The sequence below is a fragment of the Sus scrofa genome, chromosome X (genome assembly GCF_054392235.1).
Source record: "Sus scrofa isolate SSC_HxYL_T2T_F1_AM1 chromosome X, Sscrofa_HxYL_maternal_Yorkshire_Landrace_v2.0, whole genome shotgun sequence".
Classification (NCBI taxonomy): Eukaryota; Metazoa; Chordata; class Mammalia; order Artiodactyla; family Suidae; genus Sus; species Sus scrofa.
The window spans coordinates 46,419,002-46,479,949 of NC_139401.1; the positions used below are offsets into that span (position 1 = coordinate 46,419,002).

The 60,948-nt window shown below is 51.9% G+C and overlaps 2 protein-coding genes, 1 long non-coding RNA gene and 1 pseudogene across 8 annotated transcripts in view; 3 read left to right on the forward strand and 1 right to left on the reverse strand.

Annotated features, from left to right (window-relative positions):
* The window catches only part of WAS (WASP actin nucleation promoting factor), a 9,338-nt gene extending 3,980 nt beyond the window's left edge, over positions 1–5,358 (forward strand). The window contains exons 7-12 of the mRNA XM_021080063.2: positions 316–484; positions 1,425–1,467; positions 1,670–1,823; positions 2,742–3,148; positions 3,422–3,536; positions 5,061–5,358. Coding sequence (XP_020935722.1) covers positions 316–484; positions 1,425–1,467; positions 1,670–1,823; positions 2,742–3,148; positions 3,422–3,536; positions 5,061–5,116 — 944 coding nt within the window. The 3' untranslated portion in view covers positions 5,117–5,358. The remainder of the gene's footprint in view (positions 1–315; positions 485–1,424; positions 1,468–1,669; positions 1,824–2,741; positions 3,149–3,421; positions 3,537–5,060) is intronic.
* Positions 5,359–10,544: 5,186 nt separating this feature from the next.
* Positions 10,545–23,891, forward strand: SUV39H1 (SUV39H1 histone lysine methyltransferase). Of its 6 annotated transcripts, none has more exons than XR_002340649.2 (7): positions 10,545–10,587; positions 12,673–12,818; positions 15,189–15,851; positions 19,260–19,360; positions 21,222–21,368; positions 21,451–21,580; positions 22,346–23,891. XR_002340649.2 is itself a non-coding variant. In XM_021080076.2 (6 exons), exons 1-6 carry the CDS (start codon positions 10,569–10,571, stop codon positions 22,477–22,479), a joined length of 1,422 nt encoding a protein of 473 aa, XP_020935735.1. In that variant the 5' UTR covers positions 10,545–10,568; the 3' UTR covers positions 22,480–23,891. The 6 variants fall into 6 exon arrangements, 4 of the variants coding, with proteins under 4 accessions (XP_020935735.1, XP_020935736.1, XP_084863492.1 ...); XR_014835164.1 differs by lacking the exon at positions 10,545–10,587 and adding an exon at positions 10,873–11,481; XM_021080076.2 differs by having other exon boundaries at positions 21,222–21,580.
* On the reverse strand, positions 22,661–58,834 carry LOC146394579 (uncharacterized). Its single transcript, XR_014835165.1, has 3 exons — positions 58,704–58,834; positions 31,575–31,675; positions 22,661–22,775 (listed from the first exon to the last, which is right to left on the reverse strand). It is a non-coding gene; the product is annotated as an uncharacterized LOC146394579 (long non-coding RNA).
* LOC110257674 (large ribosomal subunit protein uL11 pseudogene) lies at positions 35,730–36,623 on the forward strand (annotated as a pseudogene).
* Positions 58,835–60,948: the final 2,114 nt, after the last annotated feature.

Consider the following 60,948-nt stretch of genomic DNA (forward strand, 5'->3'; position numbering starts at 1 on the left):
AAAAATTTCAATCTGTGGAGAAAGCAATGAATGAATGAATGAACAAGTAATTTAACAGATTAGTCCATGAGCAAGTGAATCAATGAGTTGATACTTAAGTGATAAGCGTGAGTGAACATAAATAAATGAATCAGTGAATGCGTGGATGGTTTGTGGGCCCCAACCACACTCTTCTCCATAAACCCTACTTGGACCCCCTCACCCCCTCCCTCCACAACCATCAGACACAGAGATTCTCCCAGCTATCTTCCTGTCTCTTATGCCTGTGCTTTGCTTGGTTGGGTCAATGACTCAGTCCCCCTATTTTCCCCACAGGTCAAGGAAGCAGCTCACTGTCCTTGGTGACAGTGGACATCCAGAACCCAGACATCACAAATTCACGATACCGTGGGCTCCCGACCCCGGGGCCTGGTCCAGGTGATAAGAAACGCTCAGGGAAGAAAAAGATCAGCAAGGCTGATATTGGTGCACCCAGCGGATTCAAGTGAGAACCTCTCCCCAGTGGGCCCATGGATCCCTGGGGGGTGGGGGAGCGCATAAGCAGGTGGACAGGAGGCGAGCCAAGTGGTTGGAAGGATGGGAAAATGGATGGGTGGGTGGGTGAGTGCAAGGCCGGGACTAGGTCACCATGATTGCAAACGTTGTAGAGGCTATCCCTCTCCAGGTTGTCCAACTACAGTTCATGACCCAGAGTGAGTGCCTCCTTAAAGTTTGCTCCCTAACACTTTCACTCATCTCAACCTAGTCCTACCCCGGTTAGGCTGGCCCATGAGTTGGGGGGAGGGTAGATGGATGGATGGATGGATGGGTAGGTGGGTTGGAGAATGAATGGGTGGATAAATGGGAAGTGGGTCGGTAGATGGATGGCTGAGGGGATGAGTATATGGACAGATGGATATATAGGCTGATGGGCTCACAGGCAAGTTGGATGAGGATGGATAGATGGCCAGATATGTGGATGTGTGGACAGTGCAGGGGATACGTGGTCAGCAGTGTGTAGTCGCATGGGTCGTCACGCGAGTGAATGGATGGGAAGATGGACACAGGGGTAGATGGATGGGTGGATGGATAAGTGTGAGTGAAGACAGATTGGTGGATAAGTGGGTAAATAGATGTGCATGGATAGATGAGTGGAGAGAGAAAAATGTATAGAAATCAGTGTCCGACAGGTGAATGTGAATAGCTGAGTAGACAAAGAGATGGGTCGGATGGATGGTGGAAAGAGAGGTGGGTGGACAGATGGGCATCACAAACTATGGCCGGCCACCTTCTAATTCCGTAACTACTGTTTTCTCTCATTCATTCATTTATGACCCATTCATTCATTCTGGTCCCTCTGGGCAGGAGAGGGCAAGAGGGCTTCGCTAGGAAGGGAGGGAAGAAAGGGCAGTGGGGCTTCATTGGGGTCTCCTCACCTCCCCCAGACATGTCAGCCACGTGGGGTGGGACCCCCAGAATGGATTTGACGTGAGTAACTCCAAAGTCCCCTGGACCCCACTCAACTCCCACCTACCCTTCCACGGCTCCAGACCTACCCTCAGAGCCCAGCCTTCCCACACGCCTCTCAGATGCCTCTCTGGTGGGGGGGGTGGACCCAATGAGAATCTCTGCCCATGACCTCCCCACCTGATTCCCCTACCCCTGCCCTGGCCTTTTTCCTCCTGGGCAGGTGAACAACTTGGACCCGGATCTGCGGAGTCTGTTCTCCAGGGCAGGAATCAGTGAGGCCCAGCTCACTGATGCTGAAACTTCCAAATTTATCTATGACTTCATTGAGAACCAGGGTGGGATGGAAGCTGTGCGGAAGGAGATGAGGCGTCAGGGTGAGTCACCCCCCCCAGCTTTCTGGACACCCCCTTTTTCATCAACCCTGGTAGCTGATTTCTAAGAGATCCATTGCAGGCACTCACATTTCCTCACGGAAATGCCTATACTGCTTGAATTGGGAGTTGATAGAGTTCCTCCCATGGTGCAGTGGGTTAAGAACCCCACTGAAGCAGCTCTGGTGGCTGCCAAGGCGTGGGTTCCATCCCCAGCCCTACCACCTTGCAGTAGTTGGTTAAAGGATCAGTGGTGCCCTACTCCGGGATCCCATTAGATCCCTGGCCTGGGAATTTCCATATGCTGTGGGCGAGGCCATTAAAAAAAAAAAAAAAGAGGGAGTTCCCCTGATGGCTCAGCAGTAACAAACCCGACTAGGATCCATGAGGATGTGGGTTCGATCCCTGGCCTTACTCAGTGGGTTAAGGATGGTGTCGCTGTGAGCTGTGGTCTAAGTCATAGATGCAGCTCAGGTCCTGTGTTGCTGTGGCTGTGGCGTAGGCTGGCACCTGTAGCTCGGATTCAACCCCTAGCCTGGGAACTTCCATGTGCTGCAGGTGCAGCCCTAAAAAAAAAAAAGAAAGAAAAGAATTTTGAGTTAACAAAAAAAAAAAAAAATGGGAGTCCCCTTCGTGGCTCAGGAGTTAAGGAACCCGACTAGAATCCATGATGATTCGGGTTCAATCCCTGGCCTCGCTCAGTGGGTTAAGGATCTGGCCTTGCTGTGGCTGTGACACAGGCCAGCAGCTGTAGCTCTGATTCAACCCCTAGCCTGGGAACCTCCATATGCCCCAGGTGGCCCTAAAAAGGAAAAAAAAAATTGCAAGTTGGTAGGCTGGGATGTTCATTTTACAAATGAGCACAACTGAGGCTCTGAAGAAACCTATAGTAATAGCTATGTATCATTTTTCCCCCCTCAGAGCCGCTTCCACCGCCCCCACCGCCATCCCGAGGAGGGAACCAGCTCCCCCGGCCCCCCACTGTGGGGAGTAACAAGGGTCGCTCTGGCCCACTGCCCCCTGTTCCCACGGGAGGTGCTCCACCCCCACCAATTCCCCGGGGACCCCCACCCCCGGGCCGAGGGGGCCCTCCGCCACCACCCCCTCCAGCCACTGGACGCTCTGTACCACCACCCCCTCCGCCCCCTGGAGCTGGGGGGCCGACCCTGCCTCCGCCACCACCGCCACCGCCACCACCACCCAGCTGTGGGGACGGACCCATCCCTCCCCCACCTCCTCCTTCTCTGGGGCTTGTGGGGGGCCCGGCCCCTGGTGGGGGTCGGGGGGCGCTGTTGGATCAAATCCGGCAGGGAATCCAGCTGAACAAGGTAAGGACCAGCGTGATGGAGGATTGGCCGTCTAGGACTCTGGGGTGTGCTGCACAAGTCAGGATATTAGGGGGCCGAGGCCGAGCGTGATGGAGGTCCCGGGATGTGGGGGTTCGGGGATAAGGCTGGGAGGTTGGTGGAGAGAGGCGGGCGGGCTCGGAGACGTGTGGAAGGGAAGGGCGTGTGGGGGAGGAGAAATAAGGACAAAGGGGCGGGGAGGAGCACCCCTCTCTCAGACCCTGAGCCTTCTGTGCTGGACCCTGCTTGCTGCAGACCCCTGGGGCCCCAGAGAGTTCAGCGCTGCAGCCCCCACCTCAGAGCTCCGAGGGGCTGGTGGGGGCCCTGATGCACGTGATGCAGAAGAGAAGCAAAGCCATTCACTCCTCCGGTGAGAACCCCCACCTCCCCTGCGAGCCTGCCCTTTATAGCCCACCCTGCCTGGTGGTGACCCTGGTTCCCAGCTGTCACCATCGAGAGTAACATTCGTGCTATCTATCTGTTGGCGAGAGGAGGGTTCACTCGCATCCTGTATCAGTCTCTTTTCTTGATAAAGGTGACGTTGGCATCATGTAGCAGGAATATGATTAGCTCTGTCTTCGACGGTGATATTGGCATTAACTCCAAAGTATATCCACGATATTAACATTAATCCCATAGGTTCAAGAGTGTTCGTATTAGCTCAGCATGTGATGATTATATGATAAAGATCGCCATTAATTCATTATGTAATAATGGTATAATGAACCCAATCTTTCTACATCAATACCAACATTAATCCCAATATTAATCCCCTAAGTGTGTCAACAATAATGTCCTTATATATGACAATGAGGTGAGGATCCCCTGTTATGTGATAATAATATACTATACTCCAAGTGTGACAATATGGATATCAACCCCAGAGTCTCTTCCCAAGATTCCGAAGAATCCATTCTATTACAATATTATAACAAGTTCATTTTTTTTTTTTTTTGCCTTTTCTAGGGCCGCTTCCTCGGCATAGGGAGGTTCCCGGGCGAGGGGTCCAGTCAGAGCTGTAGCCACCGACCTACGCCAGAGCCACAGCAACACAAGATCCGAGCCGCATCTGCAACCTACACCACAGCTCATGGCTATGCCGGATCCTTAACCCACGGAGCAAGGCCAGGGATCGAACCCGAAACCTCATGGTTCCTAGTCGGATTTGCTAACCACTGTGCCATGACGGGAACTCTAACGAGCTCATCTTTTGACCACGATATCATCTTTAACCCCATTACGTGTCACCAAAGTTAACATGAACTTGCTATGATATAGGTGTGCCTGTTGTGGCTCAGTGGTAATGAGCCCGACTAGGATCCATGAGGTTGCAGGTTCCATCCCTGGCCTCGCTCCGTGGGTTAAGGATCCCATGTTGCTGTGGCTGTGGTGTAGGCTGGCAGCTGCAGCTCCGATTGGACCCCTCACCTGGGAACCTCCATATGCTGCAGGTGCTGCCCTGAAAAGCAAAAAATAAAAGATAAAAAAAATACGAAACCTGCTGTGAAACAAGAATATGGTCATTTATTCCACTTTTGCTAATATTTAACTCCACCCCCTGAAGTGACAAGCCCTTGTTAACACGAATCCTTTGTGTGACAATAATCTCCCAATTAACCACACTTTGGATGATAACATTAACTTCATCTCCAATCAGAGCCTGGACCTCAGCTATCATCCCTATCTTGCCCCAACTCTGCCTCCTCTGAGGGGGCCCCTTCTGCATCCAACACGCAGGCCCCAGATCTAATTTCCAAGCACATGTCAGCACCCCCCCCCAACTGAGGACCCCAGAGTCCCAAAGTCCCAGGCCCTAGTAACATCCCACTGGGGGGGGGGGGGCTTTTGAACCCTTCTGCCCATCCTAAGTTCCACTCTTTCTCTCTCCCTCCAGACGAAGGGGAGGACCAGGCCGGTGATGACGATGACGACGATGAATGGGATGACTGAGTCACCGCCACCCTCACCTGCTCTGCACCTGCGCCCCTGGCAGCCCTGCTGGCCGCCTTCCACTCTCAGCTTCCAGGCTCCCAAGCCCTGTTTCTTCGTCACTCACCCCTCCGATGCTGTTATCCCTGACTGCCCCCACCCTCACCACTCATCCCAGCAAGAGCCAGGGACCTTTTCTACAAAACTTTTCAATTCCCCTTTCTCAAGAGCTTTTTTTTTTTAAATAAAATATAGTTGGTTTACCATGTTTCTTCAATTTCTATTGCACAGCAAAGTGACCTAGTCACACCCAACTGTGCTGGAGGGTAGGACCCCGTTGCCCATCCAGTCCAAATGTTAACAGTGTGCCCAAAATAAAATGACTGTTTTTTTTTTCCTTTGTCTTTCTGCAATTTTTTGGGCCGCTCCTGCGGCATATGGAGGTTCCCAGGATAGGGGTTGAATCAGAGCTGTGGCCGGCAGCCTACGCCAGAGCCACAGCAACGCAGGATCCGAGCCGCGTCTGTGACCTACACCACAGCTCACAGCAACGCTGGATCATTAACCCACTGAGCAAGGGCAGGGATCGAACCCGCAACCTCATGGTTCCTAATTGGATTCGTTAACTACTGAGCCACGATGGGAACTCCTAAAATGACTGTTGTTTTATTTGTTTCTGTTTTGGTTTTTAGGGCCACACCGTGGCATATGGAAGCTCCTGGACTAGGGGTTGAGTCGGAGCTGCCGCTGCTGGCCTACACCACAGCTCACAGCAACACGGGATCCTTAACCCACCGAGCGAGGCCAGGGATCGAACCTTCATCCTCGTGGATACTAGTGTGAGTCTTAACCCACTGAGCCACAATGGGAACTCCTCTTTTTGTTTCTTTAAATCTTAGTTCATTTATATTCCAAATGTTGGGAATTTGGGTTCTTTTTCCCATCTATCCCATTTCATTTATTTAGCTTTGTATTTATACATTTATTCATTCATTTATTCCTTTGGTTATTTAGCCTGTATCTCTTTGTTTCCTTCTGCCTTTTTTCCCCCCACAGCCATGTATTGTCAGTGTCAACTTAAAAAAAAAAAGTGCAACCTTGGAGTTCCCATTGTGGCTCAGGGGTAATGAACCCGACTAGTGTCCCTGAGGATGCGTGTTTGATCCCTGGCCTCGCTCAGTGGGTGAAGGATCCAGTGTTGCCGTGAGCTGTGGTGTAGGTTACAGATGCGGCTCAGATCTGGCATTGGTGTGGCTATGGTGTAGACGATTCGACCCCTAGCCGGGGAACCTCCATATGATGTGGGTGCGGCCCTAAACCACCCCCCCCAAAAAAAACCCAGTGCAACCTCAACGTTGAGAGTTACGTTTTATTCTGAGCAAAATGAGGGCTTAAGCCCAGGAGGCAACATCTCCTGTAATGTTGAGAAAACCTGCTCTGGGGAGGCAAGGGGGGAGCTAATATATGTAAGAGTTTTGCCACAAAGAGCAGATGGTAGGAACAAAAGATCACTGCTGGAGTTCCCGTCGTGGCATAGTGGTTAACGAATCCGACTAGGAACCATGAGGTTGTGGGTTCGATCTCTGCCCTTGCTCAGTGGGTTAAGGATCCAGCGTTGCCATGAGCTGTGGTATCGGTCAAAGATGTGGCTCGGATCCTGCGTTGCTATGGCTCTGGCGTAGGCCGGTGGCTACAGCTCTGATTCGACCCCTCGCCTGAGAACCTCCATATGCCGCGAGAGCAGCCCAAGAAATGGCAAAAAGACAAAAAAAAAAAAAAAAAAAAAAAGATCACTGCTAATAACAGAAAATCAGATATCTCAAGTTAAGGAATTTAGTGCTTTTCTATGGAAAGATCCTCACTGATCTCTTCCCTTTGACATTCACCTCAGCTGTCTGGGGCCAATATCCTGTGTTTTCACAGCCTGAGTTTCCCCAGGGCTGGCTGTCAGGAGTGGCTGCAGTCTGATGGCTGCTGGATGGCAGGTATTATGTTTCCTTCCTGAGTTCCCTCAGGGTTCACCACCAGCCATGCACACACGTTGCAGGAGTTTGCTGCTGGTGTTATGAAGGCTACCACTAGTCACGAGGAGCAGACATCGCCACGAAGGATTTTAGGGCTTTCTAGATTCCAGGCGATGCAAAAATTGGGCTCATCAAAACTTCTCCTAAAAATATCTATCTGAAGACCTGTTTTGCCAGTTTTGTTTTTTGTTTTTTGTTTTTCCTTTTTAGGGCTGAACGCACAGCACATGGAAGTTCCCAGGCTATGGGCTGAATCTGCCCCACAGCCACAGCAACGCCAGATCCAAGCCACATCTGCAACCTACAGCACAGCTCACGACAATGCTAGATCCCCGACCCACTGAGTGAGGCCAGGGATGGAACCTGCATCCTCATGGATACTAGTCGGATTTGTTTTCACTGAACCACAAAGGGAACTCCTGTTCTGCCGGTTTTTCCCAGAGCACAGAGCGCTTCGCTCCTTGTCTCCAACCTGAGCTCCTTTGGGAGGGGGGGCATTGAGGGCCAGCAGCTGCAGTGGCTCATGATGCCATCCTTGTAGAGGCAGGTGGCAAGTGCCAAACTCCAGTTCACACCCGACACTACTTTAGGAGCTGGGGATAAAGCAGTGGGAAAAAGCGGACAAAAATTCTTGCTCTGGTAAGGCTGGCATTCTAGGGCAGGAGCTGGAAAAGAAACTTGAAATTAAATAGAAACAAAAGATAGGTATAGATCATGATAAGTACCACGATGTGCTGAGGGGAATGACATTAAGATAGGGTTCGGGAGTTCCTGTCGTGGCTCAGTGGTTAATGAACCCGACTAGCATTCATGAGGACGTGGGTTCAATCCTTGGCCTTGCTCAGTGGGTTAAGGATCCGGTGTTGCCATGAGCTGTGATGTAGGTCGCAGCCGTGTCTCGGATCCCATGTTGCTGTGGCTGTGGCGTAGGCCGGCCACTATAGCTCTGATTCGACCCCTAGCCTGAACCTCCACATGCCATGGGTTTGGGCTCCCCCCACCCAAAAAAAAAAGAAGGTGCTAGTCCAGAAAGATTCATGTTCCAGGTGAGCAGGAGAAGCCCACCCCAAGGTCACTCATCTGAGGTTTTACAGATGAAGAAACTGGCTTAAGATCACACACTTTAGTAAATGGTAGAGCTGGACTGAACCCAGGTAGCTGGGCTGTAGAATCCAAGCCTTAACCCACTACATCCTTTGGGGGGAAGGACAAGTGATGCTCCCCAACACCCATTAAACCTCTTTGTGTCCCCCAGGTCATGGGAGTTCCCATCATGGCTCAGTGGTTAACGAATCTGACTAGGAACCTCGAGGTTGTGGGTTGGATCCTTGGCCTTGCTCAGTGGGTTAAGGATACGGCATTGCCCTAAGCTGTGGTGTAGGTTGCAGACGTGGCTCAGATCCCGCGTTGCTGTAGCTCTGGCGTAGGCTGGCGTCTACATCTCTGATTAGACCCCTAGCCTGGGAACCTCCATATGCTGTAGGAGAGGCCCTAGAAAAGACAAAAAAAAAAAAAAAAAGAAAGAAAGAAAGAAAGAAAGAAAAAGGTCATGACTTAAACCACTTTTGTGGGTTCGACAGGCCTCCTTGACTCCTGGGAGTGGGAAGGTCCCGTGTGCCTGGGGAGACTGGGGGCATGTGAAGGTCAGCATCTGACTCTGTTCTAGAAAGAATAAGGGAGAGAGGGGGACTCCACGGTGAGACTCCACTGTTAGCTGTTTCACAGCAAGCAGGGGCTACTGGAAGCTCAGCCTGATCAACCATTTCTCCAACCAGGTCACAGCTGGGCTGGCAGGCACAGAACAACCGTTTGGTTAACTGTATAACCATTTGGTTGACTACATAACTCATGGACCGACAGGGAGAGGGGCAATTTGAGGAAATGACAGTGCGGTTTCCTGACACCGTGAGCTACTGAAAATCTAACTGAATTACAGCCCACCTGGGACTGGCTGGAGCTGGTGACCTGATAATGCAGAAGGCAGGCAGGCTCCTGGGGGACTTACAGGCTGGCTGATTGATGACCCGTGTTGTTGCTGCTTGCCTAGGTGGTGGGATACTGTGAATGGCTGACTATTCCTAGGAATCACACCCGGCCCGAGGGAGTGTCTGGATGTCACGCTGTCTGGCGATGTGTAAAGGAAATCTACCCCAAGGGAATTTCAGGCTGACTGATGGACGATCTGTTGCCAACTGATAGGCAAGCCATATCTGGCGACTGACTGTCCACACTGGCCAGATCACACCATGCCTGACATATCATGTGGCCAGTCGGATGCTGAGAATGGCTACCTGGCTGGCTGATATGAGGGGCAGACTGAATGAGTCACAGGCCAGCTGGCCCACTGAAAGATCAGCGTAGCTGCCCGATCCCATGCCTGTCGTCGGATAGAATCACGGCCGCCTTGAGAGGGCCCAGGGGTGGGAGGATGTTGACTGACCGACCAATGGGGGGCATGCATCGCCTGAGAGGTGACAGACTGCTGACCACTGACGGGTGGCCTGGAGGCTTTAGCTGCTCTGACTACGAGGAAATAATTGCCTGATCCGTGGTGTGAATGGGGAGGAACCCGAGGGAATTACAGAGTGACCAACTGACAGTGGAGAGAGTGACTGCACCACGACAGGGCTACATTAGATGCTGACAATGACAGCCTGTCATGGTATAATCAGAGGCAGCCCGAGGGCCCCGTCGGTGGTGAAATGATCCCCCCGCCACCCCCCTCCTTCGGGGTTTGGAGCTGCTCCCAGGGCCAGGGTAGATGAAGAGCCTGGCTGCTGGACCGACTGACGGTGTGACAAAAGGACAGGCTAAGAGAATGACAGGCCGGCGGGCGTGCAGCGTAGCTGCTGTCAGCGCCGTATGTCTGCCTTGAGGGTCTCGCAGCTGGCCCCAGGGCACGAGTGGATGCTGCTATTGACAGACTAACAGCGTGAATGGGGGGCAGGGGTCTGATGAGGCGGTGGTCGTGGTGAATGACCCATTGTCTGATTTGAGTCGGGTGACTGCCTGAGCAGCTGTGTGTGGCGGTAGTCCACCTGGGGAGTCATGGCCTGCTTGGGGTTAAAAATGTGGTGACGGACTGACTGACGGCCGTAATTGGGGGTCTGACAAGACGGAGAATCCCCCCGTGCGGCTGGCTGACAACGTGATTGGCTGATAGCGTGACAGACAGACCGGCGTACGGGCAGGGCCTCCGGCAACCTCGGCAGCCACAGCCGTCGCCGCCGCCGCCGCCCAGACGCACTCTGGGAAAGCGCCGGCGAGCACCCGCCTTCGGGACCGAGCCGGGTGGCGGGGAGGGGTCCGGTCACGGCTCGCCGGTTGGTCCGCGCTGGCGCTGCTCGCGGCGCGGCGCGGCCAATAGGCTGCGCGTTCTCGGCCACGCCCGCGCGAGCTCTCTTCTCGCGAGGCCGGTTAGGCCCGAATGTCGTTAGCCGTGGGGAAAGATGGCGGAAAATTTAAAAGGTGAAGCAGTGGCGGCAGCGACGCGGGCCCGCTGGCCGGGCCGGGTGGGCTGGAGGGGTGGCGTCGCGGGCTCGGGGCCCCGGCGTCCGAGGCCACGGGGCCGGGAGCCGGAAGCTCGGCGCCGAAAGGCTGGGGCTCGGGGCGCGCGGGCCTGGCGCGCGGGGCTGGGCGGGGCTGAGGGGAGGGGGCGCGTGCCTCGGAACGCGGCGGGCACGGGGCTAAGTGGGGACGCGGGAGGGGGGCGCGCGCCGCAGTTCGCGACAGGACGGCGCGCGCACGCGCGGGGACTTGTCGGGGAGGCCGCGCCCGCGCGCGGGAAAATTGGCTGCCGGTGACCGTTACCCGCTTGGTGTCCACGCGAGACGCCGGAAGGGGAGGGAAGGGAAGGGGACGGACCTCCTTTTCAGAGTTGGGGGACAGGGGACTCTTCAGGGGGAGGGTATCTCCTCGCAGCGTGATGGGGGAAGGGCTTGCAGCAGAGAGGACTCTTCCAGGAAGAGGTGCAGGGGCTTCCCTAATGGGAGAGCTGGATCCCCCCGTGCGCAGGGAAAGAGGGGTGACTCTCTCAGTATGTTGGGGAAGGCGGGCTCCTCTGGGTGAGGAGAGCTGCGGGGAGGATGGGTTCCACAGGTGTGAGGGGGACCTCTGAGGGTAGGCGGGTCCACCTGTGGTCAGTGCGGAGCCAGCAGCTGGTGTGAGTTGGGACCGCTTGAGCGGGGTTTCAAATGCAAGTTGAGGGTTTGAAAGGGAGAAGCATCAGAGGGAAAAGGAAGCGTGGGCACAGGCCGAATCTCCATTAGGCCCGCTTAAGGGAGCGGGGGAAATGCACACGTAACAATTTCGTAAAGCTCTTGGCCATTTGTAGTGTGACATCTATAGAGTATTTCATCATGAGTAAGTATTTGATTTTTCTAACGGGAGGTCGGAAATAGTAAACATTTTTAAAAGGTGAAAATGAATGAGGACTGACTACATTTGGAATAAGGGCTTGTGAAATGATTTGATAAAATGGCTTCTAAAGCACAGTCATTAAGAATATGCCTTGAACTGTAAGAAGCCTTTTTAAACTTAAAAAAAAAAAAATCTGCATGTCCGGGAAAATTCTGGTAGTCCCCAAAACATTCCGGGGATATTCAAAATAATTGTCGTCACTAATCTATATTGTCGTGTCTGTTCTTGAATTAAGAGCACAGCCCTTTGGGTGAGCTGCACCCTTCACAGAAGCATGGACCAGACAAAGTCGAAAACATACCTTGTGGGTTTAAGGCACCCAGAATAATCATTCAGGGAAGCTTCCTGTAATGTACTAACATTCCACAATCTCTCATTCATAATTCCGAAATTCAGAAAGCCCTGAAGACAAATTTGGAATCATTCAGTGGCAAAACTAGACTCCAAGGAGGGCCTGATCAGTGCTGCTACCTTATATCTTTATACCCTTTAATATGAAAAATTCAGGCTCTTGCTGTAGAAGTATTAATGTGTTTGATCATGGCTTGGTTCCCCTGACCACAACAGGGGTGTGTTAGGGCAAGTGTGGGCTATATGTAGAACTACGCTTGTAAAATCCAAAAAAAGAAATTTGGATTCCAAAAACATGTCTGGCCCCAGGAGTTTCAGATAAGAATTGTGGACCAGTCTTTCCAGTTTAGGCCTTTGTTCCGTGCTGCTCTGGAGGTTTTAATCCCATCCCTACCCACCCCCCTTGGGGCTATGCACCCTACTGAGATGGAGGGGGGTTCTCTTTCTTTTGCAAAGTGGGGAGAAGGATGGTTGGGTCCCAACTCCAGGCAGGTTTGCAGGCAGCTTCAGGAATGGTATGAAGGGAGTTGGGAGCTCTGGGAATAGATGCCTTTAGGACAATCCTTGCAGCAGATCCCACCCTGAAGTCTGCTGCTCCAGGGGTAGATGGGAGTAGCACGTTTTTGTTGTAGAAGGGTCTGAGCATTGGGAAGGCCTGTGGATTAAATTTCACTGACCGTGAGGCAGTCCTTTGGAAGTCTCAGGGAGGATCTGAGATCCTCTTTGACCCCTGGCCTCACCAGAATGCCTGGTAATAGTTCTTTCTGGCCCTCTTTGTTCCAGGATGCAGTGTGTGTTGCAAGTCTTCTTGGAATCAGCTCCAGGACCTGTGCCGCCTGGCCAAGCTCTCCTGCCCTGCCCTTGGCATCTCCAAGAGGAACCTCTATGACTTTGAAGTCGAGTACCTGTGCGATTATAAAAAGATCCGCGTGAGTCTGGGGTGACCATGGCCGGGACAGGGTTGACTCACCCCTGCCCCACATCAGTTTCCAAAAGGAATTTTCTCCTCTTATCTTAAAAAAAAAAAAATAGGATTAGTTGGCCCTCTTATCATCTCTCTTTTACAGGTGGGAAACCTAAGTAACTTTATGAGAGGGGCAGGAGCCAGAACGAATCCCCAAATAAATCTCTTCTTCCCACCTCCCTAGGAATACAAACCAGTTGCAGAGATTGAGATGCTGAGCCCACGAGTGGAGATGATGATAGCGAATGGTTACTCAGCACTTTGTGTGCTAGGCACTTCCTTTCAGAAACTGATTTAATCTCCTGAGCAACACTGTAAAGTGGGAACTGTTACTGTTGCGAGAGGAGGTAATGGCAGGATATTTAAGAGAACCGCCTGGAGCCTTGCACGGCTTGGGTTCAGATCCTGGCTGTGAAGCCCCAAGATACTCATCCAAATCCTCTGTGCTGCTTTTCCTCATCCATCAAATGGGGATAATTAGTAGGATCGCTCTCACATTGAGTTGTGAGGGTTAAATGAGTTAATAACACACGTAAGGGGCTTAGAACGGTTCCTGCTACCTCATGCCTGCTAGAAAAATGTCAGCTTCTTTTTCTTATTTATAGACGAGGAGACTGAGGCCCAGCCAAGTTCAATAACTGCTTAAGTCCCCACTGCTAGGGAGCGGCAGATCCAGGATTTGTACCCAGGGTGTCTAGTTGTAGAATCCGTGTCATGACGCTCTATCCTATAGCTACCGCTCGGCAAGAAAAGATCCTTCTGGCTGCTGTGTGGGAAACAGACCGTGAGGGTGAGGGTGGAGTGGGGGGGGGGCGGGAGAAGGCTGCTGCTGCCAGTGGTGGCAGTGACCGCGGTTTGAAGTGTGGGATTCTAGAGGTCGGTTTGCAGGCGGGGCTGGCAGGATTCGCTGAGAGTGGATGTGGGGGGAGTTGTGTGAAAAAGGAGTCAAGGGTGATGCCAAGAGCTGGGGCTCAGCAGCTAGAAGGAAGGACTAGGTTTGGGAGATTAAAGCTTGGACGTGTGACAGATGGATGGTAAGAGGGAGAGGGGGTCTGGAACCCAGCGAGCCTCACGCCAGAGCCCTTTTTTTTTTCTTTTCTTTGTCTTTTTAGGGCGGCACCTACGGCATATGGAAGCTCTTCAGGCTAGGGATCCAATCAGAGCTGTAGCTGCCGGCCTACACCATGGCCACAGCAACGCCAGATCCAAGCTGCATCTGTGACTTACACCACCACAGCTCTCGGCAACGCCGGATCCTTAACCCACTGAGCAAGGCCAGGGATCGAACCCACATTCTGGTGGGATTCGTTACCACTGAGCCACGATGGGAACTCCCCAGAGCTCGTCCTTTTTGCTTTTTGGGGGTTTTTTTGGCTTTTTCGGGCCGCACCCGCGGGATGTGGAAGTTCCCAGGCCATGGGTGGAATCGGGGCAACAGCTGCCAGCCTACACCACAGCCACCGCAACATGGGATTTGTTTGTTTGTTTGTCTTCTTGCTGTTTCTTTGGGCCGCTCCTGCGGCATATGGAGGCTCCCAGGCTAGGGGTCTATTCTGAGCTGTAGCCACTGGCCTACGCCAGAGCCACAGCAACTCAGGATCCGAGCCGCGTCTGCAACCTACACCACAGCTCACGGCAACGCCGGATCGTTAACCCACTGAGCAAGGGCAGGGACTAAGCCCACAACCTCATGGTTCCTAGTCGGATTCGTTAACCACTGCGCCACGACGGGAACTCCGCAACGTGGGATTTGAGCCGTGTCTGCGACCTACACCACAGCTCACAGCAAGGCTGGATCCTTAATCCACTGAGTGAGGCCGGGGATTGAACCCGCATCCCTGTGGATCCTGGTCAGATTCGTTACCACTGAGCCACGATGGGAACTCCCCAGAGCCTGTCCTTTTGTTTTTTTGGAGGGTTTTTTTTTTTTTTGGCTTTTTTGGGCCGCACCCACGGGATGTGGAAGTTCCCAGGCCACGGGTGGAATCGGAGCAACAGCTGCCAGCCTACACCACAGCCACCGCAACACCAGATCTGAGCCGCGTCTGCGACCTACACCACAGCTCTCGGCAACGCTGGATCCTTAATCCACTGATCGAGGCCAGGGAATTGAACCCGCACCGTCATGGATTCTAGTCTGGATTCATTACAGCTGAGCCACAACGGGAACTCCCCAGAGCCCATGCTTGTTAACCACTGCACAGAGTCTTTCCAGGAAAGGGGGCGGGCAGTGTGGGTGTCATCCACAGGTGTCGGGATGGAGGTCACATGAAGGCTGGCCCAGGGGTCTGGTCACTGATGGTGTCCATGTCTCCCCCTCCCCCCCTCCCCACAGGAACAGGAGTATTACCTGGTGAAATGGCGTGGGTACCCAGACTCAGAGAGCACCTGGGAGCCTCGGCAGAATCTCAAATGTGTGCGCATCCTCAAGCAGTTCCACAAGGACTTGGAACGGGAGCTGCTCCGGCGGCACCACCGGTCAAAGCCGCCGCGGCACCTGGACCCAAGCCTGGCCAACTACCTGGTGCAGAAGGCCAAGCAGAGGCGGGCCCTCCGGCGCTGGGAGCAGGAGCTCAACGCCAAGCGCAGCCACCTGGGACGCATCACCGTGGAGAACGAGGTGGACCTGGACGGCCCCCCGCGGGCCTTCGTGTACATCAACGAGTACCGGGTGGGTGAGGGCATCACCCTCAACCAGGTGGCCGTGGGCTGCGAGTGCCAGGACTGTCTGTGGGCACCTGCCGGAGGCTGCTGCCCGGGGGCCTCGCTGCACAAGTTCGCCTACAACGACCAGGGCCAGGTGCGGCTGCGAGCCGGGCTGCCCATCTACGAGTGCAACTCGCGCTGCCGCTGCGGCTACGACTGCCCCAACCGCGTGGTGCAGAAGGGCATCCGCTACGACCTCTGCATCTTCCGCACGGACGACGGCCGCGGCTGGGGTGTCCGCACACTGGAGAAGATCCGCAAGAACAGCTTCGTCATGGAGTACGTGGGCGAGGTAGGGAGTCGGGGCTGGGCGCCTGTTCCCGCCGCCGCCGTCGCCGCCCCACCGCTAAGCGCAGTGCGCCGGGCTCGCCCGCCCCTCTGTGTGCCTGCGGCTTCCCCGCACTCCCGGTGCGGTGGGCGAGGTGTTGGGGGCGGTGAACCCCAGTGTGAGAGACCCCACCCCAGCCGGGGTGAGTGGTCTAAGCAGGCGGGTAAAGCCCCCCTGAAATACCTCCGGGCTGGGCGGCCCTCCCTCCCCAGGGGAGCCAGCAAAGGGCAAAAGCGGGAACCGAAATCCAGGCAGCGTTCCTTTCAGCGGGCCCTGTGGGCTGCGAGGGGTTGTGTCACCTGACGGGGCACTTCCTCTTCTCATTTCCCCCGAGGGCCCAGCCGTCCGCCCAGCGGTGCCTGCCCAGGGAGGAGCACCTTTTGCTAGTCCGCCCAAGCGGGGCGCCGACGGCCTGCCGGAGGCGGGCGGGAGTGCCTGGGGGAGGCCGGCTTCCGGCTTCCTCCTCTGGACACGGCTCTGGAGAGCCGGCTGTAGGAGGCAGGCCCCCCCACCCTACCAGGCAACCCCAACGCTTAGCGGCGTGGTGCGTTGGAAGTCCGTTCGTTGGAAGTCCGTTCGCGCCTCTCCCAGCCCAGCATGGGCCTGTAGGTGGTGTCCTTCCTCGTGACGGCGCAGACACCCGGGTTCCTTCCCTCTTGTGCCTTTGCTGTGCTTCAGGGCCTTGGAGCCGCCTCTGATCCTCAGCACTGCGAGGCAGGTGGGCTGAGGCGGGGCAGACCCGGGGAGGCCTGGACGCGGTGCGCATGTCATGTCGGCGTGCACCTGCTGGTGGGAACCGACTCACGGGCCATAGCTCGGGGCAGAGGCCCGCGAAGTGTGACTTAGCCTTATGCTCAAGTGGAAAATCCAGAGGGGTGTGGGTGAATAACTAGCAAGTGCCCGCCACAGCAGGTGTCACGTTCTACACTGAGACACGGTGGGCACTTGAGGTGGGGCAGTTTTTTGTGCCGTGGGACCATCTCATGCATCGGGGAACATAAAATACCCCTGGACCGTGATCATTTAAATCCCTGAGTGTGCCCTGTTGCGATGACACCCCCCAAGCACCCCCCCCATTTCCATAGGTCTCTTGGGGGTGTGATTTGGCCGGGGAGTGACAGAATTGGCCTAAGGGACACACACCTGAAGCTGTCTCCACAGTAGTGATGACACTGATGGAGAGGAGCGGCTCCTGCTCTGGGGAACTATACCGTAGAGAGGGTCAGAGCACCGGCGCAGGGGCGGGGGCGGGCAGAGACCGGCTAGGGGCGGAGCGGCCACACTGCAGAGGACCCTGACGGTCTGGACAAGGTCATGTCCATGCCCCAGAGAATCCGGTGGTCGGATGGAGGAGATGGCAGAGGACCTGACAGTCTAGAGGAAGGAGGAGGTGGCCACAGCCCAGAGGGTTCCCGGCAGTCTAGAGAAGGGAAGGCCTGACAGTCTGTAGGAGGAAGAGGTGTCCGTGTCCCAGAGCCACCTGAGGAAGAGAGCGAGCGCTCCAGAGGACCCTGGCAGTCTGACTTAGGAAGTGTCCACACCCACACTGCCCTGACAGTCGGGAAACTCAAGTGTCCTCACCCCCGAGGGATAGTGACAGTCTGAAGGAGCTCGGGTCTACACCCAAGAGGCTCTGACAGCCTGGAGGAAGTGTCCACACCCTCAGCGCCCTGACACTCTGGAGGAGATGCCGAGACCTCAGAGGGACAGTGACAGTGTGGAGATGTCACACCCCGGAGGGATGTCCCCAGGGTGGGGGAGGAGGTGGCCACACCCACAGGGGCCCACAGTGGCAGAAGAGGTCCAGAGCAGCGGGTCCCTAGCTTCACTCTACTGCCGGTCTCAGGGGGGCACTGAGCGCAGGAGAGGCCTGGCAGGCGAGGGGGAGGAAGTGTCTACAGCCCATTGGCACCCTAAGGTCCCCACCACTCTTCCTTAGTGCCCTTGCTCCTCCACGCTGTAAACACAGGGCTTGCTGAGGACCCCCTCCCTCCCTGTCCTTACTCTTCCCACTCTGCACACATTCTCTTCAAGCTGTTTCTTGGTCTCCCTCCTGCCACGTTCAGTGACTTCCAGCCCCCACCCCCCGGCATCTGCAGACCTATGGGGCCTCCTAATAGCACCACAGGCCCCCAAACTGCCAGAGCCAAATGCATCTTCCTGGGTCCCCCTCCTATGAGGCAGCGTGGCAGAGGGGTGGGGGAGGTGGTGGACCCTGGAGTCTGGGTGCCTGAGGCTGAATCCCATCTCCACCCCTCCTCAGCGGCCAGCCTCTTTGTGTCTCAGTTTCCTAATCTGTAAGATGGGAAGATAAGAGCACCCACGCACCCACCTCATACACTTGTTATAAGAACTAAATGAGTTCCGAGGTGTGAAGCATTTGGGGGAAGCCCTTGAATGGAGTTCAGTACACAGCAAGTCCCACATAAGTGTTGGCCGTTAGGGTCCAAAATTCAGAAAAATCCAAAAAGGTCAGAAAGCCAAATGTTTCCTGTGCCGCCTTTGGCTACAAACCCCAACTGGACCTGGTAGAGGCCCACGTGTCGTCTGTTTACCCCACCTGACGTGCATGTTCATAGATTTCATGGCAGAAATATGAATTGACTTGATTCCGTGAGGCTGTCCTGCCGGGCACCCTCCCTGTTGACCCTGCTGTCCTCCCGCGCCCCTGCGCGACAGCCCCACCACGCGAGCTGCCCCTCCGCCTTCTGCCGGGACGGCCCGACCCCCGCCCAGCAGAGACCATATCGTGTTTTATCCATTCGGCAACACGCACTTCATATTTTAACAACTCTGAAATGAAGGTGGATCTCAATTTGTTTAATTAAATGATGGCGTATCATCATTTAATTAGTAGCAGCTCTTCCTTTCCTGGGAAAGGGCACACGCACTAAGTGAGCCTGTTGGGATTTCAACCAGCTATGGTACCTCCCCGAACACAAAACCACACAGACACGCCTTTCACACCCCTGATCTTGGGTTCTTCCAACCGCCCCTGTCGGGGCGGGGGCGGGGGGGCATTACGGCCATGGTCATCCCCATTCTACAGATGTGAAAACTGAGGCCCGGAGAGGGAGAGTGGGTTTAAAAGAAAAAGAAAAAAAAGCCTATGTGTCTCAAACTCCTGTGCTGCCCGATCTGGTGAAGTGTTGTCTTTTGGGTTTGGGGGAGGTTTTCTGGGGGGGGAGGCGCTGAGGAAACAGGCAGAGAGAAGGCTCAGGATCCTGTATCTGGGAGGGGGCAGAGCAGCAGGTGGCCTCCGAGGTTCTGGTTCCCTTTTCCGGCTGCCCGCCTCTAGCCCGTCCGTCTTCCCCCGTCCCTCCGGAGGACTGCTAGGGAGCAGGGACCTGGACTGATTTGTTCTCAACTCAGCCCTTACAGAGTGGGACTGAAAAGAAGACAAGAGAGAAGGAACCGTTTGTGCCCTGGAGGGTTTGCGGTGTGACTCACTCCTGGGGAGACTCAGGGAGCAGGTAGGGGCAGGACAGGCAGGAAGATGGAGCCTGGGGAGGGGGTGGCCGTATTCCCTCTGGTTGGGGAGGGGCCCGGGGGGCTCCTGAGCCCCCGGGAGAGGCTGCCCTTTGATCCCGGGGCTTCTAGAGGCGGCGGTGGTGGCGGTGGGTGGGGACTGGGAGCCTCAGGAAGAGCTGGACAGAGAAGTGACATCTGCTAGAGCTGACGTCGCAAGGAAGAGCGCCGTGTTCTCTGGGAGGTGGCGGGAAACGGACCTGGCTGTACTTCTCTTCCAGCGCGTCTGTGGCTCCTGTCTTGTCCCTCGGGAGAGAGTCCCCGCATTTCAACTTGGTCAGATCCCTTTTATGATCTGCAGTTCGCCTCAGTGGTGGTCTTTCTTTCCCATTGCCCCTCCAACTCTTAAGCCTCGTAGGCATCTGCATCCATCTCTGTCACCAGAGTGACCTGTGTCGCATGTGACCGTGAGGGCCAGAGGGGACCTGGTCCCTGCGACTCTCCCACCAGACATTAACCCCTGAGGGCCAGGACTGAGCCTGCTTCCGGTGTCTCCCCGACCCAGCCGTGACCTCTGAGTACCGGGACCAGGCTCAGGACTGGCCTCCTAAAAATCCCCTGAGTGAAAGGGCACAAGCAAAGATTTGGGGTGTGGGGGAGCCAGGTTCCTCAAGGAATGGAGCTGGAGCCTGGGGCAGTGGGCATTGTGGCCCGAGGGATAAGCCTTGGGCTTCTAAGGGGGTCATGGCTCAGCACTCAGGGCTCAGCGCAGAGCAGAGGTGGGAGGGGACGACGTAGGAGGCAGGGAAGAGGCTGGAGAAACCCGAGGCTGGTCAAGACCGGAGGCCGGAGGAGCCAGGAGGGAGGTCTCAGGCTTGCCTCTGCTGTGGCAGGGGGCACTGGGTCTCGGGAAGGGAGAAGCGGTGTGGTGGGGAGAGAGTGCCTGAGCTGCTTGGGGACCGCTGATGGACAGACAGGTCTGTGAGCTGGAAAGCAGAATGCAAGTAAAGGGCCCGTGTTGCATGTCTGCTGTGTACTGGGCTGGCACTGGTCTCTTGAGGGCGCCAGGAACCCGGGAGTGGAGTTCCCTGCCCCCCCCCCCCGCCAGAGGGCCGGCCCGGGCCAGGGCCTGGGGAAGAAGGAACAGGAGGGCTGGAGAGGAGGGCTGGGCCGTGGCAGCGGTTGGGGTGGGGAATTGGTCACTAGCATGTGGGTGGCAAGGACAGACAGGGACCCAGCCAGGGAGAAGGAGATGCCTGCTGCTGCGTCTTAAATACCAATTGCTGGCGCTGGGCGGTGTCCACCGGGCTGAGCCGAGGGTCTCATCTGTGCTCTGCTCTCTGTTCTTTCCTCTTCCGTCTGAGTTTTTGGCCTTGGCCTCTTTTTTTTTTTTTTTCCCCCCCCTTCTTTGAGATCTCGGGCCCTCTGGGGGCTTGGCCTTCTCTCTAGAGGGACCTGGGTCTTATCAAGGTTCTGTCTGCGTTCCTAACTCTGCCTCTGGCTCTCTCACCCGAGTCTCCCTCTCCCCGGGGGGTCCTCCCCTCCCTCCCCCTGTGCTTCTTGCTGTCTGGGGTCTGCACCGGCCTGCCCTGCGCTGGCTCCGTCCCCTAGCTGGGTCCCGCAGCACTGGGTCCCTTCCATGAGGTCTCACCTCGTGGGCCACTCTCTGCCTACCCCCGAGGCGCCCCCCCCATGCCCTCCAGAGGCCAGTACATCGCTGTCTCCTCTGCCACAGGGGTGGAGGCGCCTCCCTGCTCCCTCCTCCTTCCCCCCCGCCTCCAGGGGGGCCAGGCTTGGTGGGGGGGGGGCGGTCAGGAGCCCTGCTGGCTTTCCCGAGCCTTCTTAGCCAAGCTCCTCTTCCCCCAGATCATTACCTCAGAGGAGGCAGAGCGGCGGGGCCAGATCTACGACCGCCAGGGCGCCACCTACCTCTTCGACCTGGACTACGTGGAGGATGTGTACACCGTGGATGCCGCCTATTACGGCAACATCTCCCACTTTGTCAACCACAGTGTGGGTACCCCGCAGGCGGGCGGGGGGTCGGGAGGGGCAGGCGGGGCCCCTCCTCATCCTCCCGCTCTTCTCTTTTGCCCAGTGTGATCCCAACCTCCAGGTGTACAACGTCTTCATAGACAACCTTGATGAGCGGCTGCCCCGCATCGCTTTCTTTGCCACAAGAACCATCCGGGCAGGCGAGGAGCTCACCTTCGATTACAACATGCAAGGTGTGTGTGTGTGTGGGTGGAGGGGTGGCAGGGGACTGGGGATAGGGCCAGGGACACACAGTGACATGGGGCCTGAGGACCCCTCCCCCAGGAGTTTAAAGATGCTTTTCTTCACCCCGTCTCCTCTCTGGACTCCTGGACCCCCGCCTACCCTTTGGGGGTCCCTTCATTCCCCACTCTTGGACACCACCCCGAGACACTCATATCAGCTCTCCCAGGCTCCTGGGAGCACAGGGGGTGGGTGGGCAGTGTTTGGCTGAAGCGTCAAGAGCCCTCCCGACTCCAATCTTGTCTGAATTTCCCCAGTCCCCCAACCCTCCCCGCTCCTAACCCTCTTGGGCCTTCCTCATGCCAAGCCTCTGGACACCCTGTGGCCTCCAGCCAGTCCCCTTCTTGGCAGACTAGCCACCTCTGAGACACTCGAGGGGGGAATCTTTGGCAGGGGAGTTCAGGGGCCCCTCTGGGTGCCCAGGTGACCCTCCATTCCTGACCCTCGGAACGACCCTCTTGGTTCCCCCTGACAGCTCCCTGCCTCCCCCAAGGAGCCCCTCCCATCCCTGGCCGTCTTCCTAACACCTGAACACCCCTCTCGTGCTCAGCCCTGGCCCTCCCTAAGCTACCGACCCCGTGATCCCTTCCCGACCCAGATCCTAGACCTGCTCCCAGCCCCTAAGATCCCTGGGTCCCGTGGTAAAGAGGGTAGCGGGACCCTTCATCTGGGCCTCCTGGCTAACAAGTCCCCCCGCCCTGGCTGTGACCCTGCAGTGGACCCGGTGGACATGGAGAGCACCCGCATGGACTCCAACTTTGGCCTGGCCGGGCTCCCTGGCTCACCCAAGAAGCGCGTCCGTATCGAGTGCAAGTGTGGGACTGAATCCTGCCGCAAATACCTCTTCTAGCCCTTTGACGTCTGAGGCCAGACTGACTTTGGGGGCCTCAAGCTGCCCGCCCCACCCACCCACCGCTGCCCTCCTGTCGAGGAACGACTGCCAGGGCCTCCTCCCTGCCTCCACCTGCCCCATGCTCGGGGCCGCAGGGCCGCGGGGAGTCGTCCCCCCCCATCCCAGCCCCATCCGTGGGTTGCACTTACGAACCCCCGCCCGCCTTCGGAAGTGATTTTTCAACATCAGGACTTTTCTGCAGTTGGGATTCATGGCCTAGCGAGGAGGTCCAAGGGCTGAGCCCCAGCCCAGACCTGGAATAGAAAGATGTTTGTTTTTGCACCTGCTTCTGCCTGGAGCTTGAGGGGTCTGTCGCAGGCCCTCTTCCTACTGCCCCAAGGGTGTGGGGAAGCAGCCCCCTGGCAGGCTGGCACCAGAGCCCAGGGTTCCCAGCCCGCCCGTCTCCCCTACCACAGAGATGCTGTGCACGTGGAAGAAAGGGGGCTCCAGGGCTGGGGGCTGAGGCTGGTTCCTGCTCATGCTCACACGCTGACTAGTGTTGGCCCAAGAGCCGTTAGGGTCTCTTTTCCAGGGCTGTGCATCTGAGAAGTGACTCCCACTTGCCACTGGAAGGGGAGTGGCTGCCCACGGCCCACTGGCCAGCAAGGGGCGGTCCAGACTCTCGCAGCCCTTAAGGCGGGTTGGGACTGAGCTCTGCCTTTGGGAGTACACGGAAGGTGCCCGGGGCTCTCAGAGCTCGGAGGGTGCGAAGGAGCCCTGACCTGGGGTGTGACAACCGCTGGGAGTACCCAGAGCTGGAACCAAGACCTAGCTAGGCTGTAGATAGCACTTAGGACAAAATGTGCATTGATGGGGTGCTGATGAGGTGCCAGGCACTGGGCAGAGCACCTGGTCCACGTGGATTGTCTCAGGGAAGCCTTGAAAACTATGAAGGTGGATCCCAGGAAAGAGCCCATGTGGCAGAAGGCAAAGCACAGGCCAAGAACAGGGGGTGGGGATGGCTTACCCGAGAAGGTATGGCAAGGCAGGGGAAGCCTCTGCTGCCCCCTCCCCCCGGCCCCAGCCCCTAGCCCTTCGCGCTCACCTCGGGTCCACTGGTCTCAAAAGTTACCTGCCCACAAACACACGAAAGGCGAAGGCTCTGAAGGCTGCCTCGCCCCTCGCTTCCCCTGTGAGGTCTTCTCTAGGAAGCCCTCCCCGACTACCTGTGCGCAGAGTGTCCCTCCGTGAGACTGTGCCCCGCCACCAGATGCCAGATGTGTGTGTCTGTTTGTGTGTCTGCCTGTGTGTCCGTGTTCCCCACCCCCAGACTGACCTTCAGGCATGGACTGAATCTGATTCCCCTCTTGGATGTCCCTTGGCCCTACCCAGCCTGGGATAGGCATCAATAAAACAGATCAGTGACTGAACGACCCAAGGTGTGGGGACTGAAGACCTCGGGGCGGGGGGCGGGGGGGGGTGTGGTGCTCAGGAGCGTGTTCCTCAAACCTCAGCCCTTTGACCCCACACTCCCCGCTGTGTACCACTTGCTCCATCATCTGCATTGACAGCTTGACCTACAACTTGATTTATACTTCAGTTTCAAAATGCACTGGAAAAGCAAACTAACCATTGCTCTCTGAAGGCACAGACCATTACCACGGGTCCTAAACAAAAACGGCTAACCAGAGAAATACGGTGGAAATATAGAAACACAACACAATTCTAGCAGGAGCCTCCCTGCTCTACGAAGTTTTGAACCCAAAGCCTGCCTACGACATTCAAAGAGCAAAGTTTATATGTGCTGGGGGCATATTTTCTTGAGCACCTCTGTGTGCCAAGGTATAAAGCAGAGACCAAAGGGATGCTCTTTCAAGTATGCCTGTTTTCCTCATCCCTCAACCCAACAGCATGTACTATGACAGCCGAATTTTTTTTTTGTCTTTTCTAGGACTGGCATATGCAGGTTCCCAGGCGAGGGGTCCAATCGGAGCCTGTTGCCGCTGTAGCCACTGGCCTACACCACAGCCACAGCAACACAGCCAAATGTTTCAAAGACCTCACACACAGGTGAAAGCATGCTGAACCGCTCAGAGGCCTCAGGGCACCCTGGGCACAGGCCTCCAAGCAGCTCATGGACCTCACACTCCAGATATGGACCCCAGACCTCAGGGACCTCACACCGTGCGACACACGTCTCCCTACTCAGCGATCTCATACCTGGATGCGAACCCCACTGAGGCTGCCCTGAAACCGTGGGGCGCAGACCTCCAAAGAGCTCTGAAACCTCGAATGCTGCCTCACATGCTCCATCAGATTTGTGAGCCAGAGAGGCACAGACATCTCAAAGACCTCGCAACCAGGATACTGCTCCTCAGGCTGATCGGAGCCGTCGCACCTGCTCATCTATCCCCAAACTGCTCTGAGAGACCCCCCAGACAGCTGCGATGCGACACCCGGGGCGCGGACCACCCAAACACCCGAGAGCCTTCACGCTCTGTGGACACAGATCCCTAAATTGTTTCAAAACCCCATACCTTAGAGACAGACCCCCAGGTGGGGCTGAGACACCTGGAAGAGAGTGTCATCCCAGAGGCCTTGCTCCCTGGAACATAATGCCGCAACCAACTCCAACTCAAGCCCTGGACACAGACCCCCAAGGAGCCGTAGAGATCTCACAGCCCAGGAGCAGACCCCATTCCAAGAAGTCCAACCCTGGGAAACAGATGTCCACACAGCTCAGAGACCTCACAACTTCTGACACTGACCCCTAAACAGTCGAGGGCCAGGGCATCCTAGGAAAGACTACTGAACACGTCAGAGACCTCACGCTTTGTTTTTGTTTTGTTTTGTCATTTTCGGGCTGCACTGCAGCATATGGAAGTTCCCAGGCTAGGGGTCAAACCAGAGCTACGGCTGCCGGCCTACACCACAGCCACAGCCACACCAGATCCGAGCCTCGTCTGTGACCTACACCACAGCTCATGGCAACGCCGGATCCTTAACCCATTGAGCAAGGCCAGGGATCGAACCCAGCTCCTCATGGATACTAGTCAGGTTCATTACCCCTGAGCCACGACGGGAACCCCTCACCTCACGATTTGTAACCCACATACCCAAAGAGCTTGGAGACCCACACATCTGGACACGGATCCTCCACACAGCTTACAGACCTTATGTCCTGTGACGCAAATCCCAACTAACTGAGGTCACACGTCCTGGACACAGACCTCAGCTTAGAACCCTCACATCCGAGGCTAATCGCCCCCAAACAGCTCCGAATCATCACACTCTAAACACAGACCTCCCCATGGGGGAGAAATAGAGCACCCTGGACTCAGATCTCAAAAGCCCTCCCAGGAGTTCCCGTCGTGGCTCAGTGGTTAACAAATCCGTCTAGGAACCATGAGGTTGCGGGTTCGATCCCTGGCCTTGCTCAGTGGATTAAGGATCCAGCATGACATGAGCTGTGGTGTAGGTTGTAGACATGGCTCGGATCCCACGTGGCTGTGGCTGTGGCCGGTGGCTACAGCTCCGATTAGACCCCTCATCTGGGAACCTCCATATGTTGCAGGAGCGCCCTTAGAAAAGGCGAAAAGACAAAAAAAAAAAAAAAAAAAAAAAAAAAACAACCCTCCCAGAACTGCCACCTGGTACCCATCTCTGGGAAGATTTCAGACACCTGACCCTCGTGGACACAGATCTCCAAACAGCCCAGAAACCTCCCATCCTCGCCCCTGGGACACAGACCCACAGCAGCTTGGGGACCTCGCATGGTGGACGCAAGGCTCTCAAATAGCTCAGACCACTTCGAACCAGTGAGGCAGCCACGAAAACGACTCTGACATAGGACAGCCTGGCTACGGGTGCCCACGTGACTCAAACACCTCACCTTATGGGACAGAACCCCTCAAAGAGTTCATGCACCTCACAACCTGGAAAGCAGACCCACAAACAGGCCAGACACCTCGCAGGCAGACACCTGACACCAAAAGGCTCAGAAGTTAACAAACCTTATGCCCTAAGACACAGGACCCCCCACCCCTACCCAGCTCAGAAACATAACAACCTGCACACAGACCCACAAACACCCAAGAGACATCATAAGCCGGTGACAGAACCCCGAACCGCTCCGAGACCTCCAACCCCAGAAATAGACCCCCCCCCCAGGAAGTCAGAGACCTTGCACCCTGGGACCAAGCCTCGCCCTAACCCCTGCGGAGTGACCTTAATCTTGGAAACACACCCTCGCAGTTAGGGACCTCACCACCCCAGGGTACAAAGATCAGAGATCTCACACCCTGGGACACAGAGGGCGAAGCATCTCAGAGGCCTGACGCAGGAGAAAGACCTCAAACTTTGGAAAAAGATTCTGAAACTGCTCTGAAAAACAAACACGCTGAAAAATAAAACCCCCAGCATCACAGAGAACTCATCCCCCGGGACATGGGCGCAAAACAGTTCAGAGAGGTGGAGCCCAAAAGGCTCAGCCACCTCCCACCTGAAAAGAGAGATTTCTAAGCAGTTCACAGAGTTGAGAGATTTCACACACTGAAGCAAGACCTGCAAAGAACCCAGAAACAGCACTAACCGGTACACACCCATCCCCTCCCCCATGAAAAGCTCAGAGAGGAGTTCCCTTGTGGCACAGCAGGTTAGGGATCCAGCGGTGTCACTGCAGCAGCTCAGGTCGATGCTGTGGCTTGGGTTTGATCCCACGCCCGGGACCTTCCACATGCTGCAGGCACAGCCAAAATGGAAATGAAAGGAAAGGCAACAAATAAAATAAATAAAATGAAATAATAAAAAATAGAAAATAGGAGTTACCGTCGTGGCGCAGTGGTTAACGAATCCGACTAGGAACCATGAGGTTGAGGGTTCGATCCCTGCCCTTGCTCAGTGGGTCAAGGTTCCGGCGTTGCCGTGAGCTGTGGTGTAGGTCGCAGACGTGGCTCAGATCCTGCGTTGCTATGGCTCTGGCATAGGCTGGCAGCTGCAGCTCCGATTCGACCCCTAGCCCGGGAACCTCCATATGCCGCAGGAATGGCCCAAGAAGTGGCAAAAAAGACAAAAAAATAAAATAAAATAAAATAAAAATAAAATGAAATAGTAAAATAAGAAAATAAATAAAATGAAATAATAAAAATAGAAAATAAAATGAAATAGTAAAATAAGAAAAGAAAATAAATAAAATGAAATAATAAAAATAGAAAATAAAATAATAAAATAAATAAAATGAAATAATAAAAAATAGAAAATAAAAAATAAATAAAATCTCAGAGCTCTTGACCTTGGAACAAACCTCTAAATGAGTCAGATAGCTCACACCCTAGGAAGGAGGCCTCCCGAAAAGAAGAGCCTTCGCATCTGAAAATATGTCCCAAACAGGTCCTGGAACTCTCAAGCCAAAAGAACGTAGGTACCACATACTCTAGGACAGTCACCCAAACAGCTCAGTGAACTCACCCATGGAATGTAGACCCGAAAATGCTCAGAACTCCCAAATCCAGGATTCAGAAGTCCTTCTGAGACCTAGGATACAGCCCCTAAAATACTGTGCAAAGAAAGTACGCTGTATATAGAACATTGAGTAATTCAGAGACTTTAAATTGTGGGACATACCCACCTGAACAGATCAGGAACCTCACACCCTGGATCATATACACGAAAACAGCTCAGAGAATTCAAATTCTAGGAAATACACGCCCTGAGAGAACAGACCTCACATCCTGTGACATAGTCACAAAAAGATCAAACACCACATGCGCCAAGATATATGCTCATAAGCATTTCAGAGAAAAAGCATCCAGGACACCTGTACACAGATCAGAGCACACAGATCCTGGGAAACAACCCAAAGAATGCACCAGGGACCCATACCCACAAAGAGACCAGAGGCTCAAATCCTGAGATAAAAATACCAAATGGCTCGGAGATCTCAGATGCTGGGACAAAGCAAGACAGGTCAAAACCTTGTAACCTGGGACACAGAGCCCCAGTCAGATGAGACACTGGTGATGGACATACAGGAAGAGACCCTTTTGTCTTTTTAGGGCTACACCTGCGGCACATGGAGGTTCCCAGGCCAGGGGTCTAATTGGAGATGTAGCTGCTGGCCTACACCACAGCCACAGCAACGCCAGGTCCAAGCTGCGTCTGCGACCCACACCACAGCTCACGGCAATTGCAGATCCTTAACCCATTGAGCAAGGCCAGGGATTGATCCTGCAACCTCATGGTTCCTAGTCGGATTCATTTCCGGTGCACCACAACGGGAACTCATCTTTTTTTTTTTTTAATTTTTATTTTTATGGCCCCATCCAAGGCATACAGAGTTTCCAGGCCAGGGACTGAATCTAAGCCACAGCCTCAACCTATACCACAGCTGTGGCAATGTTGGATCCTTAACCCACTGCACTGGGCGGGGAATCAAACCTGTGCCTCCACAGCAACCTGAGTTGCGGTGCAGATAATATCAGATCCTTAACCCGCTGTGCCACAGCGGGAACTCCAGGTATCTCATGTCTTGAAGTACAACCACAAACAAATGTGACGCCCCAGGACATGCACCTTCAAGTAGATGAGAGACTTCACATCCTTGGGCGTACACCCACAGATGGGTAATAGTCTTTGCAAACTGGAAATACACACAGGACTAGATGAAAGACCTCTCTTCCTGGGACATAAATCCCCAAAGAGGTCAGAGAACTCACGTCTGAGGACATAGGAGAGACCTCAGTCCGTAAGACACAAAATATCAGACAGAGAACATACACCACAGATGTACACCTGCAAAGGGATCAGATACTGCCCACCCTGGGATATACGTCGAAAAAGCCCAGAGGTGGAGTTCCCGTTGTGGCGCAGCAAAAACGAATCCGACTAGGAACCATGAGGTTGCGGGTTCGATCCCTGGCCTTGCTCAGTAGGTTAAGGATCTGGCGTTGCCAAGACCTGTGGTGTAGGTCACAGACACGGTTTGGATCCCGTGTTGCTGTGGCTGTGGTGTAGGCTGGCATCTGTAGCTCCAATTGGACCCCTAGCCTGAGAACCTCTGTATGTTGCGGGTATGGCCCTAAAAAGCCAAAAAAAAAAAAAAAAAAAAAGAAAAGAAAAGAAAAGAAAAGCCCAGAGGGAGGCACATTCTAGGAAATGTATTTTAAAATCCTGGGATGGAGTTCTTGTGGTTCAGTGGGTTAAGAACCCGACATAGTGTTCATGAAAATGCGCGTTCAATCCCTGGCCTCACTCAGTGGGTTAAGGATCCTGCATTGCTGCAAGCTATGGCATTGGTCACAGTCTCAACTTGGATCCTGAATTTCTGTGGCTGTGGTGTAGGTTAGCAGCTGTAGCACCAATTCGACCCCTAGCCCAGGAACTTCCATATGCCACACATACGGCGGAAAGAAAGAAAGAAAGAAAGAAAGAAAGAAAGAAAGAAAGAAAGAAAGAAAGAAAGGAAGGAAGGAAGGAAGGAAGGAAGGAAGGAAGGAAGGAAGGAAGGAAGGAAGGAAGGAAGGAAGGAAGGAAGAAAGAAAGAAAGAAAGAAAGAAAGAAAGAAAGAAAGAAAGAAAGAAAGATCCTGGGAAACACATCCACAAAAAGATCAAAGACCACACAGCCTTGGACACATACCGGTGAACAGTTTGGGATTTCACATCTTAGAACACAGGGCAAGAAACAAATCAGAGATCTCAAACTCTGGATGACACACAGGAAGCCATCATACCCTGGGACATAACAGTGGCAGAACTGTTCCCGGACCTCACCTGCTGCGAAATACACACAGAAACAGATCAGAAACCTCGTATCCCAGGAACACACCCTCAGATAGATCACAGATATGAAATCCTGCAAAACGCATCCACACACCATTCACAAACCTTGCTTCCTGGAACATACAACAAACAAATCAGAGACCTCACATTCGGTGACTACACCGAAAGCCCTGAATTTCTGAAAAAACAGCGCACACAGATCAAAGACCTCCCACCAGCAGCAAGGTGTACACACAAAGTGGAGAGGGAGAGGTATTCTGGAATAGATGCCCACAAACAGCTCTGCCACAATCACATATCAGGAAATACACGCACAAACACCTCAGAGACGTCACATCTTTGGAGCGACACCAAACAGATCAAACGTGCAAATCAGGAGTTCCTGTCATGGCTCAGGGGTTAATGAACCCAACTAGCATCCATGAGGTTTGATCCCTGGCCTTGCTCAGTGGGTCAAGGACCCGGCGTTGCCGTGAGCTATGGTGTAGGCCGACAGCTGTAGCTCTGATTGGACCCCTAGCCTGGGAACCTCCATATGCTGCGGGTGCAGCCCTGAAGAAAGACAAAAGACAAAAGACAAAAAAAAAAAAAAAACCAACAACATGCAAATCCCACAGAGAAAGAGATGGGTCCTTGCACACCCGCAAAGAGATCAGGGGGGCTTGGGTTTTCGGACGTAAACTGACAAAAAGACTAGAGACCTCACAGCCTGGAGCAAACAAAACAAAACAAAGACTTCAAATCCTGCAACATCCATCCACAGTCAAGTTCAATACTCCATATGCTGAAAAACACATCCAGAAAATACACCAGATGGCAGACGTGACATCATGGGGCCCAGCCCACAAAGAGGTCAGAGGATTCAAGCACTGTAGCTTCCCACCGCTTGCTCTCTCCCTGACCTGGGCTTCTGCCATCATATCACTGTTTTCTATTTTTGTTTTGCTTTTTAGGGCTGCACCTGTGGCGTATGGAGGTTTCCAGGCTGCCGGGGCGGCGGAGGGCGGGGGGGGGGGTGTCGAATCGGAGCTGCAGTTGCATCTGCGACCTACACCACAGCTCACGGCAACGCTGGATCCTTAACCCACTGAGCGAGGCCAGGGATCGAACCTGCATCTTCATGGATACTAGTTGGTTTTGTTTCTGCTGCACCACGATGGGAACTGCCAGCACATTGTCTTTTGTGACTTTCCTGCTGTCCTCACATGGCCCTCCCTGTCTCACCAGACACAGTCACTCCATCTTCTCTGATCCTCTTTCAGTCACAAAGCCCATTAGGATTATACTGGATCCTCCTAGGTCATCTCCAGTCTCAGCACGCTTATGAATACATACCTTCCAAGTCCCCTTTTCCAGGTAAAACAACATATCAACACGTTCCAGGCATGGGGTGAGGACATATTGGATGATCCGTTATTTGCCCAAACAGAATAGCCCTGCAGAAAAACGAAAGGAAACCTCACATCCTGGGACATATGCCCACGAAACGCTGAGGGAATTAACATCGGAAGTCCCGCGGAGACCTTCCAGGGAGATCAGAGTCCAAAGAGGTGAGAGACCATCCACCCCAGGGACGTACGTGCAAAAGATGACAGAGCTGCACATTCTGGAACATTCAGCAAATACCGCTAAGAGTCCTCACACTCTAAGAGTTAAATCCACAAGGATATAAAAGAACTCACTCTCTGGGACACTCCTCCCAAACCTGACATGCTATGATAGACACTCACAAAGAGGTCAGAGAGCCACATGCTAGGACCCCCTAACAGACCAGACCTCTGACTCTGGGACATCCAGAGTAGAAAAAAGCCCACATATTGTTTCTTTTTCTTTCTCTTTCTCTCTCTTTCTCTCTCACACACACACATCAGAGACACACACATATATCAGAGACCTCACAAACTGGGACATATAACCCCAAATAGAATAGACCTTATGGGGTTCTCTTGTGGCTCAGCCGGTTGAGGACCTGGCATTGTCACTGCCACAGCTTGGGTCACTGCTGTGGCATGGGTTTCATCCCTGGCCCAGAAACTTCCATGTGCTTCAGAGGCCACCAAAAAGAATAGACCCCCCCTTTTTTTTTTTTGCTTTTTAGGGCTGTGCCCATGGCATACGGAGGTTCCCAGGCTAGGGATCCAATCGGAGCTGTAGCTGCTGGCCTACACCACAGCTCACGGCAATGCCAGATCCTTAACCCACTGAGTGAGGTCGGGGATAGAACCCGCAACCTCATGGTTCCTAGTTGGATTCATTTCCACTGCGCTATGATGGGAACTCCAAGAACAGACCCTTTTTACAAACACACCCAAGGAGGTGACCCACTCATGTGTGACACACACACACCAACAGATCTGAGAAATATAACCCAAGCCACACTAGAGACCTCCAATTCTGCAATGTGAACCAGCCAACCAACGTGGACCTTGTGTGCTGGTTAACATCCCCAGATACAGACAGACACCAGGAATCCTGGGGGCGCACAGACTCAAGATCAGAGAGCTCAGATCCTGGGAGGCACACCCACAGAGCACGTCTCAGAAACCAGCGACAGTCCCCAGGGGCATGGAAACACACCCATGGGAGAGCTGGCAACCTGGGACAGGCGCCTACAACGAGATCAGAGGCCTGGAGTTCCCACGTGGTGAAATGGGGATGGGCAGCGTCTCTGCAGCACCCGGACGCAGGTCCAATCCCTGGCCTGGCATAATGTGTTAAGGATCTGGCATTGCCCTAGCGGCTGCGTAGGTCCCAACCGTGGCTTGGATCTGAACCCTGGCCCTTGGAGCTTCTCTATGCTGTGGGGCAGGCAAAAAAGAAAAAAAATACCAGAGGCCTCACATTCTGAAATAAACACCGAGCACCAGCTCAGAAATCTCATATCTCAGGGGAGTTCCCGTCGTGGCTTGGCGGAAACGAATCCGACGAGGAACCATGAGGTTGTGGGTTTGATCTCTGGCCTCGCTCAGTGGGTTAAGGATCCGGCATTGCTGTGAGCTGTGGTGTAGGTCACAGATGCAGCTCAGATCTGGAGTGGCTGTGGTATGGTATAGGCTGGCAGCTGTAGCTCTGATTCCACCCCTAGCCTGGCAACCTCCATATGCCTCCTTGAGTGCAGCCCGAAGAAGCAAAAAAAAAAAAAAAGAAAAAGAAAAAAAGAAAAGAAATCTCATATCCTGAATATATCTATCCATATCTACCTACCTATCTATCTATCTAGATATCGATATCAATAGACCTTAATAGATGAGAATCTCACTTTGTGGCATATATGCCAACTAACAAGTAAAAAATGTTTAAAATGGAGTTCCCGTTGTGGCTCAGTGTTTACGAACCCAACTAGTATCCATGAGGATGCGGGTTCAATCCCTGGCCTCGCTCGGTGGGTTCAGGATCCGGCATTGCTGTGAGCTGTGGTGTAGGCTGGCAGCTGCAGCTCCGATTCAACCCCTAGCCTGGGAACTTTATATGCCATAGGTGCGGCCCTAAAAAGCCAAAAAAAAAAAAAAAAAAAAAAAAAAGCTTAAAATATTCCCATAAAACATCAGCCATCTGACAACCTGGAATGAATATATATATACACATACATACACACACACACACACACACACACACACACATATACACCACAAACAGCGCGCATGCCCAAAACATCAGAGCCCTGAAATCCTACGACGTGCATTGAGAAAGAGATGAGAGAACTCAAGTCGTGGGTGACTCCCATCAAACACATCAAAGACTCCACACTCTTGTTCATTTCCCAGTGAAAAGATCAGGCCCCTCGCGCTATCGGACACGTAGCCGCACACGGATGAGGGAAGTCCCATCACAGCACATAGACCTGGCTTCACTCACCAGCAAACATAACAGCGACGGCACGTCCCGAGACTAAGACACATGAACCGATCGGGATGCCTTCTCACATCCTGGGACATAAACCCAGAAACAGAGCAGGGGTTTCAAGCGCAGAGAAATGTCCCCGCAAAGGGTTCAGAATCCTTCCACCCCAACAGTTCAGAGAACTCACAGCCTGGGACCTGGACCCGACCAGGGATCAGAGAGACCTCCTCTCCTAGGATATATACCCGCAAATGGCTGGGACCGCACATTCTGGGACACACACCATCAAAGCGATCGGAGACCTCCTATCTTGGTTCCAACACCCGCGCACAAATCAGAGACCTCCCACACATTCACAGAATGTGGCGCTCACGCCTGGGATGTGCACTGAAGGCCAGAGAGAGACATGACAGCTTGGGACACTGTGATCATTTCTCTTTCCCCTCCCTCCCCCTCCCTCCCTCCTTTCTTTCTCTTTTATTCTTTCTTTCTTTCTTCTTCTTTTTTTTTTTTTTTTTGCTTTTTAGGGCCACACCTGGGGCATATGGCAGTCCCCAGGGTAGGGGTGCAATCAGAGCTGCAGCTGCCGGTCTACACCACAGCCACGGCAATGCAGGATCTGAGCCGCATCTGCAACCTACACCACTGCTCGCGGCAACGCCAGATCCTTAACCCACTGAGCAGGGATCGAACCTGTGTCCTCATGGAGATTAGTCAAGTTGTTAACCTCATGAGCCATAATGGGAACTCCCCCCTTTCTTTCTTTCTGAAAAGAAGGCCCCATTTATTCCATTTCCTTTTTCTTTTTTTGGCTGCACCCATGGCACATGGAAGTTCCCCAGTCAAGGTTCAAATTCTAGCCACAGCTGCCACCAGATCCTTAACCCACTGTGCTGGGCCAGGGATAGAACCTATGGCTCCACAGAGACAAGCTGGATCCCTAACCCCCTGCGCCACAGCTGGAACTCCTTATTCCATTTCTTAAAAGCGCAGGCCTTTAATCTCCTCAGGAATTGCTGCTGTAACAAACCACCATAATCTTATTGCCATAAAACAAACACAAATTTGTTCTCTTACATTTCTGTGCATCAGAAGATGGCTAAGGAGTGGCCCAGGGTAAAAGTCAAGAGCTGACCTCCTTCTGGAGTTCCTAAGGAAGAATCTAGTTACTGGAATTCCTGCTGAGGCTCAGTGGTTAATGAACCTGACTAGTATCCATGAGGACTCGAGTTCAATCCCTGGCCTCGCTCCGTGGGTTAAGGATCTGGTGTTGCCGTGAGCTGCAGTGTAGGTCACTGACGCGGCTCGGATCCTGCATTGCTGTGGCTGTGGTGTAGGCCAGCAGCTATAGCTCTGATTGGACCCCTAGTCTGGGAACCTCCAGATGCTGTGAGTGTCGCCCTTAAAAAAAAAAAAAGAAAAAAAGACAAAAAAAAAATCTAGTTCCTACTGGCCACTTGCCTTTCCCTAGCTTGTGACCCCCCTCGTCTGTCTGCAAAGTCAGCAGGGTTTCATCTTCAAATCTCTCTCTCTGTATTCATCTTTCCATCTCTCTTTGATCTCTGCTTCTGTCGTGAGTCACCTTTTCTGACTCTGCTTCTGTCGCTACATAGCGTTCTCTGACTCTTGCCTTCGTGCCTCCCCCATGTCATGACACCTGCAATCACACCGGGCCGGCCCAGGTGATCCAGGGAATCCCAGGACGCTTAACTTAATCATACCTGCAAAGCCCCCCTTTTCCAGGTAAATTAACATAATCATAGGTTCCAGGGATGAGCAAGTGGACCTCTTAGGGGGGCTGCTTTTCAGCCACCAGAGAAACACATGCACAAACAGCTCACAGACCTCACACCCTGCGTCTCACAGTTCCAATTAGATGAGACACCTCCCACCCTCTAACATACAGCCAAAAAGAACGGAGAGACACACATTTGAGAACACCTACGTACGTACGACTCAGCCATAAAAAGGAACACAATCGGGAGGACGCCAAGGTGCAACTTTCTTCAGTCGTCCCGAATCTGGGTTCATCCGACACCAGCCACCTCCACCAGGCCGAGATCAAAGTCGTGTACCTGAGATGCACCGGTGGAGAAGTCGGTGCTACATCTGCCCTGGCCCCCAGGATCGGCCCCTTGCGTCTGTCTCCAAAAAAGGTTGGTGATGACATCGCCAAGGCAACTGGTGGTTGGAAGGGTCTGAGAATTACAGTGAAACTGACCATTCAGAACAGACAAGCCCAGATCGAGGTGGTACCTTCTGCCTCTGCCCTGATCATCAAAGCTCTAAAGGAGCCGCCAAGAGACAGAAAGAAGCGGAAAAACATTAAGCACAGTGGAAACATCACTTTTGATGAGATTGTCGACATTGCCTGACAGATGCGGCACCGCTCTTTAGCTAGAGAGCTTTCTGGAACCATTAAAGAGATGCTGGGGACTGCTCAGTCTGTGGGATGCAATCTTGATGGCCGCCACCCTCATGACATCATAGATGACATCAACAGTGGTGCAGTGGAATACCCAGCTAGCTAAGAACTGCAAAGAAAAAGATTTGACAACAACAACAAAAAAGAACACAATCATGCCATTTGCAGCAACATGGATGGAACTAGAGACTCTCATCCTAAGTCAGAAAGAGAAAGACAAATACCATATGATATCACTTGTACGTGGAATCTAATATATAGCACACAGGAACCTCTCCACAGAAGAGAAACTCATGGACTTGGAGAACAGACTGGTGGTTGCCAAGGGGGAGAGGGAGGGAGTGGGATGGACTGGGACTCTGCCTTTGTAATGGATAAGCCATGAGATCCTGCTGTGTAGCACTGGGAACTCTATCTGGTCACTTGTGATGGAGTCTGATAATGTGAGAAAAAATAATGTATACATGTATGTGTGACTGGGTCACCTTGCTGTACAGTAGAAAATTGACAGAGCACTCTAAACCAGCTATAATGGAAAAAAATCAAAACCCCCAAAAAAAAAAAAAAAAGAACACCTACAGAGTTCCCGTTGTGGCTCAGTGGTTAGGAACCATGAGGTCGTGGGTTCAATCCCTGGCTTCACTCAGTGGGTTAAGGATCTGGCATTGCTGTGAGCTGTGGTGTAGGTCGCAGACGTGGCTCAGATCCCGGATTGCTGTGGCTGTGGCTGCAGCTGCAGCTCTGATTCAACCCCTAGCCTGGGAACTTCCATATGCCTGGGGTGCAGCCCTAAAAAGACAAAAAAAAAAAAAAAAAGAACACCTACCCCCGCCAAATGCTCAGAGTCCTCAATTACTTGGCATTAAACTCACCAGCTGGGAGACACACAGACACAAATTGCAGACAGAAACATCTTCTTAGACATAAACCCACAAACGGGTCATAATCCACAAACTTGGACATGTAGCAGCAGACTGAATGGACCTCACACCCTTGATGAACCCACACAAAGAGATGGGGCACTCACACACTGATAAACACTCACAAACAGATCAGAGAGCTTATGGGAGAAATACCGCCAAAAAGAGATCACATCATGGTCATTCAACTATAAATATAATAAAATTCATTGAATTATTTTTTAAAAAAAGAGATCACTCAGAGTTCCCATCATGGCTAAGTGGGTTACGAACCCGACTAGTATCCATGAGGATGTAGGTTCCATCCCTGGCCTCACTCATTGGGTTCAGGATCTGGCATGGCTGTGACTGTGGCATAGGCCAGCAGCTGCAGCTCCAATTCAGTCCCTAGCCTGGGAACTTCTATATGCCATAGGTGTGGCCCTAAAAAAAAAACAAAACATAAAATAAAATAAATTTTAAAAATGAAAGCAATCACAGCTCTCAAATCATGCAATATCAAGTTCCCTGATGGCCTAGAGGTGAAAAGATCTGATGGTGTCTCTGCTGTGGCTCGGGTTCCCTGGCCCGGGAACTTCCGCAGTCTGTGGAGGAGATAAAAAAAAAAAAAATCTTGCAACATGAAACTCCAAACAAACATCCACGAACAGATCAGAGCCCTCACTACCTGAGCTAGATTCCCACAAACAAATCGGAGACCTCAAATCCTGCAACACATACCCACCATCAAGTCAGAGACCTCACAGGCTAGGACAGAAGAAGAGCTGGAGACCAATCATAGACTTGAGATCTTCCAACACACCCCCCCCCAAAAGGTCAGAAAGGAGTTTCCGCTGTGGCATAACAGGATCGACAAGTGTCTCTGCAGCGCCAGGATGCAAACTCCACCCCCCGGCCAGACCCAGCTTGCACCTGCGGCTTGGATCTGATCCCTGGCCCGGGAACTCCATGTGCCAGAGGGGGCCAAAAAAAAAAAAATCAGAGAGCTTATATTCCGGGACATCTTTCCAAACAGGTCAGAGGTTTCAAACAAAGGGAAAGGACGCACTGAGAGTTCATTAACCTCACAGCCTGAACATAGACACCTTCAGATCAGATAAATATATAGATCCAGACAAAGATACGAATACATAGACCCAGATACACACATATATCAGCAACCAGAGCAGAAATCTCGGGAGCTTGGAAGTATCCTCCCTAAACCCCAGAGATCTGACAACTGGGAACGCACATCCTTGGGGTAAACACCCACAGAGAGTTCAGAGACCGAACACTCCCTGAGGCGGGTCGAAAGCACATGGACCAGAGAACCCAGACCTCAGGAGAACCTCCTCACGCAGATCAGAAACTTCCCACTCTGGAGTTCCCATCGTGGCGCAGTAGAAACGAATCCGACTAGGAATCATGAGGTTGCGGGGTTCGATCCCTGGCCTCGCTCAGTGGGTGAAGGATCCGGCGTTGCCGTGAGCTGTGGGGTTGGTCACCGATGCGGCTTGGATCCCGAGTTGCTGTGGCTCTGGCGTAGGCCGATGGCTGCAGCTCCAATTGGACCCCTAGCCTGGGGACTGCCATATGCTGTGGCATAGCCCTAAAAAGACAAAAGACAAAAAAAAAAAAAAAGAAACTTCCCACTCTGATTCACTGGCCAGTGAAGACATCAGATAGTTGACACCATCAGATGCTACCCACAAATACATGAGGGCAGTCACATCTTGAGACACATGCCAACAAAGAGACTTCAGACATCACAACCTGGAAGTGGAGTCACAAACAGATCGGAGACCTCAAACACAAACAGTTCAGAGGCCTCGCACCACAGGACATACTCCATCCAGTAGATCAGGGAGCTGAAATCCTGGGATAAGCATCCACAAACAGATTCAAGACCTCACACACTGCACGTGAAGCCATAAAACCCCCACAGACTTCAAACTCTGCAACATATACCCACAAACAGATCGGAAACCCCAAGCCCTGGGTCCTCTATCACAAACCAACCAGGAAGTCCACATCCTGGGATATATTCCACAAACAATGCGAAGCCCAGAGGCACCTGAGACCCACACATAGATCAGCGATCTCAAATCCTGCAACGCACAACGACAATCAAGTCAGAGCCCTTGCGGGTGAAGACGACACCAGAAACAGATCAGAGACCTGACATCTTGCAACACAGATCCATTAACAGATCAGACAGCTCACGTGCTAAGACATTCACCAGCGACCAGATCAGAGGCCTCAAGTCAAGGGACCCACAGCCACAAAGAGCTCAGAAACCCCACACAGCCTGGACATACACACCGAAATAAATCAGAGACCTAACATCCTGGTATATGATCAAACCAATCAGAAACCTAGGAGGTCCCTTCGTGGCACAGTGGAAATGAATCCAGCTAGTATCCATGAGGATTCGGGTTTGATCCCTGGCCTCGATCAGTGGGTTGGGGATCCGGCGTTGCCATGAGCTGCGGTGTGGGTCACTTGCAGATGTGGCTTGGATCTGGTGTGGCAGTGGCTGTGGTGTAGGCTGGCAGCTGCAGCTCTGATTTGACCCCTAGCCTGGGAACCTCCATAGGCTGCAGGTATGGCCCAAAAAGCAAAAGAAAGAAAAAGAAAGAAACTTCCTATATCCCCCAAACAGATCAAAGACCTCACAACCTGGAATGCAACCCACAAACCTCGCAGAGACCTCACTTAGTAGAATGCACATACTAGAATGCCCCCAATCCACTCAAACACCTCGCATCCTGGGACACGCACAGAAAATGTGTGGGGACAGAACCCCACAAACAGCTAGAAGATGACGAGCTCTAGGACACCCACCCACCCAAACATTCAAAGACCTCTCAACAGGGTCCATACACCCACACATAGATGGGAGACCCTCACCAGCAGGCACACACTCATACATTGTGGCGTTTACATCCCGGGATGGGCACGAATGGCCAGATAGGGGCATCACAGCCCAGGCCACCATGCTCATTTCCCATCACCGCCGTAACAAGGCACAATCTCAGTGTCATAAAACAACACAAATGTATTCTCTTACTTTTCCACAGATCAGAAGCCAAAACTGGGTTTTAAAGGGCTAATCTCAAGTTGTTGGCAGAGCTGCGTTGCTCCTAGAGGCTCAAGGGGAGAAAATGTTTTTTTGCCTTTTCCAGTTTCTTTTTTTTTTTTTTTTGTCTTTCTGTCTTTCCTGGAGCACATGGAGGTTCCCAGTCTAGGGGTCTAATCGGAGATGCAGCCACCAGCCTACACCACAGCCACAGCAACGCCAGATCCAAGCTGTGTCTGCGACCTACACCACAGCTCACGGCAACGCTGGATCCTTCACCCACTGAGCGAGGTCAGGGATCGAACCCACAACCTCAATGGTTCCTAGTCAGATTCGTTAACCCCTGAGCCATGATGGGAACTCTGTCTTTTCCAGTTTCTAAAGCTGCCTGCAATCCTTAGCTCCTGGCCCCTTCCTCCATCTTCAAAACTGGCAGTGTTTCGCTCTCACATCTCTTTTTTTTTTTTTTTGTTGTTGTTGTTGTTTTGTTGTTGTTGTTGTTGCTATTTCTTGGGCCGCTCCCGCGGCATATGGAGGTTCCCAGGCTAGGGGTTGAATCGGAGCTGTAGCCACCGGCCTACGCCAGAGCCACAGCAACTCAGGATCCGAGCCGTGTCTGCAACCTACACCACAGTTCACGGCAACGCCAGATCGTTAACCCACTGAGCAAGGGCAGGGACCGAACCCGCAACCTCATGGTTCCTAGTCGGATTCGTTAACCACTGCGCCACAACGGGAACTCCTCACATCTCTTTCTGATCTCTATTTTGGTCATCACATCTGCTTCTTTGACTATCCTGCCTTCTGCAAGGACTTTTGTCATTACACTCTGCTCACCTGAAAAATTCAGGATAATCTCCTCCATCTCAAGGTGATTTGCTTAATCACAACTACAAAGGACGTTTTTCTTTTGGCCACACCTGCAGCGTATGGAACTTCCAGGGCCATGGGCTGAACCTGCGCCACAGCAGCAACCCAAGCCATAGCAGTGATAAACCAGATCCTTAACCTACTGAGCCACCAGGGAACTCCAATCGCATCTACAAAGGACCTCTTTTTTTAAAGTATAGTTTTGATTTACAATGTTATGTCAATTTCTGTTGTACAGCAAAGTGACTGAGTCCTACCCATATGTATACATTCTTTTTTCTTTTTCTCTTTTTAGGGCTGCACCTGCGGTATGTAGAGGTTCCTGGGCTAGGGGTCGAATCAGCGCTATAGGTGCCGGCCTACACCACAGCCACAGGCACCCCAAATCCGAGCCATGTCTGTGGCCTACACCACAGCTCACAGCAATGCCAGATACTTCACCCACTGAGTGAGGCCAGGGATCGAACCTGCATCCTCATGGATGCGAATCAGGTTTGTTTCCACTGAGCCACGGCGGGAACTCTTACAAAGGCCTTTTCAACTTCTCCTAGAGATTAGGACATGGATATTTTTTGGAGACTTTTATTCCACCAACCCCAGCTATACCACCCCAAGCAATTTAAAACATCCCATCCTGGAGTTCCCGTCGTGGCGTGGTGGTTAAAGAATCCGACTAAGAACCATGAGGTTGCGGGTTCGGTCCCTGGCCTCGCTCAGTGGGTTAAGGATCCGGTGTTGCCATGAGCTGTAGTGTAGGTCACAGACGTGGCTTGGATCTGGCGTTGCTGTGGCTCTGGTGTAGGCCGGCGGCTACAGCTCCGATTGGACCCCTAGCCTGGGAACCTCCACATGCTGTGGAAGCGGCCCTAGAAAAGGCAAAATGACAAAAAAAAAAAAATCCCATCCTGATATGTATAGCCACAATCAGCTCACAGCCCTCACATTCTGTGCCCTACAATCCCAAAGACATTGGAGAGCCTCCCACCCTTGGCCGTACATCCAAAAAAAGAAGTGAGGCACACGTTCTGTGTCATCTGCCCACAAACAGGGTTGGGGCCTCACAAATGGGGACATATAACCCCAAATGGAAGACCCCTCGCTTCTTGGACAAACATACACAGAGAGATCAGAAATTCAAATCCTGTGACAGAAAAGCAAAAACAGAAGAGAGACCTCATCTGAGAAATATACCCACACGCAGAAGAAAGACCTCACACCCCGAAACATACCCTGCAAAGAGATCAGAGATTTCGAGTCTGGCAACACCCACCCACACACAAGGAAGGGATCTCACATTCTAGGAAACATGCCTTGAAGCTGACTCTACACCTGACCTCTTCACAAAGTATCCACAAAGAGTTTAGAGGGCTCCTATCTTGGGACTCAGACCCACCAAAAGATCAGAGACCTCAAGCCATGTGAAATACATTCATAATGAGCTTCACACCTCACACCTAGGAGTTCCCATCGTGGCTCAGCAGAAATGAATCTGACTGGCATCCATGAGGACACAGGTTCTATTCCCTGGCCTCGCTCAGTGGGTGAAGGATCTGGCATTGCCGGGAGCTGTGGTGTGGGTCACAGATGCGGCTCAGATCCCACATTGCTGTGGCTGCGGCGAAGGCCGGTGGCTACAGCTCCGATTGGACCCCTAGCCTGGGAACCTCCATATGCCGTGGGTGCGCCCCAAAAAGCCAAAAAAAAAAAAAACCCAAAAAAAAAAGCCTGTGAAACATCCAAGACTTACCAACCTAGACATAACTCACACACACCTCAGAGGTCTCCCAGACAAACACACAACATCAGTGGACTGACTTCATGTCCCAGAACCTGTGGACTCACAGACAAGCCAGAGCCCACAGGTCCTGAGACAGACAGACACCCACGAAAACCTCAGAGCCCACGATTTTAGAGGGACACACACTCTCAAACAGAGACGTCTCGCCCCTGGTTCACACGCCCACACACAGATCAGAGACCGCCACCATCAGAGACATGCACTCACAAACACAGTGGGGTTCACGTCCTCAGATGGACAGACAGCCAGATAGAGACAGCCCAACCCGGGACGCTGTATTTCTTTTTTTTTTTTTCTTTTTAGGGCTACGCCTATGGCATATGAAGTTCCCATGCTAGGGGTCGAATCAGAGCTACAGCTCCCGGCGTACACCACAGCCACAACAATGCCAGATGTGAGCTGCGTCTGCAGCCTACACCACAGTTCATTCATGGCAATGCCAGATCCTCAACCCACTAAGCGAGGCAGGGATCGAACCTGTATCCTCATGGATACTAGTTGGGTCCATTACCACTGAGCCACATGGGGAACTCCCCAGGACACTGTATTTCATTTCTTTCTTTTTTACCACACCCACAGCACATAAGTGTTCCCAGGCCAGGGACTGTATCCGAGCCACAGCTGTGACCTACACCACAGCTGTGGCAGTGCTGGATCCTTAACCCACTGTGTCAGGCCAGGGATTGAACTCGAGCCACGGCAGAGACAACGTTGGATCCTTAACCTGCTGTGCCACAGCGAGAACTCTTGTGTTTCGTTTCTTATTGCTGTTCTAACAAATCACCACAATCTTAGTGTCATGAAAAACACGTATTTCTACATTATATTATATTTGTGTGGCTCAGAAACCTGAAAATGGGTCTTATTTTGTGTGTGTATGTGTGTCTTTTGTCTTTTTAGGGCCGCACCCATGGCATATGGAGGTTCCCAGGCTAGGGGTTGAATCAGAGCTACAGCTGCTGGCCTACACCACAGCCACAGCAACCCAGGATCCGCAGGATCCGAGCTGCGTCTGCGACCTACACCACAGCTCATGGCAAAGCCAGATCCTTAACCCACTGAGTGAGGCCAGGAATCGAACCCGCAACCTCATGGTTCCTAATCAGATTCGTTTCCACTGAGCCACAATGGGAACTCCTGAAAATGGGTCTTACAATACAAAATCAGGTGTAAACAGAGCTGTCTTCCTTCTGGAGACTCCACGGAGAATCCATTTTCTTGACTTTTCCAGTTTCTGGAGCTGCCTGCATTCTTGGTCCGTGGACCCTTCCTACATCTATAAAGGCCTAAGTGCTTCACATCCAAATCTCTCCGTTCTCAGAGTTCCCATTGTGGCTCAGTGGGTTAAGGACCTGACATAGTCTCCGTGAGGATTTGGGTTTCATCCCCAGCCTCGCTCAGTGGGTTAAGGACCCAGTGTTGCTGCCACAAGCAGAAGTGTAGGTTGCAGATGTGGCTCGGATCCCACTTTTCTGTGGCTGTGACACAGGCTGGCAAGCTGCAGCTTCATTTCTACCCCATTTGCTGCAGGTGCGGCCATAAAAATAAAAAAAATAATAAAGAAATCTCTTTTGCTTTTTTGTCTTTTGTCATTTTAGGGCTGCACCTGGAGCATATGGAGGTTCCCAGGCTTAGGGGTCGAATCGGAGCTACAGCTGCCAGCCACAGCCACAGCAACACAGGATCCGAGCTGCATCTGTGACCTACACCACAGCTCACAGCAATGCTGGATCCTTAACCCACTGAACGGGGCCAGGGATCAAACCTGCAACCTCATGGTTCCTACTTGGATTCGTTTCCGCTGAGCCACGACGGAAACTCCAGAAATCTCTTTGATTTCTGGTTTCTTTGTCACACCTCCTCCCAACTAGGGTTCCCTGGTCATATGCCCTTTGCTGGGACCTGTTGTTTGTCCGACTACAGACATATATACAAACAATTAGAAATGTCATATCCTAGGACATACTCCCATCAACAGCTCAAGGAGTTCACAAGCTGGAACACAACCTACCAACATCTCCGCCATCAGGTCACTGTCTCTGATCTGGTTCGTGTCATTACTTTGCATTCCTGACAATAACCGTCCTGTCCCCCTCATATCAGGGCCTTTGTGATGACACTGGATCCACCGAGAAAACCTAAGAAAAATCTCCCCACATCAAGATGTTAATGTAGTCACATCTGCCAAGTACCTTTTATTTTGTCATTGTTGTCTTTTTAGGGCCGCTCACGAGGTATAGGTAAGTTCCCAGGCTAGGGGTCGAATCGGAGCTACAGCTGCCAGCCTATACCTCAGCCACAACAACGCCAGATCTGAGCCACATCTGCAACCTACACCACAGCTCATGGCAACACCGGATCCTCGACTCCCTGAGCGAGGCCAGGGATTGAACATGTGTCTTCATGGATACCAGTCGGGTTCATTCCTGTTGAGCCCCAACGGGAACTCCCAAGTACTTTTTTTTTTTTTTGCCAGATTTTTTTTTTTTTTTTTTTTTGTCTTTTTACCATTTCTTGGGCCGCTCCCGTAGCATATGGAGGTTCCCAGGCTAGGGGTCGAATTGGAGCTGTAGCCACCAGCCTACACCACAGCCACAGCACGCAGGATCCGAGCCGCGTCTGCAACCTACACCACAGCTCATGGCAACACCAGATCCTTAACCCACTGAGCAAGGCCAGGGATCAAACCTGCAACCTCATGGTTTCTAGTCAGATTCATTAACCACTGAGCCACGACGGGAACTCCCCAAGTACTTTTTAATATGTAAGGTCACATCTTCAGTTTCCAAGGATTAAGATGTGGGCATCTTTAGGAGGCCTTAGGCTGGCAGAGCAGAGAGATAAGCGCAAACAATTAGAGACCTCACATCACAAAACACACTCCCCCAAAAAGCTCAGAGGCCTAAAATCCTGGAACATACACCGGAAATAGCTCACATCCCTCCTCCGGAGTCACACATCTAGAAAGTGATCAGACACACAGACCTGAAGAGAACAGAGAGACATACACTGTGGGACATACACGCACAAACAGGTCTGAGGCCTCACAAATTGAGACACATACCCACAAAGAGAGAGACCTCGCCCTCTTGACTAACAAGCAAAGGACACAGAGCAAAAACGAAAAACAACTTCGCATACTGTGATAGGCACACCAACGAATTGGAGCCTTCATCCGTGAAGTACAACCAAAAATGGCTGAGAGACCACAAACCCGGCAGTCAGGAGTTCCCATCGCGGCTCAGCGGAAAGGAACCTGACTAGTATCCACAAGGACGCAGGTTCGATCCCTGGCCTCGCTCAGTGGGTTAAGGATCTGGTGTTGCTGTGAGCTGTGGTGTAGGTTGCAGATGCGGCTCGGATCCCCCGTGGCTGTGGCTGTGGTGCAGACTGGCAGCTATATCTCCGATCCGACCCCTAGCCTGGGAACTTCCATATGCTACAGGTGCGGTCCTAAAAGAAAAAGAAAAAGAAAAAAAACACAGCAGTCAGAACCCACAGCATGCTAGAGACCTCCTATCCTGGGAAATACTCCCAGAGTAATTAAAGACACTTGACCTCCTGGGGCATATTCCCACGGAGATGGGACACATACCTGCAGACAGATCAGAGGCCTCAACCCCGAGACATACACCCACAAAGAGCTCAGAAATCTCATACATTGAACAGAAATACTTGAACACACAATAAACCTCTCACCCTGTTACGATTGAGCATCCGGATCAGAAATCTCGAGAGTTCCTGTTGTGGTGCAGCAGAAACAAATCCTACTAGGAATCATGAGGTTGCAGGTTCGATCCCTGACCTTGCTCAGTGGGTTAAGGATCTCCGGTGTTGCCGTGAGCTGTGGTGTAGGTTGCAGACGTGGCTCAGATGTGGCGTTACTGTGGCTGTGGCTGTGACTGGCAGCTGTAGCTCTGATTAGACTCCTAGACTGGGAAACTCCAAATGCCACGATGCAGCCCTAAAACAAAAAAGCAAAAAAAAAAAAAAAAAATTTAAGAAATCTCACGTGCTTGCAATTAACACCAAAAACATCAGAGATCTAACACCCTCGGACGTATACCCTCCAACAGCTCAGGGAACTCACTCCTGGGACGTACATCCGCAAAGACCTCTGAGATCTTGGAGTTCCCACTGTGGTGCAATGGAATCGGCAGCGTCTCTGGAGCGCTGGGACACAGGTTTGAACCCCAGCCTGGCACCGTGGGTTAAGGATTGGGCATTGCCACCATGCTAGGACCCATGTTCAGAAACAGATCAGAGAGCTCACGTCCTGAAGAAACACCCTCAAACACATCAAAGTCCTTTTAATCTGGTTCATTTACCGGAAAACAGATCCAAATCTTCACACTATTAGATACACATTCAAACACACACACACACACACACACACACACACACACACACACACATACATACATCAAAGAGCTCACATCCTGGGATACACCACAACAAACAGATTAGAGACCTCACAACCTGGACATGTAACCACAAAGAGACCATAGACCTCAAAGCCTGCAGTTTGTGCCTTCAGAGAAATCAGAGACCTCACCCTCTGAGAAATATACCAACAAGCAGGTCAGGAGACACACATCATGGGATATACTCGAGAAAACATCGGAGACCACATGCAATCGGAGACCCCCACAAGTAGGTCAGACACCTTCAGTCCTACAGTGTACACCCACGGGCAAGTCCGAGACCAGACGCATTAGGAAAAAGAGCCAGAAACAGATCACAGAACAATTATCTTGTTTCACAGACCACAAAGAGATCAGAGAGCTCAGAGCACAGGACAGGTACTCACAAGAGATCAGAGGACTCAAGCCAAGGGACATACACAATGAGTCCTTTGAAACCTCACATCCTGGAAGTTCATAACTAAATAGGTTAGAGACTTCCTATTCTGGTAGAAGTAAAACCAAAGAAAGCAGAAAGTTCATTATCAGCAGAAACACATCCGAGGACTTCCCGCTGTGGTGCCGTGGATTGAGAATCCCACTGCAGGAGTTCCCGTTGTAGCTCAGTGGGTTAAGAATCTGACTAGTATGCACAAGGATGAGGGTTTGATTCCTGGACTCGCTCAAGTGGGTTAAGGATCTGGCATTGCTGTGGCTGTGGTGTCGGCAGCTGCAGCTCCAATTTGACCCCTAGCCTGGGAACCTCCATATGCCACAGGTGCACCCCTGAAAAGACTAAAAAAAAAAAAAAAAAAAATCCCACTGCAGTGGCTCAGGTTGCTGTGGAAGCTCAGGTTTGATTCCTGGTCTGGCACCATGGGTATGGTTCAAAAACAGGTCATAACCCTAGAAAGGTCATAAACCAGTAAATAATCCCCCAAACTGATCAGAGACCTCACACCATGGGACCTATTGCCCCAAAGAGCTCACTGGCCTCACACACTGAGACATACACCCACAAACAAAACAAAACTTTACAACTGGGTTCATACAACCCACAAACACATCAGAGACCTTACTTTCTCGGCATACCCCCATGAAAGACACCTCACACAACTGGTAATTATAGTGACGAGCAGATCACCGGCCACAATTTCTGGAAGCTACATGCACAAACAAATCAGTCACCTGATATTCTGGGACAGACACCCATAGACATATCTGAGACCTCCTCTTCTTGTGAATATACCACAGAAGCTCACACCTGCGACCAACACACATACAAAGAGATAGGAGACCGCACATCCTGCAACACTGCACAAACAATCCAAATACCTAATTCCAGACATAAAGCCACTAACCCGAAAGTCAGCACCCTTGGGAATTATAACAATAAAGAGATGAAAGACCTCAAACTTTTTTTTTTTTTTGTAGGGCTGCACCCATGGCATATGGAGGTTCCCAGACTAGGGGTCCAATCGGAGCTGTAGCTGCCGGCCTGCGCCACAGCCACAGCCACACTAGATCTGAGCCGCATCTGCAACCAACACCACAGCTCAAGCCAACGCCGGATCCTTAAACCCCCTGAGCGAGGCCAGGGATGGAACTCGCGTCCTCATGGATGCTAGTCAGATTCGTTTCCACTGAACCACGATGGGAACTCCCAAAGACCTCAAACTCTTGCTACACGTTCGGAAAAGATCAGAGACCTTCCCTACAGAAACTTACGCAGGAAAACAGATCAGGGACTTCTGACTCTAAGACACCCAGCAACAGATCAGTGACCTCACACCCTGGGAAATACACCCACAAACAGACCTTGATATACACCAGTGAAGACAGACTTGCATACTAGTCTACAGCAACAAACAGATCAGAAAAAAACAAAAACAGGAGTTCCCGTCGTGGCACAGTGGTTAACAAATCCGACTAGGAACCATGAGGTTGCAGGTTTGATCCCGGGCCTTGCTCAGTGGGTTGAGGATCCGGCGTTGCCGAGAGCTGTGGTGTAGGTTGCAGACACGGCTCAGATAATGCGTTGCTGTGGCTGTGGCGCAGGCTGGCAGCTACAGCTCCGATTCGACCCCTAGCCTGGGAACCTCCATATGCCACGGGAGCGGCCCAAGAAATGGCAAAAAAAAAAAAAAAGACAGAAAAAAACAAAAACAGATCGGAGACCTGATGTTCTGCGAAATAAACCACCCAACACTTCAGAGATCTCCCACCTTGGGATATGTAACGACAAAGAGCTCAGCGACTTCACACCATGGCAGATACACACCCAAAAAGATCAGAGACCTGCGTCACAGGTCATACAGCCACAAACATATTTGAGAACCCCGAATTATACAACCCCCCAAAAAAAAACCCCACTGATCAGAGACCTCATTCCCTGGGACATACAAAGAAAAAAGTATCATGGAGTTCCTGTCATGGCTCAGCCTCTAACGAACGTGACTAGCATCCACAAGGACGTGGGTTTGATCCCTGGCCTCGCTCAGTGGGTTAAAGATCCAGCATTGCCGTGAGCTGTGGTGTAAGTCGCAGATGCGGCACGGATCCTGCTTTGCTGTGGCTGTGGCATAGGCTGGTGGCTACAGCTCCAATTCAACCCCTAGACTGGGAACCTCCATATGCCGCGGGTGTGGCCCTAAACACAAAACAAAAGAATATAATGATCAGGTAAATACACCCATCAAGAGCTCAGAGACCTCATATCTTAGTACATGTACTGCAAACAGATCAGAGAGCTCGCACATAGGCACACACGCTCACAAGGAGATCAGAGCTCTCATCCTGGGAAAAAAAACACCCAAACACCCAAGGTCAGAGAGACCTCATAATCTCAGACACACACTCAAAGAGCTCAGGGACCCCTGCCCTGGTACCTACACCCATGCACAGAGACCTTGTATTTTTTTTTCTTTTTTTGTCTTTTTGCTATTTCTTTGGGCCGCTCCTGCGGCATATGGAGGTTCCCAGGCTAGGGGTCAAATCGGAGCTGTAGCCACTGGCCTACGCCAGAGCCACAGCAACGCAGGATCCGAGCCGCGTCTGCAACCTACACCACAGCTCACGGCAATGCCGGATCGTTAACCCACTGAGCAAGGGCAGGGACCGAACCCGCAACCTCATGGTTCCTAGTCGGATTCGTTAACCACTGCGCCACGATGGGAACTCTAGACCTTGTATATTGCAACATACAGCCACAGGCATGTCAGGGACCCCACACACTTGGGACCTAAATCTATAAACACCACAGGAATCTTACAACACCCTTAAAGAGTTTAGAGAGCAGAAACCCTGAGACGTAGATTCCCCCCGCCCTTGATATCAGCATTATCAACATCTGGAATGGACTCTCCTACACCACAGAGACTTCCTATCCAGCAAAGTAGTGGCCCAAACTGCTCTGACACCCAATGCCCTGGATGCGGACTCCGTCACCTCGGTGATGTCGCTTTCTAGAACTTAAAAATCCATCTGCCTTGGGAGTTCCCGTCATGGCACAGTGGTTAACGAATCTGACTAGGAACCATGAGGTTGTGGGTTCGGTCCCTGGCCTCGCTCAGTGGGTGAAGGATCCAGTGTTGCTGTGAGTTGTGGTGTAGGTTGCAGACGCGGCTCGGATCCCGAGTTGCTATGGCTCTGGTGTAGGCCAGTGGCTACGGCTCTGATTCGACCCCTAGCCTGGGAACCTCCATATGCCACAGAAGCGGCCCTAGAAAAGGCAAAAAGACAAAAAAAAAAAAATCCATCTGCCTCAAAGAACAAACAAAACCTGTGCACAGTCCTGCAAAGAATCCATGGCTGTGACACTTGAGATGCAGACTCCTGAGCACCTCAATGCCCTCATACCCAGAGCACAGGCTGCAGGGGTTCTCAGGGGCTTCCAATCCTGGACCCAAGTAACTAAATATTTTAGAGACATCATTCCCTGGGATGAAAGGGCATGTTAATAGCTATGGTCACATTCTAGGCATGAACAGAAAAAGAGCCCAGAATTCCCATAATTTTGGACATAGATTTTTTTTTCATCTTTTGTCTTTTTAGGGCCACACCTGCAGCATATGGAGGTTCCCAGGCTAGGGGTCTAATCGGAGTTACAGCTGCCAGCCTACACCACAGCCATAGCAACACCAGACCAATCCAAGCTGCCTCTGTGGCCTACACCACAGCTCAGGGCAATGACGGATCCTTCACCCACTGAGTGAGGCCAGGGATTGAACCTGCAACCTCATGGTTCCTAGTCAGATTCGTTTCTGCTGAGCCACTATAGGAACTCCCAGATCTCTCTCTCTCTCTCTTTTTTTTTTTTTTTTTTTTTTTGCTACCCCAGGGCACATGAAGTTCCTGGGCGGGGGATCAGATCTGAGGTGCAGTCTTGACCTAAGCCACAACTGTAGCAACATCAGATCTTTAACCCACTGTGCTGGAGTCCCAGCACTCCAGAGACACCACAATCCCACTGTGCCACAGTGGGAACTCCAGACATAGGTCTTTAAATAGTTCATTCAATCCCTGGCATTGCTCAGTGGGTTAAGGATCCAGCGTTGCTGTGAGCTGTGGTGTAGGTCACAGACACGGCTCAGAGCCCTAGCATAGGTCGGCATCTGCAGCTTCAATTTGACTCCTAGCCTGGGAATTTCTATATGCTGTGGGTGTGTCCCTAAAAAGCAAACAAACAAACAAACAAACAAAAAACCAAAAAAGTTCAGAGATCTAAAACCTAGAGAGAGAACCTAAAGAGACCAGAGTGCCCCCAAAATATGAAATACAGAATGCTCAAAACAGCCAAGTATGGACACAGGTCACAAAAAGCACAGAAACCTGGAACCCTGGAACCCTGGACAGAGACTCTCAAATGGCTCGGAAACACCACACGTTACCCCCAAATTTAGCAGCGTAAACCAATGGTAAGCATTCATTATCTCACACAGTTTTGGAAAGGCAGGAACTCAGGAGCAGCTTAGTGGCATGGTTCTGGCTTTGGGTCTCTTGGTTTGCAATCATCTGAAGGCTGGAGTGGGGCTGGAAGCTCCCACTTCCAAGTTGGATTGCTCCCACGGCTGATGAGTCAGTACTGGCTTTTGGCTGGGCTGTCTCAGTTCTGTGGTACATGTATCTTCCCAAGAGGCTGCTTGAGCATCCTCCCACAGTGGTTGGCTTCCTCTAGAGCACATGATACAAGAAAGAGCAAGGCAGAAACCAAAATAATCCCCCCCCTTCTTTTGCTTTTTAGGGTTGCACTTGTGGCATATGGAAGTTCCCAGGCTAGGGGTCGAATTGGAGCTGCAGCCGCCAGCCTACACCACAGCCACAGCAAAGTGAGATCCGAGCCACGTCTGCGACCTACACCACAACTCTTGGCAATGCTGGATTCTTAACCTGCTGATTGAGGCCAGCGATTGAACCCACACCCTCATGGATACTAGTCGGGTTCATTTCCACTGAGCCACCACAACAGGAACTCCCCAGAGGCCTTTTAAACTTCCTTCTCTGTAAGCAATGCTTTGCTGCATCCGCAAATTTGGGAAGTTTTCTTTTCACTCTTATTTAGTTCGAACTATCTGTTAAATTTCTTTGACAGCTTCTTTGATTTATGGAGCCTCTGCACCCTCCCCCAAAGCCTTTCTCTGGAGCTCAGAACCTGCCTCTTGCATGACTGCATGAACCTGTCTCTCTTATAAGCAGATTTACAGTTTTCATAAGAGGAACAATGTTGTTCTTTTTCTCACCGTGCACCCTTGCCCCATGGTATACAGCCTATTACGTCTGTTCTCAAGAGAACCCCTGAAGTAAAATTGTGGGTTTCATAGAGATGGAGATGCAATTTCTGGAGAGCGTTTGCTCTTTCTTGAACCCAGCACACATGTATGGTAAATGACATATGCACATTGCTCCTACATTACAACTGAGGCAGGCTCAGACCCACACTGGCCCCTGGCCAGAGATGGCATTTACCTGGATTGAGTCCCTCCCACGCCCCTTGCATTCTGCTTTCAGAAGTGAAGGTGTGATTAGGGGAAAGGGCTGAAATCAGGGGAGTGTAGGTATGTGGACTGTATGTTGTCCTGCTGATTCAGAAGGATCTTGTAAAACCTCAGCGAGGAGTTCCCGTTGTGGCGCAGTGGTTAATGAATCCAGCTAGGAACCATGAGGTTGCGGGTTCGATCCCTGGCCTCGCTCAGTGGGTTAAGGATCCGGCACTGCTGTGAGATGTGGTGTAGGTCGCAAACACGGCTCAGATCCCGTGTTGCTGCGGCTCTGGCGTAGGCCGGTGGCTACAGCTCCGATTGGACCCCTAGCCTGGGAACCTCCATATGCCAGGGGAGCGGCCCTAGAAAAGGCAAAAATACAAAACAAACAAACAAAAAACCTCATCGAGTTGAGGTTTAGAAAGATGATCCAAAAAGCTAGATCCCCCTACCATCCAACCAGGACTTGGGAGTTCTAGGCTCCGAAATAGGGTCCACTAGGCTCCAAAACCCATGTGTACTGGGTGTGAACTGGTAGTCCTGGGTATGAATAAGGGCTGAGAGGAGACGGACCCTAACATCCATCTGAGCAACATCCATCCTGAGAGACAGGGGTCTCCACTCTGGGGCTGGTGTCACCTCCCTAGAATCCGATCTCTACAAACAGTGGCAAAGGAGACCCCGTGACCCCCCAGAACAAAGGGCAAGACAGAGATTCTAAAGGAAGCAGACCGCCTATGCTTCGTGGTGTAGACAAGGAAGCCGGGCTCGCTATGAATCCCTGTGGGGTTTGCAACCAATCACATGACTCCCCACTCTCCACATGTCACTGCCTTTCTGAACTGGCATATTTTTTATAGCCAGGGATGGAGAGGGGTGGGGCCCAAACACTTCACATCTGGATTTTGGTACCTAAGGTCACTTAGCCTTGACATAGCCTCTCAAAGAGCTCATGGGACAGAGACCCTGAGACAGACCGGAGGCTTCGCAGCCTGAGACACTGATCCAACCACTTCTGAAAGAACACAAGCCTCAGACGAAGACCCCTAGCTGCTCAAATACTTCATACCTGAGCCCCCCAGGGGACATGTGGCAATATGGAGGGACGGCTTTGGCTGTCAAGGCTGGGAGGGTGGAGGTGCTACTGGCATCTAGCGGGAAGAGATCAAGGATGCTGCTGTCAGTGCCCTTTAGCCAAAGAACCGCCCCCCCCCCCTCCCCGGAACATACCTGCAGTTCAACAAGTTGGGTTTATTACTCACTGCAGTAAGGAAGAACGTGAGGAAGCGTGGGACATTTTGGTGAAAGCGTGTTCGAAAAAATGGATCAGGAGTTCCCGCTGTGGCGCAACGGGATTGGCGGCACCTCAGGAGCACTGGGACGCAAGTTCGATGCCTGGCTTGGCACCTTGGGTTAAGGATCCAGTGTTGCCGCAGCTGCAGCGTAAGTCACAATGGCGGCTGAGATCTGGGCTTCACTTGAGTGCAGTTTGGGGGAGGGTCTAAGGAAGTGGGGGTTCACTTTGGATCTGATGCCGTCAGAAAGTGAGAGCAATTTTATGGCTGGTTTTCTCAATAAACCTTTACATCTACAGGGAGGGCAGGTGAAAGTGAGGAGAAAGCTGAAATTGGGAGTTCCTGTCCGTGGCTCAGCAGGAACCAACCAGATTAATATCCATGAGGATGCAGGTTTGATCCCTGGCCTTGCTCAGTGGGTTAAGGATCCCACAGTTGCCACAAGCTGTGTGTAGGTTGCAGATGCAGCTTGGATCCTGTGTTGCTGTGGCTGTGGTGTAGGCTGGGCAGCTGTAGCCTAGCCTGGGAACCTCCATATGCTGCAGGTGCAGCCCTAAAAAGACAAGAGAGAGAGAAGGGGGGGGGGGAAACAGAGCGAGAAAGAAAGAAAGAAAAGGAAAGCTAAAATTGGTAGAGAAGTAGCAGTCACTCAGTTTAACCAAAAGAGGGGGACATCTGGTATCTTGTGGGTCACACAATGACCTTGTTTTTGTCCATGTTTAGACCACATTAAAAAGTGGCTTTGAGGAGTTCCCGTCATGGCTCAGTGGTTAACGAATCCGACTAGGAACCATGAGGTTGCGGGTTCAATCCCTGGCCACGCTCAGTGGGTTAAGGATCTGGCATTGCTGTGAGCTGTGGCGAAGTCTCGGAATAATCCTGTCTGAGGTTAGTGGTCTGTGAGACTGTTCATGTGGATTAGGAGAATAACATAGCCTAGCTATGGGTCCTGGGACAGCTTCTGGATGCTGGGAGATGCTCCCTCCCTCCTCTGCATTACTTCTCATGCTAAAGATGTTATGGGCGGACCTGGGTCTCCTCCAAAATCCCATGTGGAAGTCCTGAGCCCCAGAAGCTCGGAATGGGACCTTATTTGGAAATGGGGTCACTGCAGATGCAAGATGAGGTCATACTGGAGGGAGGCGAGCCCTTCATGCGATATGACTGGTGTCTTTATCAAAAGGGGAATTGGAGCACAGACACCCACAGGGAGAAGGCCATGTGAAGATGAAGGCAGAGAGAGGGGTGATGCAGCAAAAGCCAACAAATGCCAGACGGCCAGCAAACCACCAGAAGCTTGGAGAGAGGCATGGGACAGATGTTCCTCAGCCCACAGGAGGAACCAACCCTGCGGACACTTTGATCTCTGACTTCCAGCCTTCAGAACTGTGAGAAAAGTAATTTCTGTTGTTTGAGATACCTGGTTTGTGGTCCTTAGAGCAGCCCTAGCAAACGAGGACTACATCCTACAATGCCCTCCATGACAAAGAGTTTTCCAATCCAAGATGTCAATAGGTGTGGGATGGTCATTTTTTTTTTATTACTCAAATGAATTCATCACATCTGCAGTTGTATAATGATCACAACAATCCAATGTCACAGGATTTCCATCCCACAGCCCAAACACATCCCCCCACCCCCCATGGGGTGGTCATTTTGTAATGTGTACACATATCAAATCACTATGCTGTGTACGTGGAACTCAGCAATTATATTCCAATGAAAAAAATGCATTGTTCATCGACTTATTCTTGATTTGGGGAAAACTCATCAAGAATATCAGATCTGAAGAGTCACAGTCTGAGGTTTCACTTCCATAATAAATTTCAGCAAGATCCCCCCAAAATCATCAGTAGTGCTAAAGCCGTGGACCCTTGCCCTAAATACAGAACCCAAAAGTACTCACTAACCTCAGGACCTCTGATAAAGACCAATCAAAAGTAACTGAGAGGGAGTTCCCGTCATGGCACAGTGGTTAACGAATCCGACTGGGAACCATGAGGTTGCAGGTTCGATCCCTGCCCTTGCTCAGTGGGTTAAGGATCCAGTGTTGCTGTGAGCTGTGGTGTAGGTTGCAGATGCGGCTCGGATCCAGCATTGCTGTGCCTGTGGCAGCGTAGGCCGGTGGCTAGAGCTCCGATTCTAACCCTAGCCTGGGAACCTCCATATGCCGCGAGAGCGGCCCAAGAAATGGCAAAAAGACAAAAAAAAAAAAAAAAAGTAACTGAGAGTACACAGATCTTTGGACATAGACTGCCAAGAACTCAAAAAGCCCTCACACACTGAACACAGAAGTCTCAACTGTTCAAAGATGACATGCCCTTGAGAGACCCCTAACAAGTCAAAGACATCATTCTATGGGACAGAGACTACCAGGAAGATGAAAAAACGTAGCATCTAGAGACATCACAGATGAGACACAGAACCCAAGAGAGCTCTGGGTCAAAGATCTCAGCTATTTCATACCTTGGACACACACCAAACAGGTGAACAACAGCTTAGGAAAAGTATCATTCATTTCCAGCTTTTAAAATCGTATCATGGTTGGAGTTCCCGTCGTGGTGCAGTGGTTAACAAATCCGACTAGGAACCATGGGGTTGCAGGTTCGATCCCTGGCCTCGCTCAGTGGGTTAAGGATCCGGCATTGCTGTGAGCTGCGGTGTAGGTCACAGATGCGGCTCGGATCCTGCATTGCTGTGGCTCTGGTGTAGGTCGGTGGCTACAGCTCCGATTCGACCCCTGGCCTGGGAACCTCCATATGCAGCGGGTGCGGCCCAAGAAATGGCAAAACAAAAAAAAAATACAAAAACAAAATTTTTTAATTAAAAATAAAATAAAATAATATCATGGTTATGTATGTTCTTTACATTAGGGGAAGCTGGGCAAAAGTTATACAAGAGCTCTGCACTATTTCGGCAATTTTTTCTAAGTCAAATGATTTCAAAATAATTTTTAAAGGGAAAAAGATCTAAGGACATAAAAAGTAACTTATAAAGCTTAAATACATCGTTCCACAAGCTCAGAAAACAACATTAAGCCCCTTTCGCAGTCCAAGAAATGCCAAAAACCAAAAGTCAGATTCAACTTTAAGAAAGAACAAAAACCAAAACCCTACACTTGCAAAGACAAGGACCCTCAAACAACTTAGAGATTTCACACCCTAGGACAGAGACCCACAAACATCTGGAAGACCTAAAACCCCTGTGATGCAGACCTCAAAATAGCTGAGAGACTTCACAATTTGTTCAGAGATGCCCTGCCCTGAACTGAGATTCCAACGCAAGTCTGAGATTTGACATTCCAGACACAAGTCCCCCAAACTGCACACAGCACAGGAACCTTATGAGTTGACTGACTTGAGAACCACTTTCCTCCTACTCACCTACACTCAGCCGAACATCTCCCCAGCCTGATACTTAAAATCCCATCATTAAAAAGTTTACTCCTTTAAGTCTCGCCCCTCCCCCCGCCTTCAAAATTCTCCTTTTAATTGCCACACGCCCCTCCAGCTTACAGCATGAGATCATGCATTGCTCTCTAGCCGGGTATGGCCCAGCCCCTCACCCTACTCCTTCATACATGCACTGCCCCACACCCCAACTCAGGCCTGGACCAGAGGGGACAGGAAACTTCCAAGTCATCCTCTCCGGAGGGAGGAAGGGATGATTTGGAGGAGGATCGTGAGATCGCCTTGAACCTTCTCTGCAGGACTCGGACCTACAGAGGCAGCCTGTTACACGGATGTCAGAAGCCCTGGAGAATTTTTTTTCAGTGCTGTTGTGACCTGGGAGTGGATCCAGAAATCAATATAATGGGATGCAATAAGCATTGTTTTAAAAAGAGAAAGAACAGATAGAAGAGAATAGAAAAGATTACCCGACACAATCTGTGTCAGCCAATAATGCCAGCTTCTTTTACAGGTGCGGAAACTGAAGTTCCTAGATGGGATTCGAACCTACAGTCTCCAGTAGCCAAAGCCCTGCCTCAGCAACCCCAAACGCCAAACCGAGAGCCATAGCGCCTGCGCCAAACCAGTAGCCAATGACAGCCTGGAGCCAGGGGGATCCGGCTCATAGCCTGTAAGAGATTTGGGAAAACCTCTGTACCCTGGAAGAGCTTGAGTAGGCAATCTCACGGCGGCCAATCATAGCTGAGGGCAGGACTTGCTCCCACCCTACTCACCCAGCAGCCAATCACCGCTCCAGCTACCGCCTTCCAACCCCACCCCCACCCCACCCCGCCGCTGTTGATTAGACTCGGTAGAACCAACCCAGGCGGGACCAAATGAAAGGTCATGGTGATGGCGGCTTCCAGATAGGTGGAGGCTCCAGGTTGAGGGTGGGGTTCCCCCCACATGCCTGGCCTCCGAGGCCAAGGTCGGTCAGGGCATCGCCATTCTCTCCATTTGGGGCAGGGGCTGATCCATGCGCAAAGTCTTAGGTGTCCTCACATGCACAGTGGTTTCTTCCAAAGTACACGGCCCCCCCCCCCCGTCCCCGTGGTACCTCCCAGAGTGGACTGTCCCATCCCGCAAAGGTGTGTCCAGGATCTGCAATGTCTCATCATTAACTATTCATTCCCACCCCTCACACTGCGTGCGTGACCTAAGAAGGGCTATTTCATATCAGTTTTCCACTGATGTTGATATCATGTCAATTGGTTCACGCCAATACAACTAAGTAGATATTTCTCTTTCACATCTTCCTCCCCCTGCCCATGTTCCCTCCCCGTCTCACTCTCACATATCTCCCCAGTGGACCATCCCAAATCTGATGAGCCTGTTGAGAGCGAGGGCAAGGGATCCAACCCCTTGCTGCAGTCCTGGCCCATAAGGAGGTTTCATTTCTCCCAGTGCTACTGATGAAAGTGTGAATTTGTGTGCCAACATCTATCGGAATAAAAAAAATGACACACCTTCCCACTAGGATGGCAGTACCTCCAGGATGTATATGGATTTCTGTTTCCTCTGTGTCTCTGCAGCACTTAAAACGGTGCTTTGCACACATTAGGTAGTCAAAGTAGGGACTGCTAAATAAATGACTCCTCTGACCTGGCAGTTCACTTCTAAGTATGTGTTCTAAGGAAATACACATGCACAGGTCTGTGCTCACAAGAATGGAAGGAGCACGCAACTAGCGGGGAAAGAGTGATTCATGTTATACTGTCACGTACAGGCTGGCTGTGAGATGGAATGAGACCTCAGCACTGGAAACGTACCCCAAATGGCTCAGGAAATATCCCATCATTGGACACAGAGCACAAAAGAGCCTGGAGACCTCACCCCATGGGGCACAGAGTCCAAAACAGTTTAGGGATCTCACACTGTGGACAATGACCACAAAACAGCCTAGAGACCTCATACTCTGGCCAAAAGCTGGCAAAAAAGCTCAGAGAACACACAGTTAGTTCATAGATAGCATCCTTCAGTCTCAGACTCCTACAAACATCTCAGAGACTTCACTCCCTGGGACATTAAAACGTCTCCACACTGGGATGTGAATCCCAAATGGCTGACATACCTCACAGCGCAGACACAGACCCCCAAACAGCTCAGAGACCTCACCCCCTGGGATTTACCTTAAAAATCCCAGCCAAGAAACTATTGCCTTTGGAATGGATGAGCAAAGAGATCCTGCTGTATAGCACTGGGAACTATATCTAGTCACTTATGATGGAGCATGATGGAGGATAATGTGAGAAAAAAATGGACATATATGTATGTGTGACTGGGTCTCTTGCTGTACTATAGAAAATTGACAGACCACTAAACCAGCTATAATGGAAAACATAAAAATCATTACAATAAAATTTTTTTTTCAAAAACAAAAATTCCAGCTAAGGAATTCCTTTCATGGCTCAGTGGTTAACAAACCCAACTAGGATCCATGAGGATGCAAGTTCGATCCCTGGCCTCACTCGGTGGGTTACGGACCCAGCATTGCCGTGAGCTGTGGTGTAGGTTGCAGACACAGCTTGGATCCCGAGTTGCTGTGGCTGTGGCGTAGGCTGGCAGCTGTAGCTCCGATTCAACCCCTAGAGCCTGGGAACCTACATATGCCATAGGTGCAGCCCTAAAAAGAAAAATAAAAAAAAATCCCAGCCAAGACCTCACCCTTTTGAT

Bases quoted from the DNA above. Each gene is read 5' to 3' on its own strand.
- SUV39H1 (XM_021080076.2), top strand. The intron at 12,819-15,188 runs GTGAGTCTGGGG...CCCTCCCCACAG, and splicing joins GCGATTATAAAAAGATCCGC to GAACAGGAGTATTACCTGGT. The intron at 15,852-19,259 runs GTAGGGAGTCGG...TTCTCAACTCAG, and splicing joins TCATGGAGTACGTGGGCGAG to CCCTTACAGAGTGGGACTGA.